The 72089-nt window shown below is 38.4% G+C and overlaps 1 protein-coding gene across 1 annotated transcript; it reads left to right on the top strand.

Moving 5' to 3' along the window:
• Positions 1-15199: 15199 nt before the first annotated feature.
• LOC109100431 (neuroendocrine convertase 2-like) lies at positions 15200-70934 on the top strand. Its single transcript, XM_042736297.1, has 12 exons — positions 15200-15611; positions 17932-18036; positions 25280-25393; positions 25788-25896; positions 26010-26047; positions 31089-31165; positions 43737-43825; positions 45016-45191; positions 47597-47812; positions 49955-50055; positions 54225-54452; positions 69593-70934. Exons 1-12 carry the CDS (start codon positions 15429-15431, stop codon positions 70080-70082), a joined length of 1926 nt encoding a protein of 641 aa, XP_042592231.1. The 5' UTR covers positions 15200-15428; the 3' UTR covers positions 70083-70934.
• Positions 70935-72089: the final 1155 nt, after the last annotated feature.

The raw sequence follows: 72089 nt of genomic DNA, 5'->3' as shown, positions 1-72089 counted from the left end.
GATTTGCCAAAATGGTGCTATGCTGATTTGGAGAGAGACAGAGGAGAGGAAGTGTTGAATAGAGTCAGTATTTTTGTTTTCTTCGTGTACAAAAAGTATTCTTGTTGCTTCATAACGTTACGGTTGAATCACTGATGGCAGATGCAGTATTCTGATGATGCTTTTCATACTTTCCCGGACCTTGACACTGTTATTTATTTGGCAGTCTATGGGACAGTCACAAGCCTCCCGATTTTCATCCAAAATATCTTTATTGTGTTCCAAAGACGAACAAAGCTTTTACAGGTTTAGAACGACATGCGGGTAAGTGAATAATGACAAAATTTTCATTTTGGGATGCAGTATCCCTTTAATAGAAAAAATTGTATGTAACTAATTATATGAAGCATAACTCAAACTGAATGAGTTACAGCAGAAAATGATTTTCCCAGCATACTTAGTTTCTAAAAGTCAAACAAGAGTAGAAGAGTTGAAATTAAGTGTTGTTTTATGTATTTTTGCTCAGGATTAATATCTATCTAAATAAATCTAAGATTACAAAATTAAAGTTGTAATATTTTTAACATAAAGTCATAGCATTATGGCATTAAAGTTGCAGTGTTTTGGGAATAAAGTCAAAATTATAAGAATAAAGTCGTACAGTAGCAATACTGTTGTTGTGATTGTGAGGAAAAAGAGCCTGTGGTTCAGTCGAGGACTGACCAAAAACATGAAGACTGAAGGATGAATTCCCAAAGCAACAAAAATGTCCCAATTAACCTGAATTCACCTGATTTAAAGTAATGACACTACACTACAGCATGTTAATCATACACACGAGTGTTTGTGTCATTGAGAGCCACTTAGCAGGGAACTGAGAGATCCGAGTTTCTGAGTTTTAGCCACACAAGGTACTTGAATGTATTTAGTAGCTTCTCCTTCATTATGGTTTATTCATCATGTGAGATCCTGTGTTTGCTCCTTCTGTTCTCTGACCTGCAAAGAAATTAATCTGCTGATTTACAGGTTTACTCACCTGTAATGATTCAAATCTGCAGTCGTGTGCCTATCTCTGACAGATCATAGGCACAGAGCGTTGGTAGACACTACTATAGAGCAGAAATCACAGTTACTTGCTTAGTGACTATCACCACCACGGACTTACAACAGAAACCATACTGAGCTGTCTTGCTATGTACAGTCTACTTATGCAGCTGCCTAATAAAAAAAGGAAGTGACTAATTTGGAAAGCTCTGCAACATAAGCAGATATGCTCATACAGTACATAACAAAGTCATAATTCTAAACATAATCATAGTGAAATAAAGTATGATTTGCATGTGGATGCATGTGGATGCGTGCATCATAAATGATCAAATGCACTTCTTGGCAAAGGTAGCAGTGTCTTAGCAAGTAAACACAATAAGATATATTTTTAAGTGACTGTAAATCTGATTTGTGTCAAAATATTGAAGCTGTGTATCAGTGCAAATGCAGCCTAATAGATGCTTCTGTCTCTGCCTGTTACGGCGCAATAAGAAACAAATCCACTCTACTATTTACTGTACAAATAAATAAAAGATGTATTCCATTGTTTTATATTGATTTTATATTCTAGTTTTCTTTTTATTTTCAATGTTATTTATCATGTAGGCTATCTGTATTAGGTTTTTGAAGTTTACTGAAATGTTTGTTTTTTGACTTTATACTGTTCACACACGGCAGAGGCATCAGGTGGCATCTGTCAGATGAGATCACACGTGTCCGTCACAGCAGAAGGCCAGTCACAATGACAGCCATTTTTCACCGGTGACAAATGTCCAAATATCCACAAGCCCAGCTGCCTTCTTGAGTTTAGCAGGACCAAAACACACAATCCCGGCTCACCTAGCAGCGATTGCCTGACGTGGCACATCTCGATGTGGGAGAGTCGGTTCTCTTGGCTGTTCTAATCTTCTTTTGTCATGGTGGCTTTCGCGATTTCCCTCACTCGCTGCTGCATGTGAAGTTCGTCATGACAACCAATTAAACATAGCATGGAGAACAAGCCTAGGTAAAGCAATTAAGAGCTGATGCTGAATCGCGTGCTCACGGCTGTGACTTATATTTAATTTTTGTGCTTACTTGAAGAGAAGTAATTAGAGGAAAAGAATCCAGTGGAAAGACTGAGAGTGCTGAGTCAGACTCGGGTTAATATGACCCACACAAGCGCTCTTTATACGGAAGCATGGCAGAAGCAATGCAATAAAACTCTTCCAAATGAGACCGTGATGTGGGCAAATGCGTGAGACTATTCTAGCTTCATGCAATCTACTTTTTTTAGTAACACTTGAATGTGGGTATGAAAAAAAAAAGTCTGAATTGTGAGATAAAAAGTTGTGATTATTATTATTATTTTTTTATTCAGTGGCGCAAAAAAGTTTGACTTAATACCAAAAAAAAAGTTTAAATGAAGTCAGCAAGCAGCAAAACAATACGACAACAGTAATTGCATAACTCCTTCATGCATTTGAACTAAACACTATTGTGTATTGTGTGTAGTATCGCAGGTGGTTTATAAACTATTACCTCTTGGGTTGACAAGCTCCAGAGTTATTTTTAGTGCCTCTAACTATCACACATATATGCAGGAGTAAATGTTTCCTAGCCGTTACTCCAGTTGTGTTTTTATTTATTCTCAAGAGTCAATGGAGAGTTTATAGATCCTGCAGGTTTGTTAAGCTTAATGGCCTTTTCATCGATTGAGTTGCGTGAGCAGCTACTTGGTGGACGAGAGCCAGCAATATTCTTTTAAATAAGGATTTCTAGGCACCTTTTGCTCTCTGGTTTTATAGCTCAGGTTGTGTTTAATGCACGGTTTGTTTTGAGTGCTGCAAAATAGCCTTTATGAGAGCGTTATTTATTCGGCAGATGTCTGATTATGCCTGCTTTCTGAAGAGGGTATTGAACCAGCGTGCCTTTCATTGCCGTCGCTGAGCCTGCCAACAGGATTCAACTCAATAATGAAATTGTCTTTGCTTGCACTGCAGCTGATCTGTGTGTTGTATTAGTTTTGGTAACATCCAAGACCATTTTATTTCTTAAAAACACAAATGAGGATCTGCTGGCCTGAACGAGAGGGGGCATGCTGTTCGTTCAGTTTGACATATGAGTCAATCTTGTTACAAAAGGAGAGAAAGATGACCACAGATTGTTAAAAAGATGGCTGCTGCTGTTGTTGTTTTCCCTCTAGGTTAATAAAAGTCAACCTTAGCCATTGATTGTTCTGCTAGTGTTTCACGAATAACTGTGTATGACAGTGTTTAGGATGGAATATCAATATACTGCACTGTTTATTGCCTACAATTGTCCCAGTATGTTTGTGTTTGAGGACTTTTAAGTTGATTTTCTGCTTCCTTTGGTTTGTGTGCTTAATTTCTGTTTGTTGTGTTCCTTGTTTTCTGATTATGTTTTTTGGTTGGTTATGGATTATGTTCACCTGTGTCTTGTTAATTCACTCGTTTATAGAGGCTTTCGCACCCGAGGAAAATGTTCATAGTTCCTATGTTTTTGAGAGTAGGGTCTAAACCAGCACAATAGGAACTTCCACGTAAGAGCTCTGTTCATTGATTTGACTCACGACAGAAATAAAAACTAAATGGTGATTTTTAATTGAATAAATATATGCACAATGCTCATATGTTTCACAAATGCTGCTTCATCTCTTAAAGCACTGTGAGTAAGAGTCGCTTATAACATGCACTTGAAAAAGCAACTTGAGAAGCATTTATGAACGAGAAATGAGCGCGTTTAAATGCATGTTCTTAAGCCGATTATGCCTAATAAGCCGAACGCGCATGTGGTCATGTAATCACGGTAACCCGTTTTCTTTTATCGGAGTAAACTCATAAACAGCATAAGCATAAACCGCTCAACACAGGTCGTTTTTTTACCCCATTTTTACACACCATGTAAACACAATAACCCGCTTTCTGACGGCTTATTGAAGTGTGCATGTGTGATACGTGACAGGAACACAGATTTAGTGCAGATTTAAGCGCATCTAGACAGAGCAAAAGTTTTGCAGTAAAGAAAGAAGGAAATATATCACAAAAGCAGACTCTTTTATGACTCAGAAAATGATAAAAGTGTTCTCATCTTGTGCAGCAGAAGAGGATAATACGAGCTGTAAATTTTACGCTGACATGTTGCAAGCTTTATTTAACATCACAACTGACAAACATATGGAATACTCTGAGTCAGATACGCAAATGATTATATTTTGACGTCACTAAAGGGGAATAACCTGTTTTATTAATAAAGTAATGTAAACAAAGCTTACTTGCGTTGTCAGGTTACTGCTGTGCATGTAAACGGGGGAACCTGGTTATTTTAAGAAGCTGATATTTGTGAGTTATCAGATTTCTGGTGCGCATGTAAACGTGCTCACTAGTATATTTAACATTTATGTTTTTAGGGAACTGCCCTGGTGCCTATTTCCTAGAAATACCCTGTGCAAAAGCCCCTATCTGTGAATTAATACCCCTGGGATCCCTGTTCTGTTCAATGTCCGTTTTAACATCATATGTATAGGATTATTATTTTTTTTTTTTTACGATTATGGCTTTTCTTTGTACTACAGAGTGTTTTTGTTTCATTAAAGATTTTTTTTGTTGATTTAGATTCCTTCCTCACCTCCCTTTCACTGTAAAAATTCCAACCAAGTTCTACTAACCAATGCAAAAAAAGTAGCCTGAACAAAGAATTTTGAATTATTGTGTGTGTGTTCAAAATACTTTGAACATGTCACTAGCAAAAGTTGTTTTGTTTACCTTACTCAAGTATTAGTTCACAACATATCCAAAAGTTCCTAGCATGCATTGCAGCTTAATAATATTTTATGTCAATCATTATTAAAATATTATCATTGTTTTAAATTTTACTGGCTTAATTTATGCTGCTGCTGTAGTCGCTGTCATGTGGATCAGAGTTCATATTTTTACTGATTTAAAATTTGTTGATCCTCATTATGGTTGAGAATCGTGTGCTGAGGTAGTGTATGTGTTCATCTAAATGTAACTTGTTTAATACATTTGTCTATCAGCATAAATGTTTGCCTTAAGTTTTCAGAGGCAAATACTACCCATATTATGTAGAAGGCTTTGAAAATAAACATAAATCTAAAAGAAAGAGGATTGTTAAAAAAAAAAAAAGATTAATATTGTTAAATGCTAAAACATCTTTGGTTGTTCTGATAGATCTTTTAACACTCATTAGACTGACTTTTCTTCATTAGATGTGTTTTCTGATAAATAGAAAACAGTCTTTTGCAGTGGACTTGGAGCTTTGTAACCTTGCAGATCTTTTTTTTATTTATGCTCAAACAGCAACATTACACACTAACTAAAGCTGAATGAGTAATAAAGCTAAAACTTCAAACAAAACCACAACATGAGGAATACTAGAGACAAGAGGAAAGCAAACATGAGGCAGTCCATTTAAATGTAGAAAGAAACAAGAACAGACAAAGTACTGAAAAACCAAAGGGTATAAATATAAAAGAACACGAGGAGCTAAACTGGGCACGAAAACAAAAGCAACAAACAACAGCAGCTGAACAGACCACAAACTAGAAACCTTTATAAAAGAAAAGAATGGCACAAGTATAGGAAGAACAGGCAACTCTCACAATTTCTTTCATATATAGTATATACATTATGCAAAGCATGCATCTGCATATCCGAATGACCTTCTACATTTGCTAAACTCTGCATATAGTTTATGTATGCACATGTATGCTACGTTAACTTGGCTGGGGTTGAACAGGGACATCATCCCTCCACGTGGAGATGTTTTAATCTGACAGGGCTCGTTTTACCGCCTCACACCTCTCTGCTAAGAGCTTGTGCTGTCAGCAAGCCTCAGTGTCACTGTTGCTTCTTCACAGAGCTGCAGGCCTGAATGTCAAGCCGGCATGAACTCCACAGGTTTGCATAAAACCTGATGATCATGTCATCCAGCATGAATTGACAATCATCCAGAGCATCTTTGGAAATCTGTACAAAGGTGTTCATATGATCGGTGCTGCAAATGTGCTTGCAAACATTATTGTGTTATAACTTCTGTAATAGCATGCTTTCCGTTCCTTGCTCGGTTCATTTTGTCCATTGTTTCATAAACAGGCTTATCAGTGGCGGCTGAGCAAACATCAGAGTCTGTGTACAGCGCTGAGGAAAAGTGGAAACCTACTTAAGCTTTGCGCCTTGGGTTGTCTGTAAAGACCCTGTTTGCTTTTCTAATGGAGTGTGTTCTTGTGCTGGTCAGGTGTTGCCTCTGTGATAGCGTGAGTACCGCGAGCAGACAGAGAACAGTGAGGCACCATTACCGTGTCTGCTAATGTAATTTGGAGGTGGAAAAGAACATCAGCCCTTCACAAACACAAACACACGCACACACACATGGCTCTGGTGATTTGTAGTGCTGCAGTGAAGATGATCATCATTGGCTCTGACCCAAACCGCAGGTCAGATGTCTGACTTTGTAGTTGATTTCTCTCATTAACCTGAGCATTAGTTCATCGTCTTGTTTTCAGTAACACAAGCAAATGATCAAATCGGGAAACATGTTTCATAATTGATGAACCTTGTAACATTGACCCTATTGAACTGAACTGAATTGAGCTCAATAATGACACTGCTGTCTTCTGATTTAAGTTTTTATAATTGATGAAACGTTGACCATGCTATTGAATTAAACTGTATCAAGACTGAATTAAACTGAGTTGAATAAAGGCTCTGTTGCCTTATTGGAGCTGCTTTGCAGCTGAAATTTGTTTCATAACTGAAAAAAAAGAGAATACATTAATTTAAGCTATTTTCCTGTTTATTAGCTACTGTGAAGCTGCTTTGAATCAATCTGCATCATAAAGTGCTATAGAAGTAAATGTGCCTTGAATTCTGTGCATAATATAAGTGATGTTTATGATGAATAATGAAAACAAAACAAACAAAAATCATTTTTGCAGTATTGTGAAATCAATTTTAGTGAATTTTACTTCTGCTTTAAAAAGCATTATTTTTATTTTTAGATTAAAATGTTACAATGTTAGAATGTAATATGATTTTTAACATTTTTACCTTTTTGAACATAATATATAGCATAACCTGGTTACATTCACTATATGCCTTTACTATAAACATTGTTTCTTTGGACAACATTTGGCAGGATGTAAAATAACATTTTAGAATAAATACAATAAAAATAACCTAAATAAAAAAAAAAAAAAATTTTCATCCAAATAGAAAAAAGTGTCCAAAATCTTGAGATACTGTATATTGCAATTCAGCCAAAAAAATACAGAGATGTCATTTTTAGGCAATATTGCTCAGCCCTAACATAACATGTATATATAAAAAAATAAAATCTATATTTTTAATAAGAATATTTCCAATACAGATCCATCACTGAAAAAAATAAAAATAAAAAAAAAACATTTTCACTATATTGCTAGTAAATTTCACAAATAATTACAAAGAACCAGCAAGTAACTCATTGGAAAAGTTTAGAAGTAGAAATACTGAAAGTGTATTTTCTTGTAATACCTACCCCAATAATCTTTGTTTTACTCATAACTTATAAAAATCTTTTTTTTTTTTTTTTTTTTTTTTTTTACAGTATTTCTGAAATGCCTTGCCCCATAGACTTTATTTGTGACTCCATTTCTGTAAACATGAGTAAACAGGATTTATTGAAATGGTTCTGCATGTGAGTGGAGCCTTGGGTGCTGTTATATTAAGGTGCTGTTATTTTGGCAAGCATCTTATCATGCACCTAACAGGATATTACAGTTTTGTTTTGTCCTGTTTTAATCTGACTGCTGGATGAGATTATTTTCCTGGAGCATAATTTCAGATGTCAGCTTGATCTTGACGGAGTGAGCCTGTCCCTGTGCTCACATATTACCTACTTTTAGGAGTCATTTTCACAGAGCGGCCCTAATGTGTCGTATTCTTTCATCCGTGTACAACACAGATGGAGCTGGAAGGACGCTTCGCCTTTGAGTCGATCCAGCCGTGCTGCAGCACTGCACTGACACACTGATGTTTTTCAAACTCAAAACCTAAAACAAGGAAATACTGAAACAATTAAAGGGGCCAAAGGCAACACTGTGTCTAGGATCCATCCCCCCACTCTCCCCAGTCTACAGTTTTTATAATCTTGGTTGTTTTAAAAAGCTTTATTCTGATTGCCTTGTTTTTCAAAACAATGTTCTTTGATTAGTATAACTTTTATTTCCCTAAAATATTGTTTCCTGTGAAACTCCAGCTGACTCTGAATCACACACGTCCCTCTCTGTCCATCAGCAGTTCATTCTTTCGAGCCACAAGTGCTAAAGAAAACAAGTGCATGCTGGGAATTAGTCTGATTATTCATTACTCACCATTTCTGTTTCCTTTTCATCAATTATCCTAAATTCACACACAGAGCTATGCCAAGAAAAACAACGGGACTCTTTTCTTGGATTTTTTCCTTTTCTTTCTTTCTTTCTTTCTTTCTTTCTTTCTTTCTTGTACACAACTATATTTATTTAAATTAGTTTATCAAACTAATCAACTGAAATATACTTCGTAACTGAAGGCTAACACAATTTAAACATTAAAGCTTATTTTCAAGTAAAACAATATTTTGTGTTTATTTCAATTTTAAGGCCATGTGTGCACCAAAACATTTCTAGACAACTGAAAATGCCACGTGCTTGAATGAAAGCACCTAGCTGTGTGTGCACTTCGGAGGCATAGCCTCTAGAAAAAAGCAACATATTTAAAATACATTTATTTTATGTTAAGTATAGGCTAGTTCAAATCTACAGTATTAACATGTTTACTGACATATCACTCGAGACCTACTGATATATATATATATATATATATATATATATATATATATATATATATATATATATATATATATATATATATATATATATATATATATATATATAATTGTAATTCAACTTTATTTGGAGCACTACTTTTATATTATTAATATTAAGCCTAAATTGTGTTTTAATGTCACTATTGATGAGGATTGTATGATCTTTGAATAATACCAGTCTTTAAATGCAAGATATTTAAAGTGTACCTGAAGTATACTGCAATAGATCCACTTCAGTATATCTTTAGTTGGACTTCAGCACTACTTCTGCACAATTTAAGTACATTAAGTAGAAAATTAGTCGCTCCAATTTAGCAGACTTGAAGTATACCAGTTTAGTGTACTAAAAGTACAATTGCAGGGTATTTTTTATTAAGTACATAAATATGTAAATGTATTTGTATCATACTTAACATGAAATAAATATTATATATTAATACAGATGTCACAGTTGTCATGTGGTACAGACGTGACACATGGAGAGCAGCAGTATGTTCGGCGGCTGAATTCATAATGCTGTTGTTTCAGTCCAGGCAGGCGTGATATATTTTAGAGACGTGTGAGTGTCCTCACACCCAGACAACACAGAATGTGCCCTAAACACGCAGCAAATCACTGACTTAGCAATGCGAGAGACTCATCTGTCATCCCATCACAAAACACAAGAGGAAAATATAAATAGCTTTGGCATGGTGGTAGGACAATTTAGTTTCCTGAGAGAGGGAAGCGAGACGGATGGATTTAATTTAATCTACCTCAGCCAGTGTTGTGTCACATGACAAATCGTCAGTCACGTCTGCCGTCACAAACTCAGTTGAACAGGTCTTCTGCAGTCTTCTGGAGGTGATATGCTCCAGGTACCAAACCCAGAGGAGCCACGCAACGCTGACTGACAGCTGTGCTGTTAGAAAAGACATACAATGTTAACTGTGCGGTGGATGAACACAGAATAACTGCATGATTATACTGAGCTTTTGATTTTCAAGAACAAGGAATAATTGGATCTTCTTTAGCTCCACTTGTAACCCTCCCATTACATTTAGTTTGACCTGGAAGAGCTACATTTTTAGTACTAGAACAAGAAATGGGTTAAGACCAAATAAACATCAATTGTTTCATTTTTAAGTATTTCTGTGAGATTTTTGTGCATTGTATGAAAGAAAGAAAAAAATACCCCCCCCCCCAACCACCCCCCCCCCCACTCTATTTTGCTTTATTCTTTTTATCTCAGGAATACTTTTGTACTGTATTTTCCATATCTCACAAATACTTTTAGCACTGACTTTTGATGGTAAACATGAATATGCAAAATAAATAAATAAATATAAATAAATAAAATAAAATACTACAGACAGACAAGTGGAGAATTTTTACTCACCCTATTTTTACTGCCACCTACACTGCAATCACAAAAATTCAAAATCATTCATACCATTAAATACCATGAAATTTCCCAAATAAAATCAAAAAAAATTAAAATCTAAAAATTTGAAAACATTCCAGAGTAACATTTGGCTGTTTTGTTAGGAAAAAAGAATATGCAGGTTTAATAAATGTGACTTTTTTCGAGCAGTCATGAGATATAAGTTCAAAGAGTAAAATCCTGTTGATATTGCTAATTCTCATATGTTCCTATACATTTTCAAATAGAGTTTCTCATGAATATTTGAAAAAGAAGAAAAAAAAATCGTGCATCACAGTGTTGCATTACACTGTTATTTACTTGGCAGTCTATGGGACAGTCACAGGCCTCCCGGTTTTCATCCAAAATATCTTAAATTGTGTTCCGAATACGAACTAAGCTTTAAAGGGTTTGGAACGACATGGGGGTAAGTGAATAATGACAAAATTTTCATTTTGGGGTGGAGTATCCCTTTAATCTACCATTCAGAGTCAAAGAAAGAAGTCTATGGAACCGCAGGAGAAAATACAAGCCTCAGTCTTTCCAGACGTTAAAGTCATGATTGTTTCCCAGGCAACACACAGTGATTATGCTTTTCATGAGTTTTTATTTAGATGCTGTTTGGCGATGTTGCTGTACATCTGACACTGGGCGTCTTTGGCTGAGGAAAGATTTATATAAAAGCAAAGATACTAGGCTCTGTAGGACGAAGACTGCTCAGTGAAACCATCAGATCAATATGTTGTTATGTTCAGAAGGTCAGAGTGAGCAGGTGAATGAGTCTGATAGAGTGAAAGGTCAGTGCTCTTCCGCTTCACTTCCAGATCTGTCAGACCGCAGCAGTTTCTTGTGATCATGACTGATTCCTGCAGCTGTTTGCAAGCTTTCCCAGGCTTTCCACTGTCAGTGCCATGTCAATATCAACCAGAAATCAACAGAATAAAATAAACTATAATTTACTTAAAGGATTTTACTTGAAATCTACTTAAGGGCAATTAAAAGGTTATAATTTTTGTTTATGCATGGCAATATTGTTTATATTTTGTGACAAGTCTAGTACTGCCCCCGACTAAAGATTCTAGTAGTCAACTAAACAGGGACTTAATTGCACATTTATATTAATTTAATTAAACATATACGGGGAGTGGGGAACTAAACCATAATGAGGCTTTAATATAGCCAATGCACGCTCAAGTAAAGCTTGCCACAAAACACCGGCAAAAGCAATGGCTATGTGTTGGGGAAAAATAGCAAGTAGATATATTAATAGTTCATTAATAAACTGGTGTTTTTTCAGTCAGTGTATCAGATGCAGAGAGGAAGTTAACAACGCTGACTCGCAGCTCTGCAGTAAAGTTACATGCCTCTAGAGAGAGATGTTCCTTATGCGGATTACATAATCAGAGTTTCTGTTTTCCATTTGAATTGGTTCATTTTAAAGTAGACATTTCAAGCTTTCTGTAGATATATTTCTTATGGTTTTGCAGTGCTTAAGTTTTGTTCTGCGCTCCAGTTTACAGAGACAGAGAAAGCACATCCTGTTATCATTATTGTGATGTTTTTAGCAGCTGTTTGGACTCTCATTCTGACGGCACCTATTCACTGCAGAGCATCCATTGCTGAGACACTGATGCAATGCTGCATTTCTACAAATCGGATGAAGAAACAAACTCAGGATGGCCTGAGGGTGAGCATTTTTTTTTTTATTAATAATTTTTATATTATTACAATTAAATATGCATGGCTTTTTTGAGTTCTCATGCTGGATTATTAATGGATTATTAAACAGAATTTCTGCAGATAGCCCTATTTTTTCACTCTTCATAAACAAAGACAGAGGAGCTCAAACAGTACAGATGATTCTCTCTCTGCTGTAAATTGCTGGTGTGTGAGGATTTGTTCAATTGCATTCAAACACGCTCATCAAGATTACAGCTCCGCCTTCCAGAGTGATTTACAGTCGTAGTCGCTCCTACTGTTGTTGTAATGTGAGGACACATGCATGATTTACCAACATAATATCTGGAGCAGCGGTAATGAACTGGAGTATATGCAGTGAGAATGTGAATGAGATGGGATCATTAGCAGAAAGACTCCTCATGCACTAAACAATCAATAAACAGGCAGGTATGAGACCACTTTCACATTCATGCACAACACATATGTTGATTCTGAGACAATAAAGTCACTAAAAAGATTGCACTGCATGAAAACGGTGTTCAATCTTTGTGTCATATTAGCACGAGTAGATATTATTTGACATTGCAAGCAAAAACTATTCATCTGTGAAAGATGAGCTTTGATTGAGCACCTTGTCTGAGCATCTTAAATTGTTGCAAAAATTTGTCTATTTGTAAGGAAAAGTTGTTGTTTTTGTTTTTGCACCATTTTTAATCACCATGAAAACTTCAAACACATAACAAATTAAATCAATAGTAAGAGGCAAAGCTTTCCTTCCTCCTAATGTGCAAGCTTGACAATGTCTTATTTCTTTCCTGTTGGGTTCCTGATTAGCAATTTCATGGTTCCCCAAAAAATTGCCCAATATTTAAACTAATCTCCCAGAATTGTTTTAACATTTTAAATGTGAAAAAAACTAACCAATTACCATACAAAACACAAAGAAAATATATAAAAATTAAAATTGTGAAAAATGCTAATTCATGACCAGTGAATACATAATGCAAATATATATAAATGAATATTTCTGTTAAGCATTGTTGGTTTTCATACATTCCTGTCTTTTATAGTTTTAGGATAATTTCCCAAACTAGATAAATAAATAAATAAATAAATAAAAATAATTGACATTGCCAAAAAAAAAAAAAAAAAAAAAACAACACTCAAATATGTACTCAAATTGTGTGTTTGGACAAATAATTAAAACATAGAAAACAAATAAAGGCAATATCGTCATCACTACCTCATCACAGACCTTCTGCTCGACAGTCGTCCTCCAGCACGAGGCCGAACACACGCTGATCTTCACACCAGAGCCCATTCAGAGCCGCAGACACAAAAGGTCACTTAGAATAGAAACCCCAATAAAGAATGACTATTGAAATGACATGCAGCCCACAGAAGACGAGTCATCTCTCGTCTGTAGCACTCTCTTATGCACACCGTAGTGTTCAGATGAGCAGCAGATGACAGCTCAGTAAACAACATCTGTTTGTACACGCATCCCTCCCTGACCTTGTGTTTGGGTTCTAATTGGTGTTAGTTATGGCCTTCGACGCTGAATAAATAACAGTGGAGTCAGTCAGCGAGGATGATGGAGGTTTGGCCCCTCATTGCCTTCATTTGCTCTGAATGAAGGAGTGTTTGTATTTGCATGTAACAAAGAAGACAAACCAGCATATAGGCTACCGGCATTATGTCAACATGAGCACGTTCCTAGTAATTATTCATAATTCATCTGTGCGCATCATTCCAAAGAAAACACATGCTTCTTGGAAATCTTTTGTCAAAATGTAGGCTAATAACTTGCTCCCCTGCCCAAAATACATTTATGAAGACATTACACTGATTTTAACAGACCACTGTTTATTTGTTTATTTATGCCACTGTTTGGAAGAGCCCCTTTTCCATTTTTATTTTTTATTTCTGCTGCCTACTCCTCCATAGACTGCAGACTAGGTTTTGAGACAGTCGTATAATACACATTAAGAAAGCACTGGAGTGTGACAGTAAGGATGCAACTACCACTCATTACAAAGTGCCTGGTAATGGCACACTTATTTGATATATAGTATAGGTTCAGCTAATATTGAATTAGTAGTTGAATTTCCTGACTGGCTGTATAGGCTACTAGTCCCTCAGTTTGTAAGGATATGCAGTGGTTACACAATAATCCAGCTTGCAATGGAATCAATGTTACACTACACATTATTTTACAGACATCCCCCTCTGCAGAAATGATTTCAGGAGATGAAATAGATGCACAAACAACCCCCTGTAGTGTAGTGTGACAAAATAATAGGAAATCTGAATGCAAGCGGTCACAGGAGACACATTTGAAAAACCTCTAATGTGTCTTGTCTTAAGATTTGTAATCAGATCACCAAAAACACATCTTAAAACCAGGTAGAAACAGGGATTCTCTCTCACACGCTCCATTGCCAGGATATTGCATACAATACTGTATGTGGGATACTCCTGGAATTATTGGGAGAGGTGGGATGTCTGTTACCCTCAGATCAAATATGGCACATTATCAGGAGACACATGAGATCCATACATAGCTGGGTCTCAGCTAACAGGGAATGTGCTCGTTCTGGCAAATGTTTCTCAAAGCTAAGAACAAACGTTCGCTCAGAGTATATGGTCTTTAAAAAAGTTATCAAAATGTTAGCACACAATCATTAAATATACATTGTTCATTGAATTTTTCCTGAAACATTTTAGTTGCATTTTAGCCTATGCTTTTCAAACGTTACGTATGGTTTCAGATGGTTCAGAGAACAAGTGTTTACAAAATTGATTTTTATTTTTTTATTTTCTAACATTAACTTAATAGAAAAAACGTTTATTATTATTATTTTTAACTGGACGGTTTGACTTAAATGTAATGAGAAAAGTAGCATATTTTTGGAATGGGAAGTTTGGACTGGAGCTATTTTAAGTGTGTAGCTAGTTATAAATGATGATCATAGACTAACGAAGGTAACGCAGCAAATTGAGAAACAAATCCATCACGAAACTACAATTTCTTCAGTCTGGAAGCACACACTTTTGTACTGTGAAACGAGCTAATAAGCGCTTTATAGACTGAGGACGAGTAATAATAATAATCGCGCGCACCAGAGAGGATGGAGGAATTCTCCAGGGTGCTGAAGTAGGCTACACTACTTCATGCACACTACCGAGGGAGGGAGAGAGGCGATCAGCCACACCCGCTTCAGCTTATTGGGCATCTTTCCGTGGAACGTCACATGCAAAAGAGCCGATGAATTATAGATTAAAAGGAGGCAGAACATGCAGATTGGGTCCCACACACAAACACGCTCCGACTGCCCTCGCCTCATCCACCGATGACTGAGGAGATGCGTCCTGACGAGCCCTGCTGAAGAGCTCCAGCGTTCATCTGCGTTCGACAGCGTTCACTCACTAACAGCGCGGCGAGGACACCACGATGCTGGGATTCTGGAGAGATGGGACAGCGCTGGCTCTCATCCTGCTCAGTGCTCTGGTGCTCATAGCTGCAGCGGGCGAGGAGCTCATCTTCAGCGATCATTTTCTGGTCCAGCTGCACGAGGGGACGAACGAAGATGCTCATCAACTTGCCCTGGAGCACGGCTTTGGGAGCGCAAGGAAGGTATAGCAGTGCGCACAGCAGACTGTGCCACTTTGATGCATGCATGCATGTTTGTTTTTAGACATTTATAATTATGCAATCACGCATGAAAAACTGAGTACAAGGTGTTCTCTTGTGGACGAAAAAAATTAAATAAAAAAAACAACTCGATTGAAGTGCTGCGTTCTTTCAGCAAAATGCAAGCTCAGAAGTTAAAAGCCTGGCGAATAAAATTGTTCCTATGTTACAGTACATCAATTTAAAAGCCATGCCTAATTTATTGTTTTTTAATGGTCATATGGATCATTAGGCTTTCCTACAGAAATCTTAAAGGAAAGTGTACAGGATCCAATACTAGAACTGCCAAATCCTTCAGGGATGAATAAGAACACTTACAAATAAAATCATTATTATTATAATAATAAATGTGAAAACCAGTGGGATTTTGATCTCATAAGAATCCAAAAAATGTCGTGCTGTAAGATGATTTGACTAGTGTGGAACTAGAGATTGGAGATCTACAGATATTCTGGTAATTTATGAAAACAGTTGGCTATTATTAGGATGTGCATGTTTAAAAGTCAACACAAATGAATCTCAGTTTCTTGTTTGGAGTGCAGTAGAAATATAAAAACAAAACATTAGCCCCTCAGTACTGCAGAAAATAGCAGAATATTATTCTTTTCGGTTGCATAAGTGTTGTGAGCAGATAGTAAACATCGCAGTGTTTATTTATTCCATCTCATGAAGGGCTGTTTATCATCGAACAGAGGACTTGATTAGCCTGAACAAATCAGCCTCGTCACATGTCAAAGCATGTCTGCTGCAGCTCTCACTGGAGTGGAACAGAGCCTGACCCAGTATCATGGCTTAATGCATGTGTTGGTTTTTTGAGAGGGATTTTGTTCTCCTAATTCACACCCGCTCTGTCTGAGCCAGTGCGCTTCCCTTGATTTATGCAATTCTCTGCTTTCTTTGCTCAATTAAGACTCACCTTAATAAACACTGAGCTCTGTTAGCTGTACTGGACAGTCTGCAGCGTTTCGCTCGCATTATGTGACTTCAGTTCCTCAATCACAATTCACTGTCAGTGCCTTTTATTCAGGGATTCTTCTTTTCTTTACCATTGCACATTTACAATGACAGCCTGGTGGTGAAATGACTTTGTCCTCCTGAAGTAGAGGAATAATTAGGAATAAATGAAAATAGCCTATATAAAACCAAAAGGTCAATGAAAAGAGCTAATACTTTATAGAAACTACAATTATAGTTTAATCTACAGCAAGATGAAAAATACAATACAGCTGCCAAAATATGGTTAATATGTAATGGTTTCAGTCATTCAGAGCTGATTTTACATTCAGAAGGATGTAAGTGGATGATTTGATTTGTGGTATACTCTGCACTCAGACTGCACTATTTCTACTTCAGTATTTCAAGTTATGTAATGTATTATAGTGTAGTACAATATCTGCTCGCTTAATCTTGGACTTTATTAACTTCAAATATATGAACTGATGGTTTTGAAGTTTGAATACAATGTATTATATTTAGTTGGTTTCAGACCAGGTTTTGTAGAGCCGATGATGTTCTTGTCTAATATTCAAACCATGTCAGTTAATCATGTAATACACATCAAAATGATCATCTCTAGGGGGTATAAGTATTTTGACCCATAAATACTTAGCTTTAATCTTATATTACACTGTAAAAAAAATGTGTTATCTGTGTTTAATGTATAAGCTATCTGCTTATGATATGAAATTATGATAACAATATTACACATAATACTCACTCAAAAACATAAAATAGCACTTAATTTCAATATTCACTCTCCATATCCAGCTATATGCAATGCATGCTGGGAACTAACAATCACTGCCAAAATTAAACTGCATAATGGAGCAGTTTGATCAGGTTCCCAATTCAAGCCTCAAAGATTCGGAAAACATACCTCTTGGTTTTATTAGTGAAATATTTTCTATACAACGCTGAAACACAATTTCTTTAATAAAATATACACCATATTTATTTTAATGAAAATGACAAGACCCAGGATTAATTTTTTTACAGTGTACACTTGAATATTTGCGTACACAAACAATTTCAGCATGTTCTTTGGACACATTTTCATGCTGAGGAGTGTTTTAGTACATTAAAGAGTTCCCTTAAGTTTATGAATTCACAGCGGGATGAAATATTGACATATAGCCTTTTTTGACCTTCAAAAACATTATCAGTCATACTTGGGAAAACATGCCTCTGTTGGGTTTCCATAATCATATTCCACACTTCTTAAGAGGCAAAACTGCTATTCTAATGCAGGTCTGTTTAATTGCAGCTTCCTTTTGGCGAAGGACTTTTTCATTTCTACCCGCGGGAAGTCCCTAAAACCAGGAGGAAACGCAGCCTGCAGCAGCACCGGCGCCTGGCGGAGGATCACCGGGTAAGACCAGAACCCCACGTGTGTTTGTTCCCATAGAAACTAGCCCAGGCGCATCTGATGCCAGAGCTGCTGCTTGTACAAGTTTAAGGCTAACATGTTAGTCACAGAACTCTGTCTCGTAGCTTGGCTTGATGGTATTTTGAGTGGATTATCTTGAGTGGTATTCTGTCAGGTGTTATGACACTATGCAGTTTGAATGAGCTTACATTATTATTTATGACAATCTCACATACAGCACGGCCTCTTTTACATTATTAAATGTACAGCATACGATTTGCATAATGTATGTATTCACATCAGAAAAGATGAATAGAGCTCAAAAAAGTTGATCAAAGTATTTAATTTTGGGACATAAATCGGGTCCTGCATATTCTTACCAACAGCTGCCATCTCTGACAGGAGGAGATGTGTTTGCTTTGTTTTTATGTTAAGATGTTCACAAACTGAAAAAAAGTGTATAGACTGGAACCAATAAGTGCTGGTTATTTCACAGACACAAATAATGAAATCCATGTACACAGCTGTGCTCCTGGAAGTCCCCCACTACACTTAAACACAGTTCTGGTTTCCGATCTGTCTAGAGCTCAGACTACTTGTTCATAAAAATAAATGAACCATAGATGGATTTTCGGGACAGAAAATGGGAAGATTTCAGTCGGTAAGATTTAAGCCTATAATCAACCTCCATAATCCTGTGAGTGGCTACAGCAGCGATTTGCACTCACATGAGAGGCTCTGTTCACTTTCTGCACTTTTAATAACGAAACAGCTATTAATGTTCAGTTGTGGTCTTCAGTCGGGCTTGAAGAGCTGAATTATTTATTAGTCCGTTCATCAGGGCCGAGTGTGTTAACTCATCCGGCGGAACAAAATGTTTCCAATCCATCAAAGCCCTCTTTCATCGACATACTGAGCATCATTTGCACAGATCTTCAAAACATCAGGATGCATTAAATGAAGTTGTGATGACTAGTTGACTGATTCACATAAACGTAGTCATTTTAAAAGAAGTCCGTCAGAGGACCCAGTGTACAGTGTTAATATGAAGGAATATTCCATATTGATTTTTCACAGGTGTCTTACCTGTATTATGAATTATGCATTGTGTTGTGCTTTAGAATGAAAGGAAATATCTGTAAACTTTTGTTTAATCTGTAAAAACCTTTTCTTCTTACAATATGCATAATCTGACATGTTAAATGAGGAAAAAAAGGCATTATCAGGAATTTGTGGATGAAATCAAGCACCGCCTCCAGCTACCTGACTAAAGCCCAGATTACTGCTCATTTCCTGAGGGATAAAATCAAGTCCGGCCCTGCATTATCATCCCCCAAAATACATCACGTCATGGGAGCGAAATGTCATAAAATCAGTGTTCAACAAGATAGAAAATGGTCTCCAAATAACTAATGCTTCTATAATTATACATGCATGTAAAAAATACCATTATTCCATCGATTGTACGAGTGATGTCTGATAACTTCCCCGATCTGAGTTTGGATTCAATTAAAGGCTGTTCCAGCGACCAGGGTAATAAATTCAGAAGTGTCAGACCTATCACATTCAATCCATTCATCATCTCGACAAACGGCACGGGAATCTCATTAACAGACTGTGATGTGCTTTGGCTCGCCGGTTCTCACTAAAACCTTCAAATGGACATCGGGTCATGGACAGCAGGAAAAAAAAAACATGGCAAATGCAAATAATAGTAAAGTATAACTCACTGTGTGTTCATTCAAACACAACAATTTGACTCAAAAACTCATGTACTCATCTGTACTCAGCCATGAACAAAACCACACAAAGTACAGGAAAAGATGAGCCAAACTATATTCAGCACAGGTTCAGATACAAAGGGAAAAAACACTTGTGTAGGTTTGTTCGTGGCATGTGATTTGCGATGCTTTGTTGCAACAATCTTCGAGCCTATGTGCATTTCAGTCTGAAATGATTAAATTCCAATGTTTGACTTTAAGAACATTTTTGTTTCACTTTGATAAATGTTGGTTCTCCAGGAAGCAAATCCTGGAGAAGTAGAAGCAGTGCTTTACCTCAACAGCTTCAGACGCTCGTTCATACTCACACAAACAGCCTTCGGTTTGACCCCGGAAGACCCTTCAGAATCAGTGCTTACGGATGAAGGGGAGGTTTCTCCATCGCCACAGTCATCTCAGCTCAAGTGTTGTCACAGAGCGCGGCGTATTGATCGGTTTCTTGTTTTTGTGCTCTGCTCATTCACACGCTCCTCTCTGGCTGTTTACACTGAGACTCTGCTAATGTTTGCTTTGCTCTTCATTTGGACAGTCTCTCCCCTTCTGTCCCGTAACGGCGTTCTTCATTATGCTGCTGAACGTCTCCCTGAAGTCAACGTGACTGTCCACGATCTGTTTTACTTCCATATTTCTGAATCACGTTCTTAAAATGTATTGAAGGACTATACAGATGATGCACTACTGAACTGTGCACAGTAAGTGCAGAAATGTGTGTCGAGGGTCATTTTTAATGCCATAACATTTTCTTCAATCTCATTTAGAGGTAAGCCATTGGCTCTTCACTTTGCTCGGGGTTTTGGTTTAATACACGAGAGTTACACCTGTACTTTACCTTTAAAGGCACTTTAAATAACACTTAAAATAAGATGGTGCTTTTGAGAACTTTATGGGCAAAATTATTGAAGACTTTTATGCACTTACTGTTGCTATCTTGGAAGCGCTTGTATTCCCTTTATGCAATGTGAATCTGGTACTTAATTTCTTCAACTTTAATTATAAACCACATGAAAAAATACTATAGTAATTTATAGTATAGTAACTTATAGGTGTTTTTGAACCATACTATAGGAAAGTGTATTATTCTGTATATATTGTAGTATTTGCAACACTTTGTTAATGAATGCTACAGCATAGTATGAACTATAACGAACTGATACATTGTAATAAATACTGTTGTATACTTCAGTTTTTACTACAGTAAATTGTAGTGTATTGTAGTATAATATACCCTATAGTTGTAGAAAACTTAGTACAGTATTGGGTAAAGTAATTTGTTTATATTACTATAGTTGTTATTTTACCACAGCAACTATAGAATTATCACAACAAATGAATTAAGTACTTTACTACAGTATGGTTCAAGAACACTATAGTATTCACTATAAATAACTATAGCTATATAACTATATAACACAATGCGACTGATTGCAGAATTGCTAAATGAAAAGCCATGTGTCCTTCAGTACTGATATAAGGTAGTGTAGAAATGGTTCTGCAAATGATGTGAATCTTTACAATAGACATAACCGACCCAAAAACCTATGAAGCCAATTTAATCCAGAGAACAGCACTTGTACCTGTCACTTTCCCTCCTTTCAGCTCAAATTCTTACAACTCAATTATCATGTCCTTGAACCCAGTGCCTGGCGGAGCTAGATTTCCCTCTTTTGCAGAAAGAAGCACATGATCTGATTCAGATAGACGTTTGCACAATGACCAGAATCTCATTTCACAAGTTAGTCATTTTTTTTTTTTTTTTTTTTGTTTCACGGTAATACTGTATATATCATGATACATATTTCTCCTATAGATTGAAGAAAACTGGTTTGTACCAGGGTTATTAAAAACTAAAAACTAAAACCATTAAAACCAGTTTTGTTACTCACAATAAATGTTAGCTGAAATAAATAAGTCTTTTATATTTTATTTTTTTATATTTTATTTCAGCTATATTTTATTTCATTTAAAAGGTTGCCTAGGAAACTAGCTGAAATAAATAAGTCTTTTATATTTTATTTTTTTATATTTTATTTCAGCTAGTTTCCTAGGCAACCTTTTAAATTTTTATTTAGTTTAACTTGATGTGTTAAAATTTGAGGTTTTACAAACTTTCACAGTAAAAAACTTACTTCATTAACTAATATAATGTTAATATACCAACCTATTAAAGGCCTAATATCTGTTTTATACACTGAAAACCATCAACATCAGGTGGTAATGAGAAACTTATCAAAGCTCATCACAAACAGCTCTTCCACGGGCTGAGAAAGTAAACACTAACATATAGAAGGTGTACACAAACACTAAACACCATCACGGTAGCACACATGATACTGAAATAATGCAATAAACATTCATTTAACAACATTAGATGTTAGATAAAACCCTCATGTACACAACTGTACACAACTTTCATTTTCTGAAACTTAAAGGGGTGGTGGGTTTTTTTTTTAGGCTTGATTATGTTTATGAGGTGCAGTTTAACATGGTAATGTTTCATTGTTTTTTTTTTTTTTTTTTTTTTTTTTTAAACCACATTATTTTTCACATAATTTACCTTTATTCTGCACTGCTCTGTCCCTTCTATAAACGCGCTGATGAGTTTCTGTTTTTATGAAGCCCCTCCCTCAGAAATAGGCGATGGGCTCTGATTGGTTAGCTGGTCCAGTGTGTTGTGATTGGCTAAAATGCCTGTAGTGTGCATCTAAATGCCCCGCCCCTCCCCTCAGAATGCACTCAGGTTGTATTGTAAACAATGACGTCCTCTATAATGCTCATCAGTTTGAGCCCGATTGAGACACAGAGGATATTAGTGAAGAGGATCGCGCAGAACCTGCGCAAGCACGGCTCTTAGTGGTATGTGTTTTGTTTTCTGTTGTCTCATTCTTTTAGATACGCTGTTATTTGTAAATGCTATTGTTTATGTTTGCTTTTAATATACTGTTTTATCCTGATTAAAGCTTTAAAACAGCAGAATACATGATTGCGTTGTAGCATTTTTGTAACAGTAAGAAGTGTTTGCCAGCAATTATTGCTCACAATGGCAACCGCATACGTGTCAATGTTTAGCTATGTGAAAAATATCTGTCTGTCTATACACATAAAGTGTATAATTGGAACACGGTTCATTGATGGAGCTGACGAGCTGATGATCAGGTGAGAGAGCGATGCAGAGCAGGGCGATGTGAGGAACAGGATTGAGAACTGCTGCTTTAGAACACTGATTTTGAAATTTGTGAATCCATTATTGTTAGAAGACAGAATCGCAATCATTGATATGAATATATATATATTTTTGGTGCACCCCTAGTTTTGACGGCATGGCAACAACTCTTCCTCTTCTCTAAAGCAGTCCAATGTTATCCAATGTGATGTCACAAACCCAGGAAGTAGCTCGTTGTAGTCCCTGCGAGCCGTTTTTGTAGGCATTAAACTGCCATCATTTTAAAAGACAATATCTCCATTTGCATTGAACTCACACCAACAAAACATTGCATATACTCAATAAGCAAAAACACAAACATAACAAACTAATTAACGTAAAAAAAGTAAAATCGCAATCAAGCACCCCTTTAATATGAATAAAACAGATCATGATTAATCAAACCCCTTCACTACCAAAGTTCCCGCTGACTTTACCTGTGATATATCACTGGCACGCTCAGCACGCCATCTAGTATCGTCAATAATCTAGGTGTTTTCTTAGACTTTTTTTCATATTTGTCTCATATGAACTCTCTCACAAAGTCAGCATTCTTTCGTTTACGATGACTTGTCCAGCTCTGTTCTTTCATTAGTGTCAAAGATGCAGAAACTCTCGTCCATGCTTTTGTTTCATCACATCTCGATTATTGTAATGCACTTTTCATTGGCTTACCTGTTACCTCCATTGCTGAATTACAGTATATTCAAAACCGAGCCACTTGTATCTTCATCCGCATCAAGCGTTTAGCCCATATAACCCCAATTGTAGCAGATTTGCATTGGTTACCTGTGGCCCATCGTATTAAGTTTAAAATTCTCCTACTTACTTTTAAAGCTTTGCAATTCAAAATAGGCACAGTTTTCCATTTTGCCCAGGATGCTTTATGTATCCTAGCATGACCCTTACCTGCAGAGACATCACACACAGGAGACAAACAGACTGAATGAGTCTGAGAGACCTCATCCATGATTTACTCTCACACTGGATCAATGGGGTCAGAGAACTCTGACCTCTCCTGCGGCTCCAGCTGCTGCCGTTCATTTGCACGACTGAGAGTTATCTACTATCTCACAGGAAGCTTTACGCATTTCATTGTTAGTGTTTTTGTTTTGGTAATGATATTTTAATGGATATAAAATTACAAATAGAAATTACAATAATTTGCCGCATATTGTGCTCAATGAACAGATTTATTCCAACACGAGTCGCAAAAATGATAAAATGCTACTACATAATTTGTGTCCTTATTTTTTTTGCTTTAAAACACTATTTTATTACACATTAGTTATGAGTATAGAAGTACGTTAAAACATGTTTCTTCCTTACGCTAGAAGATACAGTGTGTAAACGAAGGTTATATTTGGCCTCTGCGATGCTGTGCAGGAGTGACTGTGTATTATATATTTTTACGCACCTGGAATGCGGTATTGACCAATCAGAATGCTGTATGTTTCACAATAGGTTGGGAATCCCATCTGCTCACAGAAGTAATCAAAGCGTCGTCGGCTATCAGTGTTTTGAGCAGTAAAATGTTCTCTAATCTGTTTACACTTGGCGATGCAATCAAGATCAAAATGTAAATGAACAGTCAAAATGGCTGTGAAAATGAAAATTCTTGTTTGATGGCAGTATTTTGGTTTGTGCCGCCATCTTTGAATGCGAGTGCAGACTTTGATCTGTTATCTGGAGTGAGCACACATGCTAATGTGAGAGTGTCGTTGTCTGTGAGGAATGGCTGACGTCATGTTTACCGTGATGAGCTTCAGGGGCTTCTGCTGCTGCTGAGGTCAAAGGTCATGCTGTGAAGCTGCTTTAAAGGACAGCCATCCAGCCATGAGTAACCTGCACTCAGTGCTTTGCTCGGCTGATGAGACGTCATGGCTGATCACTAGCAGATGTTGTGTTTTGGATGCTGGCGTTCCCAGCAGGCTTTTCCACTAGACTGGGATCTGTAGGTCCTGCTTAATGAATTTTTTGCTCAAAAAAAAATGTATGCAAATGAATGCATATTTAATTAGACAATGCTTTACTTGCAATTTAAAATGTAAACATTCAACCGTAGAGGTATGATGATATTCAGTAGTTACAACTGCCTTAAACAAAATAGTCAAAAAATCAATGAATAAAAGGTGTGCCATCTTCCAACTGTACTTTGCTGCACGCTTAGTATGGTATTTGTTGACTGAAACATGGTATTTAAGCACAGATGTGTGAGTCAGCAAGGCTGAAATCCAATGAAAGTTGCCTTTGCTTTGTTTTTCAGGTGAAAAATGTGTTTCTTCAGGAGGGTTTTGGCCGTCAAAAGAGGGGTTACAGAGAAATCAGTAACATTGAAGTCAACATGAGTGACCCGCTTTTCACCAAGCAGTGGTATCTGGTAAGTAATTACAGCTCATAATGTCTTCATTTGATTTGACCTTCAACATTGGAAGCGATTGCATTGGATTAGCCAGGATCCCTGATACTCTTCATTTAAACCATTTTCCTCAATAGCTGTCATCATCAACACTGGTGCGTGAGCCAGCATCACATCACGCTGATATCTTCCTTATTTCTCCAGGGCTTATCGTGACAGGCATCCCTGTCTGTTTTGCCAGAGAGAACGGTCTTTAATTTAGTTTGTCAGCTATAAACGCCGCACAGCAGGGTTTCAGCGAAGTGTAATATCTGCGTGACATTTATTTTCCTTCCTGCGCCACCTCCCTCATAACATCTCATTTTCCACGCGGTGGATGCTCAGCTCGTGTGACGCTTTGGTGTTGTTTGATTAGATAAATACAGGCCAAGCGGACGGGACCCCAGGGCTGGATCTCAATGTGGCAGAAGCCTGGAACATGGGCTTCACCGGCAAAGGTGTGACCATCGCCATCATGGACGACGGTGCGTGAAATCTGTCTGCCAGAGAGCAGTTATTAACACTTAAAAGCTTGATAATGTGCAATAATGTAAACATTAAACGTCCAGTAATGTATCATTTTTCCATCACCTTGCAGGTATTGATTACCTACATCCAGATCTTGCCTCAAATTACGTAAGTGCTTTTTGTCTCCCTCATTTGATCCACGTGTTAAATATGATTTGAAGTAAACTTGTTGGATGGATAGACAGATATCCAGTGCTAGAGCAGGAAGGTATAATGTCAATCAGGTGCATTTTTAATTAATATGTGAATTATCCAAAAATAAGCATTGCCGCATGGTTATTTGATAGATAAGCCATTTTATTGAATGTTCAGCAAAATAACTGTTGGATATCTGATATTAATTGTATCCAAAGTAGAAGCATGGTGGCATGTCTGATTAGAAAAGGGGACAAACACCAGTCTCTCACTCTCTTTGCTGAACATTTCACATGACGGGATGGTCTTAAGTCATTAATGCATCCATTGAAAAGGATTCGAAGGTTGGGTGTGCATTCAATTAAAAGCTTGGAAGGAAGTGAGGTCTACTTATAGAGCCTGACCAAAGGAGTGTGGGTAATGTAGTGCATTAGATTACAGCAAGCGTAGTTTGCTTGGCATTGTGGAAGATGCAGTGCAAAAAGCAAAATGGGGGGGGGGGGGGGTACTGGTTTCACAACAATAACTTTTTTATCATATACGCAGTTAGCATGATATTTAATGACTCACATGGGTCTTGAGTTGTCCTCTCGCACATCTAGACCTTGGCTCGTGGCAGATTTTTGTTTAAGTTAAACAACATTAAACTGTTTAAGTTTAATGCTGAGCACTAAGCATGAGCTAAAATTTACATGCTGTGTGTGATTAAATATGCAGCTAATGGTGGCGTTATCTTCTCCTCTGAGATGGGAGTTTGTTGCACCTAGGCAATTAAAAGATGCTGCCACACATCAAAACATACATATAGCACATTTGTTTCCCTCTTTACTTCACCCTGTGTCTCTGAAAACATGCCTCTGTCAGTCAGCCATGACTTTTTATTGATGTGGACATGCTAAAATACTCTTACAGCGTTTTCTGCACTTATATTGAGGGCAGTGTCATGGCAAAAGCAGTAGTGTTTCAGTTATGATGTTTAGAGATGTTAGCTTGTTAGAATTGAATGAGATGAGAAAGAGTGATTCTGTGCCACAAAGTCTATAAATAGTTAATGTATGTTTCTTTTGTGTTGTCCTCAACGGCTGCACGCAACAACAAACATATGGCATGACCAGTGCAGTCCAATTCATGAACCACTGACTATTTGGAGTCTATATCTTTGCCCACCCGCCCAAACCCATTTTGACCCACACAATCAAATTCAAAACCGGCAACACTGACTCAGCCAATAGTGTGAGACTGGCCACGACTATATGTTTGCCTGACCAGTGAAAGATAGAGAGAGTGTTTGAAAACGTAAATTTAGCTGTTCTGTTTATGTAACAATAAACATGTTTCTGTGTAGATTTCTTGTTTAGTATATACAGTATTTACCGAGGAGGGCCTTCCAAACCACTGAAAGAAATCACGATGGAACCGAAATAAGAGTCGGAAGCAGAATTGCATCCTTGCAGAATATTTCACAAATGAAACGTGCTCGATATCTTCCAGTGAAATAGAGCCGTTATTGTTTTCAGACCCGCTGAGCTCTGTGAGCCGTAAGAGCACCACAGATGAGTTTTAACCCAAAAATAGCCTGTCTCCGGCTGCGGTGGGGGATGATGCTGACGTCTCCAGCAGTAACTCAGCATGTCCTCCCCTGCTACTGTTTTATTTAGCACCAATTCCTCCCAGACTTTCCTCGCCAGAACTGCAGTTTTTTATTTTTTTTTATTTTTTTTAGCAGAGCTATACTCGCAGAAAGACGGCATGTAAACGTTTGTTTTTAGTGTTTGCGTGTGGCTGAAGTGTGTGGGGTTAAAAATAGATTCAGGATAATTCACCTAATAAGGACTAATGTTGGGATGAGGAGTGAATTAGCATAATCGTTTGAAGGATTTTTTGACAGGGGACTGGATTTAATTCATCGCACGCTAACTGCAGTCTCCAGGCGGCAGCCAAACAGAGATTTGCCAAAGAACAGAGCGCTGCTTCTTTCAACATACGACTGCTTTCCTTGATGGTGTTCAGTCTCCATGGTGATTAAAATGCTGTCATACACACATGAGGTCCTCAGAGCGGTTTAAACTTTGACCTCACAGATATTTACCCTGCTACAGGAGGTTATAGGCCTCCACTTCCTTTTAATGGTTTATAAACTTCTGGAGAGTGATACAAGAGTCCATTTATTGGGTATCATTTTGAAGTGCTGAGTTATATTTTTCAGCCAAATAACCGCTGAAGATGTATGTGTGTAAACACTGCATATTCAGAATATCTATCTTTGGTGGCATTTGGAGGCGCTGATGCGTTTTCATGTTTTGGTCTTGCTCTCCATTAATGAACTCTCTTGGGCAGCAGAGAGCAGATGAACAGCTGGATGTGAATGTCGTGATTGCGTTGTGATGGATTACGGAGAAAGACACGCTGCTGTAAAGCGCAGCAAACCGAAGTGCCATTATTTCCTGTGCTCTGGCTGTGTGCAGGGGCTCTGGGGGCCGTTCGTTCGGGGACCGCTGGCCATTATCATGCTCTACTTTCTCTAGAAGAAATTGGCTTCTCTTTTTTTTTTTTTTTTTTTGATTCTGTGGCAGTGGCATTGCTGGCAGAGCTCTAATGTCTTGTGTTTTTCATTCAACAGGTCTCACAACCATAAAAATTCATATTTTAAACCATTTCAGCATTCTTTTTGCTATGTAGCGCAGAAGCAAAAACACTGGGAAAAAATCTGAAAATTAAAATAATTAGTATTTGTATTAATGATTAGAGTCCCAATGAGTTCTGTAGATCAGTTGTTGATCGGATAGAGACAGATCAGAAAACAAGCTTGCATTGGACTGTAAGAAAGAGGCGGAGTTTAAACAGACTAAATGGCAGAAGAAATCCGGCTAGGTGTGTGATATGTATCCTAATCGCTGTTTTACTGATGTGAACGCTTACATTTTCAAGTATGTTGCTCACTTTATAAAACACCACAAAACAAAAATCATGCCTTGACTTGATGTGGCATAGTAGAACATAGTTACTGTAGAATTAAATTCAATATATGGGGAAAAAAAATTAATAAATAAAAATAAATAAATCCCTATTTGAGTTTTTGTCATTTGATATGGAAGGATATTCTGGACTATTTACAAAAGGAATTGCAAATTGTATTTTCAGTTGTGTTTTCCATATATGGGCACATAAATTGTGACATAATCCAAACACAACTGCAAATCTTGCGGACTGGTTTTGGAGCAGTGGATCTCATTGTGAGGGTCCAGGATTCATGATCAGTATCGTCTCTAGACCGGCGGTATGAAATCCATTCCGTCCTCCCAGTTACCTGCTCCAAACTCGTCATCAAGCCAGGCCTCGGGAGCAAAAGGCCTTCCTTTTGTCTCCCACTGAGTCATCGTGGTAAATGCCAGACTGCGTCCTCATCAGCCTGGAGCCACTGACTGCCAGACTCTGGCCTAAGGAAGGCCGCGCTCGGGGCTCTCTGGATAATGAATGCCCCAGATAATGAAAGAGCATATGGTGGCCCGGACCGTGCTGAGAAAAGCTGTTAAGACCAGAGCGATGGAGCGAGCGACTGCTGATGAGTGAGAGCGGGGAAGGTTCTCCAGAGGTTTCAGCTGGATCCGCTCTGAAGATGATTTCACTGGTTATGAGAGATGTTTACGTCTCCTGCATCTTTTCTCGGTTTAGGGCTGGGTTGTATATTTTGTTTGACAGTAGATAGAGAGATTTCACCTCTTTTATACGGTGGTAGATATATCTAAACGGCTATCAGGACACACATTTACACACAAATGTGATGCAAAGTTTGTGCACTGATGCCATACTTATAGGCTATATATGCTGTTCACAAATGCGGTACAAAATTTTGGGATCAGTAAGATTTTTAATGTATTTTAAATAGGTTTCTTATGCTCATAAGAAAAAAGAAAGTAATATTTTGAATTTTAAAAATAACGCAATGTATATACTTTAAAATATAATTGATTTCTTTGATGCAAAGCTGAATATTCATCTTTATTACTCCAGTCTTCAGTGTCACATGATCCTTCAGAACTCATTCTGATTGCTGATTTATTATCAATGTTGGAAAGAGTTGTGCTGCTTCAGATTGTTTTGGAAGCTGTGATACACTTATGTTCGAGTGATATCGTCGACTTGATTGCACAGATACTATTTAACTATTTAAACTGAACTGAGCTAGACGAAGACATCACTGAATCAATGATGAACCGACTTTAACAGTAAATTGAGTGTTTACTATTGTCCTTTTGCATTATAACACACTATCTTTCCTATTTAACACTGTAAAGCTGCTTTGACAATCTGTATTGTTAAAAGCACTATATTAAATAAAGGTGACGACTTGACTTGATACTTTTTTCAGGATTCTTTGATGAATAGAAAGTTAAAAAGAACAGCATTTTTTCAAAATAGAAATATTTTTAACAATATATACTACTGTTCTAAAGTTTGGGGTTTGTCATTTTTTATTTTCTTTTTGGAAACAAATTAATGCTTTTAAATTGATAAAAAGTGAACATTATGAACTTGTAGTTTACTTAAAATAGGATTAAACATTTTTAATTTACTGGATTACATACAAATAAGCCTTAAGATTTGTTGATTGAAATGGAATGCATATCCTTATATACACCATTACTGTGACACAATGACTCATACAGTGGTATTAGATTTTGTCATCACCATTTTTTGTATCTCATCTCTCTGCCAGACCAGAATAAAGTTCCTCACATAATTTACGTTTCAGTGTTGTGTTTCCCGTCGTGCTCAAATATATTACCTCTGAGATCAGTTGGATGGTTAATTAAGGAATAGCAAGACGAATGTTTAATGAGGGGCAACAGAAACACACAGGGGTGTGAGTACAATGGAAATTCCAGAGTTGGTTTCAAAATAATGAATGACTAATTATTGAAATAGGCTCATTGTTTGTATTGATATAATTGGCACTAATTCGTAATTCTGTGACGGGTGATGACAGATGCTCTGTTTCTTGTTGATGTTTCAGAACGCAGAAGCCAGCTTTGACTTCAGCAGCAACGACCCGTACCCGTACCCACGCTACACAGACGACTGGTTCAACAGGTGAGGAGCTCTGCTCTGGAAGCTGGCCAGTGTGACTGTATTCGGATGTGCCGCGTGTGTTTGACTGCATATCAGTGCCACGACTTTGTGATCTTCATCTGAAAGTAGCAATAAACATGTAGTCATGTAAAAAAATATGCAGTGGGCACAATGCAAAGCTTATGCAATGGTTTGTATATTTACGATCTTGCAGCTTTGAATGTGACTCATCCAGTTGTAATTTAGAATCAAAACTTTTTTTTTTTAATCTCTTTTTAAACTTGTGTCACATATTGTGAAGCTTTTTTTATGCTTTCAACCTCCAAATAAAAAAATCTCTCTCTCTCTCTCTCTCTCTCTCTCTCTCCCTCTCAAACTAACTTAGAGAGTGTGACAGAGGGCGTCTTTTGTTGCTATAACAACAGCTGCAACAGTAGCTTAGTGTGTGCTGCAGAAATGTCGAGAAAGAGTAAAAAGTTGGCTCTTGCATTGGCTTTTGAAGTTAACGGGGAGGAGAACATTAAATTCAATTCAATTCAATTCAATTCAAGTTTATTTGTATAGCGATCTTTACGATACAAATCATTGCAAAGCAACTTTACAGTAAATTAAGTTTCTACAATATTTAGGAGTAGCTTATCAGTGATGACTGTCAGTTTATGTGCATACAGCAGAAATGTTCAGAAAAATCAATAAAAGACGAAAACAAACAGACGATTAACACTATTAACAGCAATTATGCAATCAAACTTATAGCAAAATGTGGTAGTTCTGTATGTTGTCTCTGGGTTAGCATCATCTGAGGTCCTCTGAGGGGTTGGCATCATCTCTTCTCAGGTGTTCTGGATCCAGACTGGAGCTTGTGTAAATCCTACAAAACAGAGAAACAAATAGAGACATAATTAGCGTAGCTGCTGTTCCAGCCAAGTAAAATTTATTAGTTTAGCTAAAGAATAATAATGTGCATTTGATCAGATATAACTTAAGTCCAAAATTATGAGATGCTTGGCCAAAGAGGTGTGTTTTTAATCTATATTAAACAGAGAAAGTGTGTCTGAACCCCGAACATTATCAGGAAGGCTATTCCAGAGTTTGGGAGCCAAATGCGAAAAAGCTCTACCTCCTTTAGTGGACTTTGCTATCCTAGGTACTATCAAAAGTCCAGCGTTTTGTGACCTTAGGGATCGTGATGGATGGTAGCGTGGTAGAAGACTAGTTAGGTACGCAGGAGCTAAGCCATTAAGGGCCTTATAAGTAAGTAATAATATTTGTAACTGATACGGAACTTAATAGGTAGCCAGTGCAGAGACTGTAGTATTGGGGTAATATGATCATATTTTCTTGACCTGGTAAGGACTCTAGCCGCTGCATTTTGGACTACCTGTAGCTAATTCATTGAGGATACAGGACAACCACCTAGCAATGCATTACAATAGTCCAATATAGAGGTCATGAATGCATGAACTAGCTTTTCTGCATCAGAAACAGGTAAAGTGTTTCGTAGCTTGGCAATGTTTCTAGGATGGAAGAATGCCGTTTTTGTAACATGGGAAATAGGATTTTCAAGAAGTTGCTGTCTAATATAACACCCAGATTTTTAACTGTAGATGAAGTAACAGTACATCCCATCTAGTTGCAAATTTTAATATACGAGATTCTGTGTAATGTTTTTTGGTCCAATAAGTAATATCTCTGTCTTATTTGAATTTAATAGGAGAAAATTATTGGTCATCCAATCTTTTACATTTTTAACACACTCTGTTAGCTTAAATAATTTAGAAGATTCATCTGGTCTTGTTAATATATAGAGTATCATCAGCATAACTGTGGAAACGAATCCCGTATTTTCTAATGATATTACCAAGGGGCAACATGTATATTGAAAATAGCAGAGGACCTAGGACAGATCCTTGTGGCACTCCCATATTTTACTGGTGATAAATGAGATGACTCCCCATTTAAATAAACAAAGTGGTAGCGATCTGACAGGTAGGATCTAAACCATCTTAAAGCCTGCCCTTGGATAGTGTATAGTTTTGTAATCTATCTATGAGTATGTCGTGATCTATGGTGTCGAACGCAGCACTAAGATCATGTAAAACTAGCAATGAGATGCAGCCTTGGTCTGATGCAAGAAGCAAGTCATTTTTAAAATTTTAACAAGTGCAGTTTCTGTGCTATGATGGGGCCTGAAACCCGACTGAAATTCTTCAGAGCAGCTGAATTTTAAGCATAATTACTCAATTACTCTTCAGTGTCACATGATCCTTCAGAAATAATTCTAATTTTTGCTGCTCAAGAAACATTTCTGATTATTATCACTGTTGAAAACAGTATTCACAGATAAGCAGAAAGTTCAAAAGATTCAAAGCATTTATTTGAAATAGAAATGCTTGGTAAGATTTTAGATGTCTTTAGTTACTTTTGATTAATATAATTTTGCTACTTTTATTACTATATATTTTAAAGTTAAAAAAAGAGCGAATCTTACTGACCCCAAACTTTTGAACACTATTGTACACTACATGTCTTATAAGATGTAAGATTACTGAAGGATTTAGCCGGCAGTGGGCTGGCAGAGCATTGACCTGCAACTGTGTTTCTCAGCAGTGGTTGGATGAAGGACTCCTTGCCTCTCTGTATTGATTTTCCTTACACGTAGCCCCATTAAGTCATCTCTGACTGGCTCTCAGCCCAGCTGCATTAACACTGCACGCCAAGCTTTTCCTTCTGCACTCCTATCAGAGCAGCCTGACCAAAACCCTTCACCCAGAGCTGAAGATTAAGAGCAAAACTGTGCCATCATTTCATGTCGCGTTTCTAAACCAGAGCCACTGCTAACTCTGATGAAGCACTCAGAAATCAATAATTCTCAATAAATGTTTATTAATGCTCAGTGTGATGCAAATAGTTTTAACAGTTAAATCAATGCTTTCCTCCACTCTCTCTGAATAAATCATTTGATGGTCCGCTCTGCTGCGCATGCTGAAAGTGAACAAATCAGAGTTGTTTATGTGAGTGTGGGAGTGTGGACAAGAAAGAAACAAAAATCGCACCATAAAATATGGCCCAGTTGAACATACTCTGACCCTCGCTGCTCAAGAATGTGATAGATTCTCTTTAAATGTCTGAGCCAAGCTGGATGTGTTATTATTTAGGTAGCATAAACATGTTGAAAGTTTAAAGAAATAGTTCACCCCAAAATGAAATTCAGCTGAAAATGTGCTCATCCTCAGGTCATCCGAGATGTAGATGAGTTGGTTTCTTCATCAGATATGGAGAAATGTATCATTGTATCAGTGTCTCAGCAACGGATGCTCTGCAGTGAATGGGTGCCGTCAGAATGAGAGTCCAGACAGCTGATAAAAACATCACAATAATCCACAAGTAATCCACACCACTCCAGTCCATGAGTTAATGTCTTGAGAAAACAAAAGCTTTGTGTTTGTAAGAAACAAATGCACCATCAAGATCAAAAAACTTTATTGTGATGTTTTTATCAGCTGTTTGGAGGCTCATTCTGACGGCACCCATTCACTGCAGAGGATCCATTGCTGAGCAAGTGATGGAATGACACCTTTCTCCAAATCTGATGAAGAAACAAAAACTCATCCTAATCTTGGATGGCATTAATTATAGTCCCATCCCAAATCCATGCCATTGCTTGAGCCAGTGTTTCTGATACTCAACAATAATACTTATGTAGTGATGCAGAGCCAAAACGGTTATACTTTTCACAGGAATCAACCTATTATGGATGGTTTGTAGCCGATTTAAATTCACAAAACCTGAGCACAACCTCAAAAAATACCATAAAAAATGTTCGTGTTTCATTTGCAAAGCCTTCCTCAAAATAGCATACAAAATGTTAGTTGTTTCATTTGCAAAGCCTTCCTTATATGGTATCAGCACATATATGGGTTCATTTGAAAGCTTAGAGTGTCTTCTTTACAAAGAATACCATTAATTTGGGTTTTATGATTCATAAAGTAGTGAAATTAAGCTTAGAAATATATTTGTCCCCACACACAAATTTCCGCCTAACAATAGCGAATAATTTTTGCGAAGAATGTGTATTTATATATATTTTTCACAAAAACAGTCAAGTAATATATCACAAGAAAGCTCTCATTCTCAGAAATTCGACGATGTAAATCATTTTATTGTGTGACAATCACAGATCGAATGATCTTCAATAAAAAGCGCGATGTGAAATTTCTCACCTCAGAGCAAATTTTTATTTATACTCGTATCACCGCTTCAGTCAGCCGCAAACAGCCCACAATATCTATATACTCTATATTATCTTTTAGATTAGAATCTCTTCTTTCAAACAACACCATTTTTACGTTTCTGCGTGCTTCCATCGGTGAGATATAAAGCGTTTTGTCCAGACGCGCATCAAGCAAAAAAGGCGCACGTTCGTCGAAAGACGCGCTTCCTATATCAAAAGCGCTCTCGGGTTGAAGGGAACTATGTTCTATAAATCTGAGCTCGGTTGTGAAGCGCTATTAGTCAGATCAGATGTCAGTCAGCAGTGGGCTGTGGAATTTGACACCTCTGCGTCATCAGCGGGGAAGGGTGGGGGCAGTGAGTGACCCCTTCCATGTCCGCCGGGGATGACTGCGGTGGACCCTGGGATATGTAGTTTTCGGCTTCTTATATACAACGCTCGCACGCGGAAAAGCTTTAGCATATGCTTCTAGGAAAATACCAATTTATAATAATCATATTACAAGTTATGGATGATCACCGGCGCCGTGGAGAGGAATGGACGCGCGTCTGGTGAGGCTATAAGCGTGTTAGGTACTTTTTTTATCTTTGAATCTTTATTTTGAAACGTGAAAGCACAGTTGACAATCTGATAAACTGTTTATTGACAGAAAAGTACAGTAGGCTACATGATGCATTTCAGTAAATATACAGTAAATACACATGGATTATTACAGTGCCTGTGGTGGACTGTTTTGTGGTGAACATATATTTGTTTCTTTGACGCTCTGAAGGCCATATAGCAGCTCCGGTTAGCGGATAGCCCGCAGCTCGCGACCAAACAGACAAAGAGGATGCTGAAGATGCTGAAGTGATACAGGATTGCTGAGGTCAGATGCTCTGAATCAGTATACCAATACAGAATGCACATGAATGAAATGATATAAAGCTGGAGAATGTGGATTCTATTTTAGATTGTGATAGACCAGATATATTTTATAAAGTAATGCAGTTTGCTAGAGCACACACAGGGCCTGAGTTATCTACTTTCAAAGAAAGTGTTTAGAACACACAAAAAAAGCGCCTTGTATTGAGGTGGTTCATCATGTGAAAAACAAAACACAAATAATAATATTTGTCACAAACAGCAGCTTTTTATTTCACTTCAAAGGGTTTTCTGTAAAAGGATATAAAGATATTGCATCTATTCTACTATATGTGGGTATTTGGAGTCTTCAAATGTGGGTAGGCGGAAAATGTATACAAAAAGGGTATTATCCCTCCCTTTAGATGGAATAGAATAACTTTTGCATAGATTATGATAGAAAAACAAATTTCCTTTTTCCTCTATTAGCTGACATGTGCTGGAAACAAATACAATTGTTTGCAGGATGCTGGACCTCTCAGAACCTGAGCTATACAATTTCAAACTTCAGTTTATAAAAAAAAAATCAAAAAGCGCCTTTTTTTCCCATTTATTATAACACAGACAACATATTAAACCATGTTTATCAATTTCAACACTGTTTTATGTAATTTCAAAGGATTTCCTGTAAAATGATACCCAACTTTTGTATGTACACCTCTGCATGTGGGTATGGGAAGCTTTTGAATTTGGGTAGGAAAAATGCCAGGCGGAACACTGCTCCTATAAAGGCAAATATACCTTTTAAATTCACAAAACCTGAGCACAATCTCCACTGCTCCTATAAAGGCATGTATTGTGCTATATTCACCACAGTAGCCTGATTAAACCTAATTAAAAAGCAATATTCACTCGAGAGAGCCAGAATTCCCAGCTATGAACCTGTCCAAAACTGAAATATATACCCCAAAGCACAGGGTAGATGTTTTCTTGGCTTGGCTGCAGAGCTGTTTATTGTGGAGGTTTGTGCAGCAGGCAGATATTTCTCCTGCGTTTGTACAGTATGCATGGTGGACAGAAGGTGCCCTACGGGAGGAAGGTCAGCGAAGATTGGCAAGCCTTCTGTCAGCGTGCCACATTGCTCAAACAGCACGCCATCACACCTTTAGAGACGCTCATTGTGCCAGAGACACACGGACAGACATGCTAAGAGTTGCTGTGCTTTTATGGAAATTCTTACAGTATTAGTTAAATGACAGTACATGTTTTGTTTTGTGATGGTATTTGTGCCTTTCTGGTTCTTACGTGTGCTATTGTAAAACTTCAGATCCAAAACCAAAAAACTGAGATTGAAGTCAGGTGATCAGCCTTTTTATACAAGGCTTTCTTAGTACTGGTTGATTGTGGAAATAGCAGCACACATCCCTAGTTACCACAAAAATGACGTAACCTGCATTGATATCCGAGGACAAATCTGAATACAGTATTTGTGGAAAGATACTACAGATAAACCTTGGCATAATTGATATTTTGAACGCTGCGCATCAAGGACGGACAGAATCTAATAGAAGGAAGACAAGTGGCTCTTGTGTTTTTCCAGGGTTGGTTGTGGGTGTGAAGCATGTTGGGGTGTGTGCTGAGAGCAGCAGTAATATCATCTGAGCTGCAGACTCACAGCATAATCAGACGCTTATATATAAATAGAAACGCTGTCTGTCTGAGTGCAGGGGAGGAGGATACGTTGATGTGGCTCTTCCTGAGGAGTCTCTTCTTTAGCAGCTCGTCTTGTGCGTTTGAGGGTTGTTATTTAAGTAGGGCGAGGGTCAGAATCAGTAACTTCATTTACAGTACATGCACACGAATTCAGATTAATATCGGAATCTAGTCAAGTGTTGTAAACGTATTGACTCTATGACTATTCCCCAGTTAAGCCAATATTCAAGTTTCATTTATAAATCTAAAAGGTAAACATCTTTTTGTCATTGTAATGGAATATTCAATTATATGTCCTTTTTTGGATGCTTAATGATACAAACAATTTTTGACGGATAGATTCTGAATATGCACATTTAAGGAAATATATTTTGCAATGGAGCAAGCAAAATTGTCGCAATAATGGCCTTAATTAACTTCAATATAAATTTTGTTTTGACGAGGACCAAATTTAAAATGTGTTTTTTTGCTGAAATTCTTGCCCTCCATTGTAGTTTTCAGTTCTCATACATAGATTCCCAGATAGAAAGAGAGCAGGTGAAAACCATTGAATCAATGTTAAAAATAGTTGGTTTGTCAATGTTAATGGCATTGAATTAATATCACTTTTGCAACCGCAATTAATGTTGAAAACATTTTGAAATTTCAACAAACCACCATTATTGTGATCGGTGTTTGCTTTAGTTGGGCTCTTGACTCTTGCTTTTCATTAAATTATTTCTCTTTCAGTGTTTACAATAGTGTTTCAATGTAAACACTTAAGCATTAATGAAGAAATAGATGCTCTAAAGTAGTGATGTCAAATGATTAATCACAATTAATCACATCAAAAATAAGTTTTTGTTTACATAATATACAGTATGTTCACTCACCGGCCTCTTTATTAGGTACACCTATTAAATTGCTTGGTAACACAAACTGCTAATCAGCCAATCACATGGCAGCAACTCAATGCATTTAGGCATCTAGATGTGGTGAAGATGACTTGCTGAAGTTTAAACCGAGCATCAGAATGGGGAAGAAAGGGGCTTTAAGTGACTTTGAATGTGGAATGGTTGTTGGTGCCAGACGGGCTGGTCTGAGTATTTCAAAAACTGCTGATCTTACTGGGATTTTCACGCGCAACTATCTCTAGGGTTTACAGAAAATGGTCCGAAAAAGAGAATATTCAAATATTCAGTGAGCGGCAGCTGTGTGGATAAAAATGCCTTGTTGATGTCAGAGGTCAAAGAAGAATGGGCAGACTGGTTAGAGATGATAGAAAGGCAACAGTAACTCAAATAACCACTCATTGCAACCAACGTATGCAGAATACCATCTCTGAACACACAACACATTGAACCCTGAAGTAAGATAGGCTACAGCAGCAGAAGACCAGACCGGGTGCCGCTCCTGTCAGCTAAGAACAGGAAATGGAGGCTACAATTCGCGCAGGCTCACCAAAATTGGACAATAGAAGATTGGAAAAACGTTGCCTGGTCTGATGAGTCATGATTTCTGCTGCGACATTCATATGGTAGGGTCAGAATAGCATGGATCCATCCTGCCTTGTCTCAACGGTTCAGGCTGGTGGTGGTGGTGTAATGGTGTGGGGGATATTTTCTTGGCACACTTTGGGCCCCTTAGTACCAATTGAGCATTGTTTAAATGCCACAGCCTACCTGAGTATCGTTGCTGACCATGTCCATCCCCTTAAGGACTACAGTGTACCCATCTTCTGATGGCTACTTCCAGCAGGATACTGGATACAGGAAGACTGGTACAAAACCAGTCATTACAAATCCAAATCAAACAAATCACCTCCACAATCACAAGAAACAAAACAAATAAAACATCTTACCCATGACAACAAAAACAATAATTGCATCATGGATGTGCAGCCGACAAATCTGCAGCAACTGCATGATGCTATCATGTCAATATGGACCAAAATCTCTGAGAAATGTTTCCAACACCTTGTTGAATCTATGCCACAAAGAATTAAGGCAGTTCTGGGGTCCAACCCGGTACTAACAAGGTGTACCTAATAAAGTGGCCAGTGAGTGTATGTGTACTGTGTATATTTATTATGCATATATAAATACACACACATGCATGTGTATACAGTCTCTTGTGAAAGTATTCATACCCCTTCATTTATTTCACGTTTTATGTTGCAGCCTTATGTTAAACTACTTTAAATTACTTTTTTTCCCACATAAATCTACACTACATACACCATAATGACAAAGCAAAACAGAACTGTCACAACTTTGTAAATGTATTAAAAATAAAAAACTGAAATAAGTACCCACCCTCTTGATGGAAGTGTGCACGATCAGGAGTGAAGTCTGTAGAGACAGATGTTTCAGCGCAACTGAATTAAGCAGGGGGTTCTCCGTAATCCTAAAAGGACTATGGAGAGATCTCAAGAGGGGAAGAGGTGCAATCTGGGATGAATTATTCTCCTCGCACCTCTCAGGAACCTAACGATCAGGTGATGCTTCCCCAGGGATGAAACCACTGCACTGCACCACTGCATCGTGGTGAGACGCAATGGCAGCGGCATTCACCTTCAAAGTGGAGTGGGACAGCCTCCGCTCCAGATTTTGCTGCAGGAAGAAAAGCACCATACCAACCGAGCATCTCTAAGGGTCCTCTCAGCAAGAGGAACACCACTCAGTGAATAGACCCCACTTCAAAGCATAGGCCTGCCTCATAAAGGGGGCTCTAGCTTGAGTGATAGCATCTATCACGGCCTAAGAAAGGCCAGAGAGGTCTATCGTGTCTGGTCCAGAAGCCAGACATGCAGGTTTCATAGAACGGGTCACGGGTGCCAGATCGTGCCCATCCCCAGAGAAAGAAGGTCATTCTATCGGGGAATTCTCCAGGATGGGGCTTTCATGAAGAGCATGAGGTCGGCAAACCAGGTACAGGTGGGCCAAAATGGTACAACCAACAGGACCTGCTCCTCGTTCCACCCTGATCTTGCCCATTGCAAACGGTGCCCTAGCCCATCTTGGAGGCATCTGTAGTGACAACAACATGCCTCGACACTTGTTCTTGGGGCTGGTTTCTCCCAAGGTTTTTTCTCCATTTTGTCACCGATGGAGTTTTGGTTCCTTGCCGCCGTCGCCTCTGGCTTGCTTAGTTGGGGACACTTCATTTACAGCGATATCGTTGACTTGATTGCAAATTATTGCACACATACTATTTAAACTGAACTGAGCTGCATGATGACATCACTGAATTCAATGATGAACTGCCTTTAACTGTAATTTTGCATTATTGACACACCGTTTTCCTAATTAATGTTGTTCAGTTGCTTTGACGCAATCTTTTTTGTTTAAAGCGCTATATAAATAAAGGTGACTTGACTTGACTTGACACACTTGTGAGCAGTTATTTAAATAACCTCACAATGCTTAAAGTCACCATCACTTGATCCCAATGGATCTTAGTGTTTATTGCCTCAACAAATGTAATTAAACACATTGTTACAAGTTACAATGAAAACTTTACATTACCAAGCCCAACTAAAGCAAACACTGATCACAATGGTGGATTGTTGAAATTAAAAAATAAAAAATTCAACATTAATTGTGGGTGCAAAAATGATTTTGATTCAGTGCAATTAACATTGACAAACCAACCATTTTTAACATTGATTCAATGGTTGCTTGCTATCAGGTTTCAGACTTGACACATCACTATCGAGTAAAAGATGTGTGAGAAGCAGCTACAACTCTCATCACCAACTTCAGACCTTCGAATTCTGAATATATGTGCAGAAGCCAAGAAAAGCTATGGTGACTGGAAAGCTTTTTAGCAGACACCTTATATTTTGCTTGTCATCAAGCAAACAATGAACATTCTGCAATTTTATGCATATAATAATAATAATGCCTTAGGAAGATGCACTCATCCAAGGCAGCTTACATCACATTCATGGCACACGTTTGAACCTGTGATCCTGGCATTGCTAGTGCTGTGATCTACTGTTTGAGCTAGTGATGGAGCTTTCAGAAATGCTTCGAAACCTTTGTGAATCATTTGTGTGGAACCAATGGCCACACAAGTGTGTTGTAGTGTGTATCAAATTAACAAAGTCACGTGATTTTAGTAAACAAGGCTTTGTTATGTCACAACTGTTTTGAAGTGTTCTGAAATTGCAGTGGCTTTCCACAAGTGGGCAAGGTTTTTTTTTTTTCTTTTTTACCTGATCTTGGATCAAGTTTATACATTCATAGACATTTTTAATAACACGTGTGTAATAAAAAGGAAGAATTGTACAAAATAGTCTATTACTAACCTGTTAAACCAAGCCCTCCATTAAGAAAAACAATCACTGCGAGTTAACAAAAGAGCAATTCATATTTAATGGTATTTAAGTATTTGTTGATTGCATTTATTAGATTTTCCTTTCAGTAAAATATTTGCAAGTGGTTTATATAAAAGCTGTTTTTACACATTTTTTATCAGCAGACGTGTAGCATTTTAGCATAGTGAAATGCTATTTTCAATATTTTGCAAAGCAGTTGGTTTAATGAATTCAAATTTTAGAATAGGTTTGTTTCTCTCATCATTAGTTGGAGCTACAGGAAGATATCAGGCATCGGGCTTGTAAGTGATTTTTTCACATAAATGCTAATTTCACCAACTACATTTATCTCATAAAAAATATTTTCTATTTTCCCATGGTTTGACTGGTTTTGCACTAGTGACCACTTTTATCTGAAACACCGGTGCTTTTGACCTATTGAAACGTTAAGGTTTGTTTTACTTTTCTAAGTTTGTGCTTAATATAACAGAAAACATTAGCTTTCCTCCTATGTTGGTGTTCCTAATTAATGTCACAGCAATGTGTCTTGAATAAGTTTTGCATTAAGTCAGATGCTTCTCTTTCATTTTGGAACCATTGCTTTAGTAGCCATTATGTCTTTTCATATGTCTAGGCCTATGTTTAATTTCCTTAATTATAACTCTTCTAGCTCTATTTTTAAACGTTTATATATATTAATAATAATATATTAATTATGCCATGTATGTCTAAAATCAGAGATTAAAAATGGTTGTTTTTCCTTTACATTTTGCAAGTTACCGGTTAAAATGAAATAAAACATTACTTAATAAATTCAAGGCACTGTAAATTCCTCATCCATTTGACACAAAACTATTATTTTATATAATTAAAGGTGCTGTGTGTATGATTGACACCGAGTGGTTGAACTAGGTATTGCAGTCCAAATTCAAAATATTGGAGAGGGTTTTTTTCACCAGGCACCTCCTCCTCAGACTTGAAGCACACGCAGGTTGCCAGATTGACGACACAAACAGGAACGAGCGCACTTGAAGATGAATAAAATTAAATATGCTGTGTTTTCCGCCAGCTGGCAACCCGGGGTGCCGAAATACAATTGGGTAAACTGGCAGTGGGCGGATTTCACAAACCAAAACAGAGACCGACATTCCGGCCCAGAACTGATGAACGAAAAATTATGTTTTGCAGTGAACGCATCTCCACTTCATAGCCGCATACAATTGCTGGCGTCAGTCGCAAATATTAAACATGTTAAAACAATCTTTGTGAAAACTATAATTTTTAGACACCACAAACGATGTGACTTTTTCTGAACAGACCCTGTCTGACAGGGCACGATCCGTCATCAAGACCAAATTCCTTTCATAATCGGCCTGACAGTCTTGAAGTCTGTTCTCTGCTTTAGGGATGTTTATATTTAGCTTGTTCTATATTTCTATATACACTAATTGTGAAATGTGAAATCATTGTGAAATATGTGATGTCTGACTGGTGTTTTTCAGTCATGGCACCAGGTGTGCTGGAGAGGTGTCTGCGGTTTCAAACAACAACATCTGTGGAGTGGGCGTGGCCTACAACTCCAAGGTAGCAGGTACGTCTCTGATAGGCTCTGACAGTGATTACATCATAATAGCATTAACATCTCATATGAGATGTCAGCAAATCGTCTTGAAAGTAGATGCGAGTAGGCGTCGCCTTTAAGGGAAGGAATCAGAAGAGAGCTGTCAAGTCAGACAAAAGGCACTTGCCACAGTAAACCAGCTGAGAAGTGTCCAGAGGATGAAACTGAAATACTGCTGCTTTTATTTAAAGATGAATTTAGAAGTAATCCAATGTCCTTTTTATTTCATTTGCAAAAAAATAATAATAATAATCTGATTCCTCCATTTTTAGATTTTAGAAAAAGTGTTCACATATTATTCACGTACAGTATATATATACTAATATTACGTTTTTTGTTTTCTGTACTGGCTATTGGATTGTTAGGCTTGCTCGTGTCATCATGACATCACAACAACTGCTTCTGAGACAAAGCTGCTTCTCAAACAAACCCAATAATACAAAGAACATGTATTCGGTTGCAGATGGTGCAGACAAATGTACAAATTCAGCATGCAATTCAATTCATGATTATTTGTAAACCGCTTTTTTAAATGGATAATGTTTAAATGCAGCTTTACAGAAAATGCATGCTTCGAATGTTACATTCAACAAGCAGAAACAATATTCACATTAAAGTGTTTGGATGCTATCAAGACAGTGTTGTATTTAAAATATTGCATGCTTTATCAGGTTTGTTCTGTGCAGTCAGTAATGATGAATGACTTGTCTCCGTTTGAGACATCGCTTTGTTTCTTAGCCTAATGGAATATCAGCTCAATTGATCATTTCTACCCTTCCCCTCTTCCACAACATCCAGCAGCCAGCACCAACAGCAGCATCAATAAAAACATCATTTACGCTGTGCAGCACACTGATTTTTTTCATTTCAAAAGGCCACAAAAGAAAAGGCGAGTAACTAATAGCCAGTGAATGACACACGCATGACTCTAGCTTCAGCTTCAGTATGAGGCCTCTCAGTCAGTCTGACAGCCGCTGATGTCTCATGGCACACAGCACTGATGTTCCTGGGGTGCAAATCTCGTTTGTGCTTGATGAAGCACCTAAGCCATTATCTTCAGTGAATCTCAAGCCCTCTCACCCTTGTACTCATCACCGCAAAGCATCAATAGAGTAAAGTTTTCCTGCTGTTCCCATGTTCTCAATCCTGCCATTTCACAGGCATTCGTATGCTGGACCAGCCCTTCATGACGGACATCATCGAGGCCTCGTCCATCAGCCACATGCCACAGGTTATTGACATCTACAGTGCCAGCTGGGGTCCCACCGACGACGGCAAGACGGTGGACGGCCCGCGTGAGCTCACCCTGCAGGCCATGGCTGACGGAGTCAACAAGGTACCTCATGCTTAAAACCCACAGAGGTTTCTTACAGGATAAGCATAGCTAAATTGATTCCCTAGTGAATCACCTGAGAGAAGAAAAAAGAGGATATACAGAGGTACAGAATTGTAACATCTGGTCCAGTCAGGAAAAAACCCATAGTTTAAAGTCTTCCTGGTCTCTCTCTGCCACTTTAGATCAGCTTTAACAAATAATGCTGTACTTCAGAAAATATAAGTGTATTTAGAGATTCAAATTCAAAATAAAACCAGTTTCACATATACAACTATAATTTGTATTCCAGAAAGAAATCTCTCTATATATTCCCAATATCCCACAGACAAATCATAGTTTCGATGCATATAATATGACAATGTAATCATTGTTGGCTATCTTTTGAATTGTAAATATCAGTGTCGATGAGAATTTCTCACATTTTAATCTCCGTAAATAAAAAAAGTACTTGTCAAATATGTTAATTATAAATGCTGCCTTGATTTTGTCCTTCTCCACATTTCTAACATACCATTAGCTAATTAACAGATTTTTACAATAGCCTTTTTAGAGTCTTATACTAATAAAGTCTCTGTCATTTTTTATTCAGACCACAAGCTTTCAAAGGCATCTTTGTGTTGCATCCATGCAGCCTCATTACAAAATAGCTTAGACTCCTCAAGACTCTCCAGAAGTTCTCCCACATATGTCAACCTTGCAAAGTCTCCTCGCGTCACACTGAACGTGTCATTTAGATGCACATTCGCTGTCCGTGACTGCTGCCTTCACAAATTGCATCGTCTAATGGGTATAAATGGCGCCGAGCGCTTCTCTGCTGAGCAAGATTTATGAGGGCGCTCCACTTGTCAAGCCGAGGCATCGCACAAAGTAATCGCTGTGTGTTTTGAGCAGCCCTTTGCAATTGAAATCAGACTGGACAAGAAGACCGTCTGTCCCTCAGGCTTCCTCACTGCAGTTGGAGAGGACTGATGTTGAGCCTGGGAGTAATACTGAGCGCTGTTTAATCATTATGAGGGTCAGATGGCAAACACTTCTCGTATGCTTCATTTATTTATTTGCAGGATGCCACACAGAGTGCTAATGAAACGCCAGATACAGTTAAGCATTGTGGTTTGGCTGCTGGTGACAGCATGTTTGACATAATGTCAGTTACCACAGAAAATCATCTTGACTTGTCAATCAAAATGTGCAGTTACTGTACAGCAAGTAGAATGCAAACACATGGGACATTGCAGTAGACACATAAAGATATATCCAATCTTTCATCCCCAGTGTCATATCCTTGTAACACTGTATGGTTATGCATAAATACACACAATGATAAAAGAAAGAGGAGAAAACTCTATGTTGGTGGACCTACCTTTAGGACAGTCTTCACATTTCTGCTTCAGTATGTTTTTATCTCACATTATCACTTTAGGTTTAGTGTAGCTGGTACAAATGCGTTAAAGCTTTAACTTCTTAGCGGATCCGAACTGCTGCGATATGCAACGACCAATGTAATAAAACATTTAACATTCATCTGTTTCTGATAAACTCTATATGCTTTTAGCACCACACAAAATGCACAAGAAGCAACGTGGTATCAGTTTGCAGAAAGGATGCTACATGCATGTTTTCCCAGTGAGTCAGGATTGAAGAAATGAGGCTCTAATATTGCCTGAACATCTTAGCATAGCTTCGAGGTTGATGAAGTCTAAATTGTTTTCACCCTAGCAATGTATTAAACACGTGGTGTGTAATTGTGACTTTATTTTATTACACCGTTGAGACTTTATTTCTCATATTAGCAAACAAGTTTTATTAGCCCCTCAACATATCACATTTGCCAAACATAAGAGTGGGGTTATTAAATGCTGAATGAGTCATTTTGATATAAAATCTAAATTATGAGAAGTCATAAAGTTTCTGTACTGTCTTATTTGTTTACTCCAAAGAGTCTGATGCCCAGGGGTCTGGAAGCACCGTAATCGCTCCCCGATGTGTTAGCATGGTAAATCACCACGTACTGTTCAAATAACAATAATCAAGCACCCTTTTAAGATCACAATTACACTGTACAAATTTCCTCCTGTCAGGTGCCTGCCACTATAAAACACAAAGCCTAAAGAAAAGAGCACTGTTGCATTTAGCTAAAAGCATCACAATTATATGTCCAGACGAGAACCTTAAACACAATGGCTGTGACTGAATCATCGACACTCAGAGGGGAGCTTGCAGTCTTTAAAAGGTCTTGAAAGGCCTCTCTGATGTCTCTGTGGTTATGCGAGTGTAATTTGTATGATAAATGGAGTAAATCTGGAAGGCTCTTGAAGAGAAATATCAAAGAGCGTGGACTGCTCCTTACTGAGCTGTAGCAGGCGTGAGTGCCGCTCGTAATCGTGCCGTTTTTACGTGTCTGACAGGGTCGAGGTGGGAAAGGCAGCATCTATGTGTGGGCCTCCGGAGACGGTGGTAGCTATGACGACTGTAACTGCGACGGATACGCCTCCAGCATGTGGACCATCTCTATTAACTCAGCCATCAATGACGGACGCACCGCGCTCTACGATGAAAGCTGCTCCTCCACCCTCGCCTCCACCTTCAGCAACGGCCGTAAACGAAACCCTGAAGCAGGCGTGGTGAGTGTGTGTGTGTGTGTGTGTGTGTGTGTGTGTTTCCTACAGATTCTGTTTGTTTGTGGAGGGCCGGACTCAGTCCTTAAAAAAATAAAAAATAAATTACTTGCAAAACACAAACAAAGCCATTTTCCAGCCCAACTTATGTTTTAATAGTTACTATTTTTAAAAGCACAATGTTGCATATCTAATTTTTATTGTATCATTTATTACATCATTATTACAATGGTATTACCATTCATTATTATCACTTTTATCACTACTTGTATATATTGTTTATATATACACTGTTATATATAATATATAATATTGATATGTAATGTTACATGTATTGATAGAAATATATATATATATATATATATTATTCCACTTTAATTTCAGACATATTATGAAATGTATTTTATTTAATTGCAATGCCCTTTATACAACATTAGTACAACATCACCATTTATTCTTTTATTCTTATTATTTTATTAGACATTATTATCTTAATATTATTTCTTATATCCACTTTTGTATTTTATATCATCTTCTTATATTTTGCTCTTGATAATGATAAGGATGTTGTGGAAGTCAATCATCTGTGGGATATATCTTTCTGAGGTGAAATCAGGTCCAGGTGTGTAATACTGAGTCTGGAAATTTTTACAGCAATGTTCAGTTTGTTGTGCCAAAGTCATACAGTAGGTGCTTTAAAACACGCTTTTGAAACACAATCCATTTTTCCACAGTGTGATAACTCTGTATGACAGTGATAAAATGAAGGGGAGTTAATCGTTTCATCCATTTTGTGTCTGAACAATGACTCTCAGATGGAGTCGGAGGGATGCATTGAGCGAGGAACTTAATCAGAGTGTATCTCCAGACTCAAAGAAAGCGCCTGAGATGAAGACTGTGGTTAGTCTGTCAGAGATCGTCCTGTCAGAGGAAAGGCAGGAATTGCTTTGTCTCAGTCCTGATTCTCTCAGTGTGATCAGGGCTGCTTCGGTTTGGTGTCATGAGATGCCAGTTTATCACTTTGAGCACTGAACTTTTTTATTATTATTATTATTATTAAAAAGGGGAAGATTATGAGTGAGTAATAAACTAATATTTTGATCAGTTCACACAAAACTGTAGAAGACACAGTTAAAAGAAATGTAGAAATTAACTTTTTATGTTAATTCCATGGTGTCTATTTGGGACTTGAGAGAATTTATCAATAATTTTCATAATATCTATAATACAAAATATAGCAGACAGGTTCGGAACATGAAAGTGAATACATTTTGAAAGCATTTTCATTTTTGTATGAACGATGTCTTTAAAGACAGAAAATACAATAATATGTCAGCTGTTAATGTTTAGTGTTAGTGTTTTACTCAGGTGTGGATTTGGTGATTACACAGCATCTGGATTTCTTATTTATAGCTCTTTCTTCATTGTTAGCATTATACCTGCGACAGCTTTTGAAAAAAAAAAAAAAACATATGCAAGATTTATTAACCAATATTTTTCACAGTGATATTCATTCAAATATATTCACAGAAATTAGGCCTACATCAATTAAAACAAAGCACTAAATAATTAATTATTTGGCTTTCATCTCATTGATTTTAGTGAGGTTTGCTTTCATCAGTCAAAATTGGTCACAAGTACAAACGTCCATCTCTGGAGGGTAAATAACAATTTAAACAAATTCAACACAGAAGAGTTTCAGTGGTCCAACACAACAACAAAATGAGCAAAATATAGTCAAAACAAGATTGATTTATTAGAATTAAATATTATATATAAATATGATTAAATATAATTTTGAGATTGTACAGAAATTTCTATGTATTTAATACAATGATCTAATGTTTTTGGAAATACCCCATATGCTGTGTGTATGATAAAATGATAATGGACCATTTATATGTAAAATGAAATTATTATTAAATTTAATGAAACTTTCTTAGAGCAGCAACTAATATCTTTGAATTTCATACATTCTTACATTTTAAATCTTACATTCTGCGTCCTGTTTGCTTCCTCTTAAGTCAGTTCAAAACAGAATTAGAATTTCAAAGGCATTTTTCACCTGCTGTTTGCTGAAGTGTAATCAGGATATAATTGGCACTAATGTTTAATTAAGGCTTTCTCTTTGTCTGCATCTGTCTCCAGGCCACCACGGATCTGTATGGAAACTGCACACTGCGTCATTCGGGCACGTCTGCCGCTGCCCCTGAGGCCGCTGGCGTGTTTGCCCTGGCGTTGGAGGCCAAGTATGTACACTTTTGCGTTCCACTGTTTTGCTCTGATGCGTAGTGAGCCTCTATCAAAGATTTATGAAACAATAAGGCAGTGTTTCTGGCAGACGGCAGCCGAGATCGTAGATTACTGCAGACGAGGGTTGCTCGAAAACCTCCCTCATGTATGATTAACACCCTTTAACATGGAAACAGTGCTGATGCCAGAGTCGAAGCTGCGTTCCCGGTGATTAGAGAGTTGAATGATGATGTTACAATTAAACTCGCTGCTTCACGCTCCTTTACGTATAAGTCTTACTACTCAATTTTAAAAAAACTTACATTCCACCCAAAGTCGTTTAATTTTGCATCTTTATTCCATAATAAGCAGCTTCTGTTGTAATTCAGCCATCCATTCATTCTCCAAACTCCCTGAACAGATGGCCAGTCTATCACAGTCAGAAGTTCAGTAAATAAGTAGGCCTACCTGAACAGAAAAAAGTAGCTGGAGCAGCATGATAAATGTGCGAATCAGGGCTGAGATTCTGCTCTTGCAGCAGCAGCGTTACTCTGCTGGAGGAAAGGAGGGTATCACTGTTCGTTTCTGAGACCCTCGGGTGAGATGCTTCATATGCACATACTTTCAGCCGTTGATGAGGAAATAAAATTGGCGAGTATGTTGCTGATCACCTTGTGCAAAGGAAATCGAAAGTTGCTTTTGATTCAAGCCAACAATTACCCCATGTTTCTCTGAATGCCAGGAAACAAATCATATTTGGCTGCATCTGGCTCTTTAGACTCATTAGAAGAGTGTGAAGCTCAAGACCTGATATTTCATGTCAAGAGGATCCACACTGACTGAAATCAGCTACAAAGAGTTAAGTAGTGCTGTCAATCAAAAAAAAAAAAAAAACAATTGCAAAAACTTTTTCTGAAATTAATTGATTAATCCCACCTAAATTAAAGTATTTAAAAACATTTTTATATTGAATTAATTTCACATTAAATCCCCAAATTAATGTAGATGCAACACAAAGACAGTATGTTTTTAATATTTGTTTAATGCCATATTTTTTATGATCTCTGATACCATGATGTTTCTAGGAAATGTATCCTAATATTTAACCATTGACTATAGCCATTCAACATTACAGTATAATTGAGAGCTATCAATGATTAGACTTTAAAAAATAACAATCTGCACACAATCCCATTATAATAAATGTCGTATCTATCTGTGCCCTTCAGCAGGTAGGAAATATACAGAAATGGAATAAAGTTATCAAACACTAAATTCTAAATTAAATATAGATGAATCCCTAAGTTTGCAAAAATGATTGATTTCCTCTCTTTTCTTTTGTTGAAAAATGAACAGACATCACAGCAGCTGGTTATTAGATTATTTGGCTGCTATTACTTTAAGAGCTGGCGCTGCTGAATGTGACGCAGGTTTGACTCGCACCTGTCGCTGAGGCAAAATGTCTCTCATTTGATGTGCTCTTAAAGATGTTCTGCATCTTATTAAAGGCAATTCTTATTAAGAAAAAATAAAACAGCAGTAGTTAGCTCCGCCCCTGCGTTATGCATTAAATATTTAAATGTTGTTAAAATAGAACAGTGAATTTCCTGCATTAAAGCGCTAATTTTGACACAGCTAGCTATGACTATTTCTTTTAAAGGAGTCATATTTTATTGTTTGCTTCTTCTTATTACTTTATTATAAAATGTACCACATAAACGCACAACAACATTAGCACCTTGTTGTAAATAATCTTGCCATGTGGTTTCCTAACAAGCCTATGCAGGGATGCAGTTTTCTGAATCTGGGTGTAGTGCATTGATTGTCAAAATTCTCTGACTTTTATCGATTTTTATTGTTATTAAAATACAAGCATGACAGAAAAGGTAAGTCACAGAACCTAGAGCCTACACACTCTCCATTATATTATCAGTTTTATAAATTCATATAAGTTTGAACCTAAAATTTTGATGGAAAAGTCCCTGTACATGTTATGCATCACTACCAAATCAAAACTCCTAATGCAATACCACTTTCAACTCAAAGTGACCATAAGATCAAACAAAAGAAAACAGACTTTTTAACTAAAAAAAAAAAAAAAAAAAAAAAAAATAATAATAATAATAATAATAATAATAAAAAAAAATAATAAAAATATATAAAAACAATTCTCTTAACAATATAGCCATTTCTGGGTACTACTTAAATTAGATACAAGCCCTAAATGAGCAACACACAGACTGAGTTTAGGAAGAATTTACAAGTACAAATGAAGAAGGACAGTCATACCGTCAGAAGAGCATGATCTCGAGGTGGAGGAACAGACAGTGATTTCAACAGCAACCGTGTTCATTACACTTGATTGAGAAAGCTTTGTAAGGAGCGACTGGTGGGGAAAAGGCCGTTTTGCCACATAATTTCTGCCTCTGTTCACACATTTCAGTAGGATGTTATGGTGTCAGGACTGGTGTTAATAACTGTTGGCACAGTCTTCCCTGTGTAAAGTCTTTGTGTTTGTTCAGTACTAAATAATGATGTAGGTGGCGAGAGAGCAAGTCTCTTTGTTCAGCCAAATGTAAATACACATCATAAATGGCAGCTTATTTGCATGTGTTTGTATATTTCAGCAGTACTCAGAGGATTGTAGTGCAGTATGGCTCAGGGCTGGAACAAAAAATCATCCCTGGCATTTTCAGTCCAAGCAGCCCACTATGATCAGAACTGACTGCCGATTTATTTATTTTTGAACCAAAAGAGAAGAAAGAATGAAAGAGTAAATGAACAAGATTTGCAGCCGTTTGAAATTAGAGGCCACCACTGCATTTTAATCACAATCCAAACAAAGATGCATGAGTAGTTACTTTTTATTTAAATTATATTGTATAATTGAAAAATTGTCAAAGTATGCTAAAAAATGGCAATTCATCCTCTGCCAGTAGGTGGCGTTTATGCAACAGCACAATACAGCGTTTCCTTGGTCATCACTGTAAACAAAGCAGAGGTACAAAAGAAAATGCCATCAAACCTTTTTTGACGGCAGTCAATTCCCTTCAGAGATACATTTATATAAACCCCCACCCCCAATATTGTATTTAGGGTTTTCTTTGAATATTTCAAGCATTGTGAACAGTGAGCTTGCTGTGCTTTCTCTGCTAGCGCGTCTATTCTCGTGTCCTGCCTCTGGCCTTTTTATAGACTTTGCAATACTTACCAAAATATCCAGGATTGAAGCAATACAATACAACCCAATGGACAGCTGTCTCTGCATGATTGCCAGATGCTGGGACAGCTGGGAGTTTAAAGTACACAGTTACATACCAACAAAATAATAATTTACCACACAGAAATCACTTAACCCAACAACTAGATGAAAACTGGAACAATAAGTCCATCGATGCATGGTTCATTTGTTAATATAAAAACGACATAGCTGGATCTTCCAGTGATTTCTCTTTAATGATGCGTACAATAGGGCTTCTCCAATCATTTTGTGCTCTTAAACTCCACCTCTGTTGTTAAGAGCCACACCCACATCCCAACATCCAATCAGCAACCGATGAACAGAATTAAGTCCCCACCTTGCATTTTTTTATTTTTTGATCAGCCGTTACTCTCAGACTATATGAAAGAAAAGAGCTGTCACTGCTTCCGCAGCTTGATCCGGTTCCTCTCGCTCTTCGTTTTAGTTGTCTTGATTTAACTTGAGACTTCTGAGCTTCTGTCCATGTATCAAAGTTCACCATAAAAGCAATACTGAAGACCTCCAAGCAATTTTCCTACATCGCTAAGGGTTCCAGTATTCCAGAGAGCTGTGTAATAATAAATTATAAACCCCATGCCTCATATATGAGTTTAGTCTTACTGTCTTATCTCTAGGATTAATGGCCACAGTATATAGTCAGCATCCGCTTCCCCTAGCGCTCTGTGCAAATTGCTCTTCATCTTGAGCTGAGCCCTCTTGGGAACCATATGCAACTGTAAGGGTTTTGTTGTTGCATTGGTATGTGCTCTTTGCAGGAAGTCATTCACTCAATAGATTACATTTTATATCGAATGGATATGATAACTATTAGGATTGGGAGCTTGAAGGAGGCTTAAAAGATTCAAATTTATGACAAACAGCAGTCATACTAGTGATTTTCTTTCCTAGGCTTGACTTTATTTATTTCATTGTGTTTGTCTGCAGTCCGAACCTGACGTGGAGGGACCTGCAGCACCTGACGGTCCTCACCTCTAAGAGGAACAAGCTGCATGACGAGGTGCACCAGTGGAGGAGGAACGGTGTGGGCCTGGAGTTCAACCATCTGTTCGGATACGGCGTGCTGGATGCCGGAGGAATGGTCAAACTGGCCCGGGAGTGGAAGACCGTTCCGGAACGATTCCACTGCGTGGCTGGATCTGTGCAGGAGATACAGTGAGTACAGAAAACACATCAGAAAAACAACCCCTGCAGCTGTACAGTAAGCTGCTGCAACCATTTCACTGCAGCAGTCCGACAGTAATATTTCGGTATGAACAGGATGTTGGAGACAAATGTGGAGCGTGGCCACCACAACTTCCAGTGCAGCGCAGTGTATAGAAATTGTACAAATATAAAGCACAAAATTAAATCTTGAGGAAGTTTTTCAAAACAGGACAAAGCAATATAATCCACTTTCACATTAAAGGTATTTAAAGCTTCTGGAACTACTAAAAGTTTACGGTTTTAATATAATATGCTAAACTGTTAAGTTTACTCTGGCTAATGAAGTATACAATGTATTATATTTTGATATAAATGAATTATTTTTGACGAACAGTTACATGACAGGAAGAGGTTTTTTTTTTTTTTTTTTTTAGATTTTTAGCAGAAACACAAATGCAGTTATTGTTCATAGAGTCAATTGACTGGATTGTGAGCAGTGCATATTTTTTTTTTTTTTTTACCAGAATTCAGTCAAATGATTGAAAAATAAAAGGTACTTGTGACGTCAACTAAAAAGAAAAACCATTGCAAGGTCACAAAGTCAGAGCAAGTAATTAGGTTGGCTTCTTATAATTATTCTTACTAAAAACGTTGACTCGAACTCCTCCTACACCTTTAACTCGACAAACTCCAAACTCAGCCCAGCTCTTCAGACTGGATCTGAAGTTAGTTGCTGTATCTTTTCTAACTGATCCAACTTTTATAAATTTATAAATCCTGTAGAGAATCCTGTAAAATTAAACACATCAGTCAGGTGCCTGCAGTCCGCAAACAATTACTCTCTAGCTCAGCCTCGAACACGACTGAAATCAAGAGGGGATCGTGCATATGCTGTTGTTGGACCTAGGCTCTGAAACAGTCTTCCTTTTTATCTGAGATCCTCTGTCCATGAGTTTAAATCAAAGTTACAATCTTATCTTCTGGCCCAAGCTTTCAGCAATTCTTAATTATGTTTTATTTATTTTTTATTGCTTTCTTATTTGTATCTTAGTTTTATATTCTGTAAAGCACTGTGGTCAACTTCTGTTGTGTTTATTTGTGCTGTATAAAGAAATGAAATGAAATTTTAGAAACTATTTGTGGCATTGCCTGGTGATCATTATTATCCTACACTGTACAAAGATGAAAATACTATTTCAGTCTTTCTATTTCAGCAATTTCATGTTTAGTTTGATGGAATAATTTCTAAAATTATTTCTCATTTTCTAAATTATGTTTGAATGGTGTTTTCTAATATAATAACATTATATAATACTTTTCATCTATGCTAAGACTGGTTTTGAAAACTGCTTTCTGTGCTATTGCGCAACCAATCTCGCATTTTTGTGCAACAGCAAAGTGATCTAAAGTTCAAATCAATCCCACTTTATATTAAGCGGCCTTAACTACTACGTACTTACATAAAAAAAAAAAAAAAAAAATAGATAAATATATATATATATATATATATATATATATTATATATATATATTTTGTTTTTAAAAAAGTACAATGTACTTATTGTGTTCATATTGTATTGCAAGCACTTCTGCTGCTATTGAGGTGAAAGGTTTAAGAGTGGGTTAAGGTGTAAAGGATGGGTCAGCAGTGTAATTATAAATGTGCGTTGTACCAATTGATTAATTTAAATGTAAATACATAGTAGTTAAGGCCACTTAATATAAAGTGGGGACCATATTTGACAGGCTGGTGAAAAAAAAAAAGATCTGTGTTTGCCTGCACGGCGATTGAGTGCTCCAGTGTATGAATGGCTCCACAGGGGATCTGTAGGTTTGATGCAAAAAAAGTCAAATGATTGAAAAATAAAAGGTACTTGTGACGTCAACTAAAAAGAAAAACCATCGCAAGGTCACAAAGTCAGAGCAAGTAATTAGGTTGGCTTCTTATAATTATTCTTACTAAAAACGTTGACTCGAACTCCTCCTACACCTTTAACTCGACAAACTCCAAACTCAGCCCAGCTCTTCAGACTGATCTGAAGTTAGTTGCTGTATCTTTTCTAACTGATCCAACTTTTATAAATTTATAAATCCTGTAGAGAATCCTGTAAAATTAAACACATCAGTCAGGTGCCTGGGGTCTGCAAACAATTACTCTCTAGCTCAGCCTCGAACACGACTGAAATCAAGAGGGGATCGTGCATATGCTGTTGTTGGACCTAGGCTCTGAAACAGTCTTCCTTTTTATCTGAGATCCTCTGTCCATGAGTTTAAATCAAAGTTACAATCTTATCTTCTGGCCCAAGCTTTCAGCAATTCTTAATTATGTTTTATTTATTTTTTATGTCTTATTGCTTTCTTATTTGTATCTTAGTTTATATATTCTGTAAAGCACTGTGGTCAACTTCTGTTGTGTTTATTTGTGCTGTATAAAGAAATGAAATGAAATTTTAGAAACTATTTGTGGCATTGCCTGGTGATCATTATTATCCTACACTGTACAAAGATGAAAATACTATTTCAGTCTTTCTATTTCAGCAATTTCATGTTTAGTTTGATGGAATAATTTCTAAAATTATTTCTCATTTTCTAAATTATGTTTGAATGGTGTTTCTAATATAATAACATTATATAATACTTTTCATCTATGCTAAGACTGGTTTTGAAAACTGCTTTCTGTGCTATTGCGCAACCAATCTCGCATTTTTTGTGCAACAGCAAAGTGATCTAAAGTTCAAATCAATCCCACCTTATATTAAGCCAGCCTTAACTACTACGTACTTACATACATAAAATATATATATAATATATTATATATATATATATATATATTTTTTTTTGTTTTTAAAAAGTACAATGTACTTATTGTGTTCATATTGTATTGCAAGCACTTCTGCTGCTATTGAGGTGAAAGGTTTAAGAGTGGGTTAAGGTGTAAAGGATGGGTCAGCAGTGTAATTATAAATGTGCGTTGTACCAATTGATTAATTTAAATGTAAATACATAGTAGTTAAGGCCACTTAATATAAAGTGGGACCATATTTGACAGGCTGGTGAAAAAAAAAAGATCTTGTTTTGCTGCACGGCGATTGATTGCTCCAGTGTGAATGGCTCCACAGGGATCTGTAGTTTTGATGCAAGAGCATCATTGCTTTGTACATTCACATCACTAAACCAGGCTCAGTGTGAAAGTGCCTAAAACACAAGCTACAGCCATCATACACACATGATGGATATCAAAACAGAGGGGGGAAATGAATACAGCTTTGATTTCAGAATTCACACTGGTGTTAAATATTATTTTCCCTCTGTTTTGATATGCATTACCTGTGTGTGATTGTGGTGTTATCCGTCCGCTCTGACGCCCTCTGTGCTCTGTGTGAAGGCATATTGCACGTGTCACCCTCCAGACTCTCCACACACACTCTGCTGCTCTCGGCCGCTCGTTCTGACATCTGCTATAATTAGTGCTCTCCCACTCACTGCTGGGCACTGCATGCTATGGCAACAGCCTCAATTACGCCGAGTGTGAGTGAGTGTGTGTGTGTGTGTGTGTGTGTGTGTGTGTGTGTGTGTGTGTGTGTGTGTGTGTGTGTGTGTGTGTGTGTGTTGTGTGTGTGTGTGTGTGTGTGTGTGTGTGTGTGTGCGTGTGTGTGTGTGTGTGTGCGTGTGTGTGTGTGTGTGTGTGTGTGTGTGTGCGCGCGCACGTTCTTGTTTGTGTAGGTGTCCTTGTCAAAACCTCCATCGACAGTATCAACCCTCTTATCATACCTCACACAGGGTTGGTGGGAGTTCTGGCGAGGCACAATTCAAGAACAGCAATTAAGCAGCGGCGCAAGAGAGATGTGAGTGAAGTGTAATGAGTGGAAGCTGTGAGATGAGACTCCTATCCACACGGACTAATGAATGCCTCCACACACACACACACATGAAACTAACTGCAGAACACATCACAAGTGTCGGTGTCATCAGGATAAAATCAGGGTTTAATTTATTTCGCTGTCTGAGCAATTACAGGATTCAGCCAGCCCTCTCACCTACATGTGATAAAGTGCACATGATCGTTTCTGTACCTTTTCAATCAGATTACAGTACTTTTTTTTATACTCTGTAAGCTAAAAAAAAAAAAAAAAAGAGTTAAACATTTTTAAAAAATATGTTTTTTATTTAAACATTACCATACAAAAGTTTAGGGATCAGTAAGATTTTTTTTTATTTAATTTCTTTTTATGAAGTTTCTTATGCTCAACAAGACTGTATTTATATGAACAAAAATACAGAAATAAAATATAATTTTGTGAAATATTATTGCAATTTAAAATAAAAGTATTTTAATATACTTTAAAATATGATTTGTTCCTGTAAAGCAAAGCTGAATTTTCTCCTGTCTTCAGTGTCACATGATCCTTCAGAAATCATTCTAATATACTGATTTATAATCTATGTTGGAAACTGTTGTGCTGTTTTTTTTGGAACATGTGATACTTTTTCCAGGATTCTTTAATAAATAAAAAGTTAAAAACGACAGTGTTTATTCAAAACAGATCTTGTGTTACAATATGCACTACTGTTAAAAGTTTGGGGTCAGTAATTTTTTTATTTTATTTTATTTTTTATTTTTATTAAGTAATGAGTACTTTTTATTCAGCAAGGATGTCTTAAATGGATAAAAAGGGATAGTAAAGACTTCTTTATTCTTCTTTATTTTTAACTTCGTATTCATCAAAAGAATCTTAAAAAAAAGTATCATAGGTTCTAAAAAAAATATGAAGCAGCACAGCAGTTTCCAGCATTGATAATAAATCAGTGTATTAGAATGATTTCTGAAGGATCACGTGACACTGAAGACTGGAGTAATGATGCTGAAAATTCACAGCTGCATCACAGAAATAAATTTAATATATATATAAACAATATTAGGAATATTAGGAATTGAAATAATATTTCACAGAACTTTGAATGGCAGCGTATCTTCCAGAACTTTTGCTTTGATATGCTTTGATCAGTCTCAAGCACTTCTTAAATCATTTTAGATAGCTATGAACTGTTGTTTGTGGGGATCTTGCTTTGTCACAGAGCTCACACAAAGCTATACAGAAAAAAACAAGCTATTCACAGGCAGCAAATGACACCCAGCAGCCCACCTTTTGTTCTGAACCCTTATTAAAACGAAAGCATGAGCTCACGTTCCTCCTTATTTGCTATCAATAACAGCATTCATGAATTTCAGTCCCACAGTGTCAACTCTCTCTTTTCTTTCTAACTCTCATTGTATGGCTCAGTTTGTTCACTGATGTGTTATAAACGTAGCTGTTAATTACATTTGCATAATATCAGGTCACTGCAGTTCAGGTAATCTAATTTTCATAAATCTATCCAGATTTGGTACTCATGCCCTATTTGTATTTTTCCTTAGCTTCATACTGTACTCTGTTTAGTGTTTCGGCTTCATAAATTGTTACAGATAATAAACGTAACATTGCATAAATTTGTTATGAATTAACACGCAACGGTTTTCTGAATGAAATGTATTCTTCTTACCTTTACAAATAACACCCATCACTATGGATGGCATGGGATAAAAAGTTAGTTGCAAGATACAAATCCAGAAATTGCAAGAAGCTCGTAATTCAGAGAAAAAATTTAAGATAAACACGGAACTATGATTAAAAAAAAAAAAAAAAAAAAGAATCTCAATTCTGAGTTTGCATTTCACAATTCTGTTCTTGCACTGCATGGTTTCCATCACACACGCAAAAAGAAAACAGGAACGGTAATTCCTAAGACTTTTTATCTCACAATTTAGACTTTAGACTTTACTAGAAAAACATTTTGCCAGAAACCTAGTTGGCCAACGGATCTTACGTTTTCTTCGACGTTTCGCATGGCTCTTTTAATAACTGTTTTTCTCATCACATCCACACCCTTGTGTCCTCTTGTGTGGCCTTTGGATATTTCTATCAACTAGTTTCCTGGGAAACACTAGCCTCTCAAAGACTGACGCGCACACAAACACACCCACTAATCTGAGCTCATAATGGGCCAGGCTGGGAGACCTGCCTCTGATAATGCCATTACATCCACTTTACACTCGCTCGCTCCAGTCCTGCGCCGTTATCATCGCAGCAGCACAAAACAGACCGACAGCAGCGGTGGGCCACAACAAAGCTGCCTTATAGAGGGGAAAAAACCCATCATCTGGTCAAAGCAATTGTTGGCAGCAGGATGGTGCGCCATTGAAAATAGAGCAACATGTAATCATTTTCTTTTTCCATATTTGGCCCAGTTTAGCTGCTTGTTTTGAAATGGCAGCAGCTCAGAATGGCAGAAGTGTAGGGTTGTTTCTGAAATGAAAACGCATGCTTTGCATTAGAGCTCCAGCTTTTGCACACATGCTCATGCACATAATTATTTCATTTAACATTTCTGTAGCTGTAGTGAAACACATTAGTCTGAGCCTGACGCCTGTACATTATGGCCAGAGAGCTCTTCACATTCATACCGGTTTATTAGCTAATGTCACTGAATTAATATGAAGTCTGTAAATGTCACCGGAAACAGATTCATCTCATCTAATGGTCGAGCTCACATAGACTTTTTTCCTGCACTGATTTAAGTCTTCAGAAGAGTTTAAAATCAGTGTGAAATATTAACTGACACCATATCCTTCTTAACCCTTGTGAAAAAGAAGTACGCTTTAGCATCCTTATAAAAAAGAGGATTTACTACAGAAATAATATTTAAGTGTGAACTGCATGTTATTTACAATTAAATGAAAATGTATTGTAGTTTAAATTGATATTAAATGCTATTAGAGTGCTTTTTTTTACTCACTTAGGACTTGAGTACATTTTTATCATTACAAGAACAATTACCAAAATATGGTTGAAATGCACTGCTAAATGTACTGATGAGCATTTATGATCAGTTAAAATATATTTAAATACATGACAAAAATTTCAATAGAAATTACATTCTATAAGAATATTTACAGTATAATTGCCCATTTGTGAATAGGTTAGCTTAGGTTGGGCCTTTATTGTCATTGCATGTTTATACATTGAACTTCTGTTTGAATCCGATTTGCAGCATTAGAAAAGAAAAGAAAGATAGTTTTTACATTTTAAAATACATGTGGCTTATAATATAAATAAATATGAAAAATATGAAAAATATAAAAAATATAGGAGTGCAATGAAACGCAAAAACTATTGCATATAATGCAGTTGAAATTAAGTACATTTAAACCACATTAAATTTTAAATGTAATATCAAATAAGTATACTTTAAAACATGACAAAAAATATTTAATCCTTATACTTTGAAGTAAATCTTTAATTTGACATTATTACTGTCAGGACTCGGGTATGATCTGTCCTTTTCTTCCTTATTTTTTACTTTGTTTATTTTTTTTCGTTTCTGCTCATTTTTCTACCCTTGTATTCGTTTTGTTTCCATTTTTTTTCTCTCTTTGATTTTTAATTTTCTCTGGTTTTTCTTCCCTTCGCTCTAGCGCCAGCTGATCTCCCTCAGCAATCTAGTCTGCGGCTTGTCTGACGCACCTGTTCCCTCTATCTCGTTACTCACCCTATTTATTCTGCTTGATTTCACTCCTCCTTGTCAGTGTGTTCTGTGATGTTTGGGCGTATTGGCTTCGGTCCTGTCCTGTTCCTCTTTTCTGGTCAGTACGCTCGGTGGTTTGTCTGCCCGGTTGGTGTAACGTGTGCTTTGCCCTCAGAGGATTTCGGACTGCTCTTCTGGTTCTCTACCTGGACTGTTTTTGACCTTGTTGCTGCCCGCCGTTCTCAGCCCTGTCTGCACCTCGCTTGACCCCCCTGTCTGCCCGACCACTCTCCTGCCTACCGTTTTGGATTTGTTGCCCCTCCTCTCCTGGCGCTCACGGAGGCTGAGCGCATTACCGGCCCGCCGTGCAGTTGGAAGTTAAGATAGGCCTTCGCCTTCCTTCCGTTAATAAATTTGTTTTTTTGGTTTTTTTTTTGACGTTAGGCCTTCGCCTTCCTTCCGTGAATAAAGTTACCATTTTTCAGCCTCATCCGCTCTCGGGTCCTTATCTGCCCTGACACCACACACTGACCAAGGATGGACCCAGCGGAGGGCTCAACTTGGCAGTCGGCTTTGGAGCATCAGGGAGCAATGTTGGGCCGTCACGAGATGGAACTGTCTTCCACCCGTCACTCTGTAGACACCTTGTCGGCTCAAATCGCGGATTTGGTGGGTCGACTCGATCGTCTCACTCGGGAGGATTTCACTTCACCGCCCGCCGGGCCTCTCCCGACCACTTTCTCCTCTGAGCCGAGAGCGAATAAACCCCCCCACGTATGCGGGGGAGCCTACTAGTGTGTAAATCATTCCTTATTCAGTGCGAGGTTGTGTTTTCTCTACAAGCTAGAACCTACGCATCAGAAGTCTCCAAGGTGGCCTATGTCATCTCCCTGCTCTCAGGTAGAGCACGTGATTGGGGTACTGCTGTATGGGAATCACAGGCCAGGTGCTGTTCTGATTTCAGTTCTTTTAAGGAGGAGATGATTAAGACTTTTGATCAGTCTGTTTTTTGGCAAGGAGGCTTCCCGACTGTTAGCGCGTCTTCAACAGGGCAGACGTTCAGTGGCTGATTACTCAGTGCAGTTCCGCACCCTGGCCGCTACTTGTGGATGGAACACCGAGGCCCTTATCGCTCGTTTTTTAGAGGGTCTCAATGACTCAGTCAAAGATGAACTATATGCCCGCGAGGTTCCTGAACGGTTGGACGACGTAATCAGTCTGTCCCTCCGCATAGACGCCAGGAGAGAGCTACGCCGTCGAGTTCGAGCAGACTCCGAGCCAGTCACATTCGCCCCTCCATCCCAGAGTGCCGAAGAGTGTGAGCCTATGCAGGTGGATCGCTTGCGCCTCACGCCCAAGGAGAAACAGCGCCGCCTGTTGGAGGGCCTGTGCCTGTATTGTGCGGCTCAAGGACACCGAGCTGACTCCTGTCCTGCTAAGGCTGCTCGTTCACCACAGAGAGTTAATTTGAGTGGTACTGCCGTTTTCCCCACTCACAGGTCACGCACTCATCTATCTGTGTCTCTGTTCACTAAACACTCTTTGTTTAAGGCTTCAGCACTCGTTGATTCAGGAGCAGAGGGCAACTTCATTGATGAGGAATGGGCGTGTCGGCTCGGGATATACCCATCCAATCCCTGCAGTCACCTATAGTCGCTCATGGACTCGATGGCCAGCCACTTATGCAGATCTCTCGTATCACTGATTCGGTGAGTGTTCTTACCTCCGGGAACCACCGGGAGGACCTCAGGTTCCTAGTCTGTAAATCTCCGTCTGCCCCTTTGGTATTGGGTCATCCCTGGCTCGTTCGTCATGGGCCGAACATTAACTGGGCAGACAATTTAGTTTTGTCATGGAGTCAATACTGCCACACACATTGCCTTCTGTCTGCTCTCTCCCCGGTCTCTGTTTCTGTTCCCCTACAGGAGGAGGAGGCGGACCTTTCTCGAGTTCCTGCTTGTTACCATGATCTGCGGACGGTCTTCAGCAGGTCCCGGGCTGTATCTCTTCCTCCTCACCGACCGTATGATTGTGCCATCGATCTCCTCCCTGGTGCTTCTCCGCCTCGCGGACGGCTGTACTCTCTCTCCGCGCCCGAGCGCGAAGCGATGGAGAAGTATTTAAGTGATTCTCTGGCAGCTGGTATTTATTCGTCCCTCTTCTTCTCCGGCCGGAGCGGGGTTCTTTTTTCGTGAAGAAAAGGATGGCTCTCTGCGCCCCTGCATAGATTATCGAGGGTTGAATGACATCACAGTTAAGAACCGGTACCCTCTGCCGTTGATGTCATCGGCCTTCGATCTCTTGCAGGGGGGCCGAGTTTTCACGAAATTGGATCTTCGCAATGCTTACCATCTAGTGCGGATCAGGGAGGGGGACGAATGGAAGACCGCGTTTAACACGCCTCGTGGGCACTTTGAATATCGGGTTCTTCCCTTCGGCTTATCCAACGCCCCAGCTGTCTTTCAAGCACTTGTCAACGACGTGCTGAGGGACATGATCGACAGATTCGTTTTCGTTTATTTGGATGACATCCTAATTTTCTCTTCTTCTTTTCAGGATCATGTCCAGCACGACCGACAGGTGCTTCAGCGGCTGTTAGAGAACCAGCTGTTCGTTAAGGCGGAGAAGTGCGAGTTCCACGTTCAGTCAGTTTCGTTCTTGGGACACATCATCTCGGTGGGGGGGATTCGCATGGACCCTGCGAAGGTGAGGGCCGTCTCCGAATGGCCGGCACCTGATTCCCGTAAGGCGTTACAGCGGTTCCTGGGTTTCGCCAATTTTTATAGGCGATTCATCAGGAACTTCGGGCAGGTGGCGGCCCCTCTGACCGCGCTAACCTCCACCAAAGTCAACTTCTGTTGGTCAGCGGACGCCCAGGCGGCGTTCAATGAATTAAAACATAGATTCACCTCAGCCCCCATCCTGGTGACTCCTGATCCTTCCCGGCAGTTCGTGGTGGAGGTGGATGCGTCAGAGCACCCTTTCGCTTCCTTTCTCTCCCAGGTATCCTCCTTAGATAACAAACTGCATCCTTGTGCTTTTTTTTTCACACCGTTTGTCTCCCGCAGAACGAAACTACGACATCGGTGATCGCGTGTTGTTGGCGGTTCGACTGGCTTTGGGGGAGTGACGTCACTGGCTGGAGGGAGCGGCCGTTCCATTTCTGGTGTGGACTGACCACAAAAACCTGGAGTACATTCGGTCTGCACGCCGGCTTAACGCCAGACAGGCTCGGTGGGCGCTCTTCTTTGGGCGCTTCGACTTCACCCTCTCTTACCGACCCGGGTCCAAGAACGTTAAACCCGACGCGCTGTCGCGTCTTTTCGCTTCTTCTCCTGGCGATCCGCCCCCCGACACTATAGTACCTCCGGGGTGCGTGCTGGGGGCGCTTACCTGGGGAATCGAGAAGCTCGTCAGACGAGCGCAGGAGGGAGTCGGGGTGCCAGCGGGGTGTCCCACGGGTCTGCTCTTCGTGCCCGAGTCAGTTCGCTCCGCCGTTCTCCAGTGGGGTCACTCCTCCAAGATCATGTGCCATCCAGGAGTGAGGAGGTCGCTGGCTGCCATCCGCCAGCGGTTTTGGTGGCCTGCCATGGCAGAGGACGTACGCCGGTTCGTGGGGGCGTGTCCGGTCTGTGCTCAAAATAAATCTTCTAATTCTCCTCCCGCTGGTCTGTTAATGCCGCTTTCCATCCCATCCCACCCCTGGTCCCATATTGCCCTGGATTTCGTGGTTGGACTCCCTCCATCCAGTGGCAATACTGTGATTCTCACCGTAGTGGACCGCTTTTCCAAAGCGGTCCACTTCGTTCCCCTTCCTAAACTCCCACTCGGCTAAGGAAACGGCCCGGGTGGTCATTGATCACGTCTTCCGGATTCACGGCCTTTCCGGAGGACGTGGTTTCTGACAGGGGGCCCCAGTTCGTTTCGCATTTTTGGAGGGAGTTCTGTCGACAGATTGGAGCCTCCGCGAGTCTGTCGTCAGGCTTTCATCCACAGACCAACGGCCAGACCGAGCGTGCCAACCAGGATCTCGGTCGGATGCTTCGCTGCCTGGCATCCCATAACCCCTCCTCCTGGATTGATCAACTCACGTGGGCAGAATATGCTCACAACTCGTTACCGGTGTCGTCTACAGGTATGTCCCCGTTCATGTGTAGCCTGGGTTATCAGCCTCCTCTGTTTTCTTCCCAGGGCTCCGAGGCAGCTGTCCCCTCAGTTCAGGCTTTTGTTCAGCGCTGTCGCCGCACCTGGAGGAGGGCCAGGGAGGCGCTTATCCGAGCTAGGGGACGCGTTAAGACTGCCGCAGACCGCCACCGTAGGTTGACGCCTCATTATGTCTGCGGACAACGCGTATGGCTCTCCACCAAGGATTTGCCACTGAGGGTCCCATCGCGAAAGTTGGCACCTAAGTTCGTTGGACCATACCTTATTTCCAAAGTCGTCAACCCGGTGACGGTCTGTCTCCGGTTGCCCAATTCTCTTCGTCGTGTGCACCCTGTCTTCCATGTGTCCAAAGTTAAACCTGTCTTGCGTTCTCCCCCATTCCCCTACTGTGTCTTCCCCTGTCGCTCCCCCCCCCTCCTGTTATGGTTGACGGTTCTCCTGCGTATAGGGTTAGGAGAATCTTAGACTCCAGACGTCGTGGGCGGGGACATCAGTACCTAGTGGACTGGGAGAGGTACGGTCCGGAGGAGAGATGTTGGGTCCCAGCTCGGGACGTCCTGGACCGCTCGCTCATTGACCAGTTTCACCAACGCGGTCCTTCTTCCTCGGGGGCGCCGGGAGGCGCTCCTGGGGGAGGGGGTACTGTCAGGACTCGGGTATGATCTGTCCTTTTCTTCCTTATTTTTTACTTTGTTTATTTTTTTTCGTTTCTGCTCATTTTTCTACCCTTGTATTCGTTTTGTTTTTCCATTTTTTTTTCTCTCTTTGATTTTTAATTTTTTCTCTGGTTTTTCTTCCCTTCGCTCTAGCGCCAGCTGATCTCCCTCAGCAATCTAGTCTGCGGCTTGTCTGACGCACCTGTTCCCTCTATCTCGTTACTCACCCTATTCATTCTGCTTGATTTCACTCCTCCTTGTCAGTGTGTTCTGTGATGTTTGGGCGTTTTGGGCTTCGGTCCTGTCCTGTTCCTCTTTTCTGGTCAGTACGCTCGGTGGTTTGTCTGCCCGGTTGGTGTAACGTGTGCTTTGCCCTCAGAGGATTTCGGACTGCTCTTCTGGTTCTCTACCTGGACTGTTTTTGACCTTGTTGCTGCCCGCCGTTCTCAGCCCTGTCTGCACCTCGCTTGACCCCCCTGTCTGCCCGACCACTCTCCTGCCTACCGTTTTGGATTTGTTGCCCCTCCTCTCCTGGCGCTCACGGAGGCTGAGCGCATTACCGGCCCGCCGTGCAGTTGGAAGTTAAGACTGAGCCTTTTTCCCCGAGTTGGGGTTTTTGTGTTTTTTTTGGGTTTTTTTTGACGTTAGGCCTTCGCCTTCCTTCCGTGAATAAAGTTACCATTTTTCAGCCTCATCCGCTCTTGGGTCCTTATCTGCCCTGACAATTACAAAGTGCACACAAGTGTGTTAAGAAACATTAAGTACACTTAAGTGGCCTGTTATTCAATATTATCTTCAACTGCAGCATTTTAAAATGTGATTTTAACATTTGAAGTACTCTAACATTCAGTACAATTAAACATACTTCTGTCTCACAAGGAAATGCATGTTTTTTTGTTTTTTTTTGTTATTGTATTTGTGTTATTGTTATTGTAAACAGTCTATTTAAAATGTCTTTCTTTGCATTGTTTTATGTAAACAGTGTGCTCTGCAGCAGATTTCCTCTCATTGTTAAATCCTCCTTATTTCTGTATGTAACAAATTCCCTAAAAACAAGTCTTTTCCCACGTTTTTACTCAATATCAATATCCATTTACACTCTGAAATATGTCCGTTTCACATTTCACTGAGTGCCGAGAGTACTGCACTCTTACTGATAGCTGAAAGCATCAAATCAAAACTAGATCTTTTTTATGTATAAAATACATAACATAAATATTGAAATGGAGACATTTGTGAATGATTGCTGTTTGATTCCTACAAAAAAAAAAAAATCTTCTCCACATAGCCTTTTTTCCCAAAGATCAGGATGTTATGTATATCTCCATTGCTCCAGAGAGGTGATTATGGAAGAACATGACACTTGTCTGGTTTGAGAGGCCTAGAGCTCGCCCGAGGTTCATTCATGGATGTTTAGCATTGACATACAGTGCACCTGATAAAATCTCGTATGTTATCTGTATATGTGACCCTTGACCACGAAACAAGGTATACGGTTAAATTTTTTGAAATTGAGATTCATACATCACCTGAAAACTAAATAAATAATATATACTTATAACATCCTGATCTTTGGGAAAAAAGGCTATGTGGAGAAGATTTTTATTTATTTTTTATTTAAGAATAAATATAATTATTTATTCTTAAATACTTAAGTAAACAAGTATGGTTTGTTATGATAAGACAATATTTGGCTGAGATACAACTATTTGAAGATCTGGAATCTGAGGGCGCAAAAAATCAAAATATTGAGAAAATCGCCTTTAAAGTTGTCCAAATGAAGTTCTTAGCAATGCATATTACTAATCAAAAATGATGTTTCAATATATTTACGGTGGTACATTTTCAAAATATCTTCATGGAACATGATCTTTACTTAAAGGGATACTCCACCCCAAAATGAAATCTTTGTCATTAATCACTCACCCCATGTCGTTCCAAACTTGTAAAAGCTATGTTCATCTTCGGAACACAATTTAAGATATTTTGGATGAAAACCTGGAGGCTTGAGACTGTCCCATAGACTGCCAAGTAAATAACAGTGTTAAGGTCCAAAAATGGTATGAAAGTTATCGTCAGAATACTCCATCTGCCATCAGACGTGCAATCTGGGTTATATGAAGCTGTGTTATTTTTGTAAGTGAAGAAAACAAAAATAACGACTTTATTCAACAATTCCTTTGCCAACAGTCTCCTCTGTGTCTCTCCATATCACTGTTTGTTGCGTATGCTCTTCTGTATCATCCATGTTATTTTTGTATTCTTCGCTTACGAAGGTGTTCCAGTCACTTCATATAACCCAGATTGCACGTCTGATGGCAGATGGAGTATTCTGACGATGACTTTCATACCTTTTATGGACCTTAACACTGTTATTTACTTAGCAGTCTATGGGACAGTCACAGGCCTCCCGGTTTTCATCCAAAATATCTTAAATTGTGTTCCGAATATGAATGGAGCTTTAAGTGTTTGTAATGACATGGGGGTAAGCGATTAATGAAAAAAAAAAAAATCATTTTGGGGTGGAGTATCCCTTTAATATCCCTATGATTTTTGGCATAAAAGAAAAATCACTCATTTTGACCCACACAATGTATTGTTGGCTACTGCTACAAATATACTGTACCTGTGCTACTTATGACTGCTTTTGTGCTCCAGGGTCACATATGTGACAGTTAGACATCACTGGTTGCAGCTTACACTTTTTTTTTTTTTTAGCAGTATTACATGCACGTTTTATAATATCTTGCTCTCTTTCTTTGTGCAGCAAAATACAGTCGGGCAGCAAACTGGTGCTGAGCATCACAACCGATGCCTGCCAGGGCAAAGACAACTTTGTGCGCTATCTGGAGCACGTGCAGGCCGTCATCACTGTCAACGCCAGCCGCCGCGGAGACATCAACATCAACATGACTTCACCGATGGGGACCAAGTCCATCCTGCTGAGCCGCCGACCCCGGGACGACGACGCCAAGGTGGGCTTCGACAAGTGGCCCTTCATGACCACCCACACATGGGGTGAGGACCCTCGAGGAACCTGGTTGCTGGAGGTGGGTTTCCAGGGCGAAGCCCCGCAGAGCGGCGCGATGAAAGAGTGGACCCTCATGCTGCACGGAACACAAAGTGCCCCTTACATAGACCAAGTGGTGCGGGACTACCAGTCCAAACTGGCCATGTCCAAAAAAGAAGAGCTGGAGGAGGAATTAGACGAAGCTGTGGAGAGAAGCTTGAAAAGCCTTTTGAGTAAAAGTAACTAGCCACGTGCATGAAAATATCCTCTCTGTATTAGCGTATATTCCTAGCCCGTTCTCTCTCGGCTTTCTCTTTTTTCTTGTGATTATTTGATGAATGTCTGACGTGAGTCTCTCCTATTAAAGTGTATTCTCTGAATGATACAGTGGCAGCGAACACCATTTCGACACTTAAGACGCACTTGGAAACATTTGAACATCATTGTGCCAAATATCAAAGCAAGTGGCATTTATATTAATGAAAGATAGCACAAGCACACTGTATAATCAAACACTTTACAAAAAGACCTTTGCCAGGTTTCGATACAGTTCAAACATCTACTAAAAGTCATCTGGACAGCAGCAGGTGAAGTCATTGCAGTAGTACCTCAGAAAGTTAGTTCTGAGAAAACCTCTAGCATCATTTGTATATATTTTGTTTTTAAATGCAGTGACATTCAGACTATAAAGTGTGACTTGAGTGTCCAAATGCGTTTTTGCGCACCACTGTATGTCCCAGCGAGAAAATACTGCATCTTACTTTTGATGTTCCTTTTTTACACTTTACAGAAATGTATATAAACCAAATATATCAATACTTTATTATGCTCTTGCTTACCCTGCTGTCCCCCACCTCTGCTGTACAGTTTGTGACTGTAAATCATTTTGTGTGATTCTCCTTTAAAGTTTAGTATCTTGCAAACAGAGCGGTGATATTTCTGTTTGTTTGTTTTGTTTTTGTTTTTCGTGAGAAGATTTGTTTTATTTTTATCTTATGAAGAGATGAAATGTACATCATTCTACTGCTTATGGCCAAACAAAGCATATTTCATAGCATTGTCTATATATAATAAATCTATTTAGCTGTTTGTTAAAGCACCTGAGTGATTAAGACAGTAATTTCCCAGCGGGTTGGGTGATGTGGGGTACAGTGTTTCCAAGCTAGCAATTTTACAGATTTGAACACAGATCATCGAATCAGAACTATAAGTACATTAGGTAAACATAAACAGGTACATTTATTGTTAATAATAATGGTAACACTTTATAATGTGTCATTTCTTAACATTAGTTAATGTATTAACCAACATGAATGAACAATGACCAATTAATTTATTACACTATTTATTAGGCTTTGTTAATGTTAGTTAATAAAAATACAGTTGTTCGTCGTTTGTTCATGTTAGTTCAAAGTGCATTAACTAATGTTAACAAACACAAATTGTGATTTTAATAATGTATTAGTAAATGCTGAAATTAACATTAACTTGTCACAATTCACTGGAGCGAGGGAACGAGGAGATGTAGAATAAACTTCAACAACCTTTAATAGTAATCCAAAAATAGGAACAATTTAAGAAGCACAGGAGAGCAGACAAAGAATGACATTTAACAGCGGATGACAAAACTCTGAACAGAATAATCCTTAAATACACAACTCAAACTGGGAAAAATGAGACACACCTGGAATCAAACAGAACAATGAGGGAACAGGAACAGGAAGACCAAATATGGGCATAGGAAAACACAAGGGAAAACTAGATCAAAACACAGAGAACAGTTCTTGGGCGTGACATAACTAGGATTAATAAATGCTGTAGAAGGATTGTTCATTGGTAGTTCATGTTAACTAATGTAGTTAATTAATGAACCTTATTGTAAAGTGTTACCATAATAATAAACATGAACATAATTCCTCTCCTAAGTAATATATTTCATTATCTTTACTCTGGGCTGTTTTGGTTGCCAATCAATGTAGCAACTTGCTGTGTTAATTTTTGTAGTTTCAGGTGTGTTTATAGGCATTTTAAGACATGATGTTGTACCTTGCTTATCTCAGTTTAAAGCTGTCTGGTGTTTTTTTTTTTTTTTTTTTTTATTGATATGAACAAATACATCTCTGGCAAAAAAAGTGCATTGTGCCCAAGTCAGAGTCCTCTACTGAATTCTGAATGTGATATTTCAGTATTTTCTCTTCGCCTTAAACATTGCATAGAAAATTATGCAAAGGTCACATCTGTATCCAGCAAGGTC

The sequence above is a fragment of the Cyprinus carpio genome, chromosome B13 (genome assembly GCF_018340385.1).
Source record: "Cyprinus carpio isolate SPL01 chromosome B13, ASM1834038v1, whole genome shotgun sequence".
NCBI lineage: Eukaryota > Metazoa > Chordata > Actinopteri > Cypriniformes > Cyprinidae > Cyprinus > Cyprinus carpio.
This window is presented reverse-complemented; position numbering and strand designations above follow the sequence as displayed.

Coding starts and splice junctions, on each gene's coding strand:
- LOC109100431 (XM_042736297.1), top strand. CDS start 15,429: ATGCTGGGATTCTGGAGAGATGGGACAGCGCTGGCTCTCATCCTGCTC. Junction 18,037..25,279: donor GCCTGGCGGAGGATCACCGG/GTAAGACCAGAA, acceptor TTTGTTTTTCAG/GTGAAAAATGTGTTTCTTCA. Junction 25,394..25,787: donor TCACCAAGCAGTGGTATCTG/GTAAGTAATTAC, acceptor TTGTTTGATTAG/ATAAATACAGGCCAAGCGGA.